The sequence below is a fragment of the Lepidochelys kempii genome, chromosome 22, assembly GCF_965140285.1.
Source record: "Lepidochelys kempii isolate rLepKem1 chromosome 22, rLepKem1.hap1, whole genome shotgun sequence".
NCBI classification, from domain to species: Eukaryota; Metazoa; Chordata; order Testudines; family Cheloniidae; genus Lepidochelys; species Lepidochelys kempii.
The window spans coordinates 18,458,668-18,530,756 of NC_136401.1; positions in this window are offsets into that span (position 1 = coordinate 18,458,668).

Sequence of the window (72,089 nt, forward strand, 5' to 3'; positions counted from 1 at the left end):
ACATCTAGTGTAGACAAGCACTTACATTCCTGTAAATCTGGAGTAACTCCACTGAAATCAAGGCAGTTACACGAATCTAAAACCTGGGTGAGTGACAGCTGAATCAGGCTTTCAGATTAAAGGGAGGGGGCTTGCTCTACCACCGCATCTTAATGCCGCACTGTTTTCAGTTAAGTTATGCCATCAGAACACTGGAGCAACGCAGCGGGGAATTAAGTAAAAAAAAAAATGCAGCTCTTGCTTTGGGCTTTTGAGATACTGCATCCCTACTGAGCCTTGCTTAGCTCAAGTATAGAGACTCTCTCTCTCTGAAGCACAGGCTTTGAACTCAGCCTGAAAGAGCGCCTACCACGAACGCTGCTCTAAGGATAGAACGGTGCTGCTCTGCCTGAAATTACACCATGAGCTCAAGCAGGTGGAGTTGGAGGCAACTCACACTCTCCTCTCCATCTCTTAGCTCAGCCTGAATACAGACATTGTGTCACTCATCAGTAGACAAAGGCTCTTGCCTTGCAAGAGGCAGGGAAGTAGTTTTCCCAGTGAAAGGCAATCTAGACACTTGCAGTCTCGCTGATTAGCGTAAGGAGGACACTACCTTTATGTAGCACCTTCCATTATGAAGGATCCCAAAGCTCTTTGCAAACCAGGGGCCTGAATCACAGCCCGCTGAAGACAGCGGTAAGATTCCCATGGACTTCAAAGGCTTTCGATCCAGCACCTTAGACAAATACAGCATTAGGAAACGTGACCACCTTGGGCTGGAGGGTAGCAGCCAGCTGGTGCACAATGCATGACCGCGGGATGGAGGGGAGACTTTGGCCAGGGACATGTCTACTCCACATGAAAGCACAGTTCATTAGCTCTCAAAGCACTGGTACCTGAGAAGCCCCCTTCCATCACTGATACACAAACCAAACACATGAACTGAAAGCGCAGCACTTATTTTATATGCAATTTAAAAAAGCATGCAAGGCTAGGAAATCACATGCCATAGACAAACTATGGAAACCCAGCTTGAGTATTACTTCCCACCTTGGAGTGTAGTGCCTACTGCTGCCTTCTCTAGAAGCGAACTGCTAGATATTATACCCTTAATGATGCACTGAGGAACCCTTAATCGCCTTTAAATGGATCTATCTGAATTGATCTAATTTTGTTGGCTGGGTTCATGTCTGAGTGTCACAGCAAGACATTTGGCTGCCTACTGGCAGCAGAGAGAGGAAAGAAGGAGAGCTGCGGGGAGCCATGCATTTGGGGCTGATTTTCCTTAGGGGACTGTAGAGCTGGGTAGGAATGGTCAGAAAACGCCAATTCATCGAAAACAAAACCGTTAGCGGAAGAGGATCTGTGTCAACAAGTCTCCCAATTAAAAAAAACCAAAAAACACGTGAAAGAAAAGGTTTGAAATTATTGCAACCTCCCATTTTGATGTTTTCTAAATGAAAAGCTTCATTTTCAGTTAATTTATATGAAAAAAGTTTAAGATTAAAAATGGTCACAATCAAAGCAAAATGTTTCAAAATTATCCATACAAATAATTTCTATTACCCATTTGAAATTCTTCTTTGATTATTGGTTTAAGAAGTTTGAGATTTCGACTTTGCACCCCATTGGGGTGGGAAAAAGTGCCAATCTTGAAAGCTCATGGGATTGGCAATCCATTTCTGGCCCTGCTGTAGCTGACTGTTTGCAGGCAAAGGCTGGAGCTAGAGAGACAAACAGCAGATTTAAGCTGTGAGGTTTGGGGAAGAGCAGGAGACTCAGGGGCGTTGGGAGCCCTTTAGGATGGGTAGGATTCCCCTGCATTCAACACACCCTCAGCAGTCTCTGCATGTCTCCAGTTGCTCCTCTGGCATTTGATTTCTCTCTGCACCCCAGGCAGTGGCCTGGATAGCAGCCATCTCTTGTTCATCTCTGATTGTGAATCTAATTCACCTGTTTTTGCCAGGGCTGCATTTGATCTGGGACTAAAGGGTCAGCTCATCATCCCTTTAGCTTCTTCATTACCTGCTCATTCCCTCTGAAGCACCTGACATCAGCCACTGTTGGAAGGCAGATACTGGGCTAGATGGACCTTTGGTCTGACTCAGTATGGCCGTTCTTATTGCCAGCTTCCATTGTACCTTTCCTTGGGCTTGTTCTCTTCCCCCCTTTGTTCGTCTATCATTTCCTTTGATATAAGGAACAAGTCAGGCCAGACCCACTGTACAGAGGAGTCGTCCTCTATCATTTTGGCTCCTGTCACCTCTGTTCCATGATTTTGGAGAATATCCCCCAGTTCTGCCACTTCTCTGCCATACTGGGGAGTCCCCTATCACTCATTCATCCCTGGAGAGATGCCATCACTGTCAACAAATTTGGCCCACGATATCAGCTTAAGAAGCTCAATCTATTTAGGTTGTCAAACAAGTTTAAGAGGCAATGTGATCACAGTGCGCAAACACCCACAGCGGGAGCCGATTTCTGGTAGTGGGAGAGCTCTACAACCTAGCTGACAAAGGCACATCAGGATCCAGTGGCTGGGACCAATTCAAACCAGAAATAAGGCACATCCTTTTAATGGAATACCTTCCTAAGGACCCTTTAACGGGAGTCTGGGTTTGTTTCTAAGATGTGAGGTAGTTCAAACAGAAGTTATGGGCTTGAGGCAGGAGTCACTGGGGTGAAATTAAATGGCTTGAGTTATAAAGGGTCAGACTAGATGACCCTTTAAGGCCCTTTTGGCCTTAAAAAAATATCCATAATCAATGTCAATGCTGAAATCACCAGCATTGACTCTTCTCACTCAGAGGTAGCTCTCTGTTCAGTTTCCCAAGTGTTCCTTTCTGCTTTGATTCCTCTATTCATCCAAATTTCCCCTTTTGGAACAGCACCTGGAATAGCAACATTCTCTTGTGCCATTCAAAGGCTGGGCCATTCGCTCTTTCCCAGGAGTTTCTATGACATTATCTCAGTACAGGCAGGGAGATACTTTTTCAATGGCTTCACCCCTCTTCTCTCAACCAGTCAATCTAATCTGTCCTGAGTATTTTTAATCTTTTGTTAGAAAGAAATTAAATTCTCTCCATTTTCTGTCCCCTTTAACAGAGGGAAATGGTTATTATCACAGAATTGTAATAACCAGTCTGTTCTTGTTCCCTTTGTGCTAGGTATTATTATTAATACTTATCAGTTTATTGTGCTTGGGAAATTAAAAGGACTAAACTAGCCCAATGGGACAGAATATGTTATTTGAGTGAGAAATTCAGCATAGGGAAATTTTCTTCGTTGTTAGCATGAGAAATTGGAAGTGATTACGTTCAAGTTTGAGAACTAAATTACATATGGATTTTTTCCCCCTCAGACATAAACACTTAGGTCCCCTATAGAGAACAACAAAAAATTGCTAATCGTGCCTAAAATGCCATTTTCACATGCATAACAATGGGGCTAGATTTGTGGAAAATGATTCATCTGCAATATTCAGCCTTGAAATCAACTTAAAAGTGAGGCAAATATTTAATTTGAGATCTACCCCTGGGTTCCATGTAAAAATCAGGAGTTGGGCTTTGGTCAGTGACTCATGCGTTTCTAGACCGTGATCCCATGTCATCATGATCCACTGGTGAGTGTATGTTAGTGTCCCCTCCGAGTCCTGCTGCTACCAACTCCGCTATGGAGCTTTAGCAGCTCATGGTTTTAACTCCAGATGCCCCCAGCATATCAACCCATAGCAGCTGTTATATTACAACATAAAGAAGTTCCAGGACCCCTCTTCCTTCTAGGCGTGAAGAAAAGAAGTGTGGTCATGACCCCACGATACCTGTTCATGACCTCCAAGTTGAGGTAATTGCCATGCAAGTGACCAAAAGGAGTTATATTTGTCCTGTGACATGTGGGCAGAAAAAGGGGCAATGGAAAACATGTTACTGGCTCAACTTAGTGATTTTGGGGACCTAATTTGAGACACCTTAAAGGGGTCTAATTTTCAGACTTCAGGTGCTCAGGACTCAAGAATCAGGCCCCTTTAAGGTGTCCCCAAAGTTGACCCTCCCCAAACTAATCCATACAAAAGTCACTAGTGATATATGGAAGTCCTCAGATTTGCCTCTTGCTTGTATCCAAAACTATCCTAAGGCACCAGCTCTCAAAGATCCCCATCTTATTTACTCCAGTTATCAGATCACTTCGGTGTCACTCCCAAGCCTAGGAACTGATTCTGTCTCCATTTCTCCACAGCTTCCAGTTGAGAGAGATTTGTTCAGCAGAAGCGTTTCTGAAATCTTCCTTTTCCTCACACTTGGCAAACCCAGTGTTGGCCCAGCTTTTGCTTAAAGGGGGTGGTTTGCTTCCTAGGGGCAGTTTTTTCTTACGTTTGTATATTGTTTGCGATAAGTTGCCTCTGACTAAACCCAGAGACAGAATTCCTTTGAAACACTGAATGGAGCGGGGAATGCAACAGTGTGATAGATGGTCCCATCATCCCCACAAAAACGAGAAAAGAAATGCAACTTACTTTTGTCTCCTAGAAACGGCATAAAGCCTAAGGGGTTGGGGGGAAGAGACACTGTAGGCAGTTATTCATGTGAGAGGGATAAGATGATTTACCATAAAGGTAATGAAGCTATAGGCTGGTGGTTAATTTCAACATGACCCCCTAGGGGGGCAACTGAGGACAGGGAAGCTGTCACAAGGGAGCAATGGCTTCTTTGCCATGGTTTTGTTTTCCCTCAAGACACACACATCCCTGCGCACGCACACATACACGCTCACCCCTGCAGCTCTCTTTTCTCAACATCAGTAACTAAACTCCCTGCCACAAACACCATTGTGGCACATTTGATTGTTCTGTTTCCTGTTCACAGACAAAAGGACAAACACTTCAATTCAGCCCTATGCAAATAGAGCAAGCACACTAAAAATTATCGTCCAAATGCAAAAAAAAAGCTCTCAATGTAGTCCCAAGACTGAACAGGTCCCCGATGACTGACTGCCTGACCCAGGTCGTGGTTTCTAATAAAATTAAATATATCAAATCAACAATATGCTATGTTTTGACTGAAAGGTTAATATTAGCCAAACTGCCCAATAAATACCAGCCCTTGAGGTGGAAGCTATTGGCACTCAAATAGAAGCCAATATGATAGATTTCATGATTCTTAGGAAAGAAGTGAAGACAATGGACTTAAAAAAATATCAACATCATTTGACAAACTGAGAACTGGTAGGTAAGGTTCTATGGAAAGAAAATCTAGGGGGAAAGAGTTCAAGAAAGCTTGCAGTTTCTCAACAATATCAAAAGGTAATTTGAGTGCCACAAACCCAGGACAGAGAAGGCCTCAGCCCTTAACCATAGGGAATGGTTAAAGAGGCTTTAATTTTTCAGTGCTTAAATGAGATGTCTCCTAGCCATACCATCTGACTGTCAGAGCTGGCACAGTTTAACAACACTTTTGTGTTTTCCAGGAAAGCAGGAAATAGAAAACATTTTAAGTGTAAAAATATTAAGCTAAAGGATACTGTACATTTAAAGTAAAAATCTGATAATCCCAAACAGATTTCGAAGCATAGTTCCCCCCCCCAATCTTGCAAAATATTCAGGGCTCTGTGCATCTCTTGGTTATTAAAACATTTTTAAGTCCTTTAATGTGGTTCAGGCTTTGTTGGTATTTGGAGAAGAGAAATGTTTGCTAACAGCTGTGGGATGGTCTTTGGCACCTAGTGATGTGAAGCAGCCACATGGTGCACAGCAACTGCAGTCTATGGGCTAGATTTTCACTTCCCTTGTGATGTTCTGAAGAGTGCACTCAGATGCTCCCTACAAAATCAGCCTGCTCATACCTTCCATGGGCATTCAGATTTCCCACTGGGAGATGTGAATGTGCGAAGAACACAGGCTCAGATCGATTAGAATAACTGCAGTTAATTCCTCTGGCCCTCCTCTGAGGATCACAAAGTGCTTTACAAGCATTAAGCAACTTCACGGGGCACTAGTGACAAACAAGTATTGGACTCTGTGTAAGGGACTTGGACTGAGATTTCATGGGTCTCTCCCCTGCTCTAGCTATCCGGGACAACATTTTGCTCATTTATACAGGTGGAATTACTCCAGATTTGTGCCGGAGCAGCCGAGGGGAGAATTTAGTCCTGGATCCCACTAATACCCACAGGGGTATTTTGACAGCATAACATTCCTCTGGATACCTATTAGCTATTACAAACACAGCAACGACAATTTGTTCTACTCTAGGGCCAGCACCCTGTGACATTCCTATTGCTAATAAATTCAGCAGAGGGGAGGGATCCATTTAAATTATGCTGTGCTTTTGAAAGGGCTACAGATGACCCATAGTGGGACTTAATCCAGAGCCCACTGAAGTCAATGTGAGTCTTTCCATTGACTACACTGGGCTTTGGGATCAGAACAACGGTGAACAGTGGGTGGAAACTCTTTTCTCCAAAGGTAGCTGACGGAGATCTGGGTCATTGCAAAGTTAAGAGGTTCCATGGCATTCATCAAAATGGCTTGTTGCTTCAGGAGCAAATAAGCAGAGTCTGGTTATTTTATATTTAGCCTTCACTGTTTTATAACTATTTCCTCAACAGAAATACCCCTTACAGTGAAGGGAGATCTGGTGTTGCACTCAAAAGGCTCAACTCAAGGCTGCATAAGAACCTCCTCCTGGTTTCAAGTGGCAGTCCCGAGACCCATTTCCAGTGCCATTATGATAGTGTTAAATTATGACAGCAATACCAACTTATTGCAGATCTGCAGAGATCCTAGTGGCATGAAGAAAACAGGTCTGAGCTAGTAAGTTAGACAGATGCCATCAAAGAGAACAAAAGGGAAAAGAGATTTAATTGAGCAAACAGTTAAAACATCCTTTGTCTCCTATTCTACTGGTCTCTGCTTGACTAAGTGCCTAGGTAGATGAATACTGGAACCAGCTAGGAAACTAATAGGTGGGGATAAGACCACTTGAGCCAACCACATAAAACCTGCTCAATGCTCCCTGACGGGGAAACCTGCCCAAATAAGGAACCTGGGTTCCATGAGTCACGTGCATGGTGCTGAGACACTTGTCCAACTCCTAACTCATTTGTTTTGCCCACCAGTTGTGATCTGTCATATACATACTCCAGGTTGGATCAGGGAACTGTACGCCAACATAACTAGCCATACACCCTGGTGCAAACCTTAAATGCCGACACACTACAATGGTGCAAAATGGATCTTGTATCACCACAAATAACTCTGGTACATTTCCCTGACATATGCACAACCCCTAAATTGTTGCCTCTTTGCGGGCCCTGATCTCTTCAGAACTTTTAGGAGCCACAATATATGAATATCTTAATATTCAATCATAATAAAAATAATCCCTTCATATTTTTATCCTTCTGAACAGCAGCTGGAAGGATACTGTGAAATATGTAGAAGATTTAAAGTATATGTATGCCACCTGCAAAACCCAGCACACCTGCAAAACCCTTTGATATTAACTTTTGATAGACATGCCAGATTTGTTAAATGTGTAATCAGTTCACTCAGTTCAATAAAACAATTAGAAATCATATGTCATAGGTGTAGACACACTAGTGCGGTCATATAACACCCTCTTAAATAGATAGTTCTGATGATTACATTACTGTATATTTCTTAAACAAACGCTGGCTGTTGATTGTTTTGTCTGATATTTCCCTGGCAAGGATTTGTAAACCTGTTAGAACTTCTTAAATAAATAAATAAATAGTGTTTTTGAAAGTACATGTATTTAATTAAGCTCTTAAGATTCTACGTGTCAGTTTTAGAGTGCTTTACACTGGTTTCACACCAGTGTAACTCAACTGATCCAATGGAAAAATCCACCCTCACCTGTAAATTGCAAGGGTCAAAGAGAATCTTTCCATTGGATTTGCAGTTAGGTTAATTTTGTCAAAATTCCTTTAATTTCTTTCCCCTGCCAAAGCAATAAATACTGACCAGAGAGAAGAGTCTGTCATGTGGTCTATAAACACAGTCTTCAAATCACCAGCTTCAGTAGTGACCCTAATTATTCAAAGAAACACTCCCCCCCAGCAATCTTCTGAATTAAACCAACAGGACCAACGGTTTTGTTTTTAGCATCTGCCAAATTTCGCTAGGACTCGGGTAACAGCCTAATTGCAAATATGTGCATTTATTAACATACATTCGACTCCAAGAGGAGTTTGTTTCCTGCGTAGCTGTGAATGCTCATGGAACTTAAATCAGACCTTGATACATTGGTACAAAGCAGCAGCACTATTAGGGACCCCCATTAGGCGGACGCCATCCATCAGAGCTGCTTGGCTTAGATCAATTGAGCTCTGAGAAATCTCTCCAGGAATAATATGGCCCAGGGATGGTCAGCGGACATGCCATTGGTATGGAAACCCTCAGTGGGCAGGCAGGAGAGAGGAACGTAGGGAGTTATCTGGCCCGGAGAAGAGGAGGATGAGGAACATGAAGGCGCAAGCAGCAGCCCAGCGGTATCACACGAGCAATGGCATTCTGCCCTTCTCTAGGGAATATGCAGTGTAGGGATTTGAGTTTATTCCTGTTGCAGTCACTGGGCATTTTGCTATTCAGAGCCTTAACTGTGAAGTGAAGCCTGGCCTTGGGCTAGTTCTTGAGAGAGCTCCTTAGGGGTGATCTGGGTATCCCCCCCTCTCCTCAGGGAAGCTCACGCTCCAATTATGCAAGAGGGAGAAGGCGGCTCCGAGGACGAGGGTGAGACATACACCACAGCTGGCCTGCCAAGCAGCGTACAAAGCAGGAGTGTGAAATGTTAGTGAATAAGCTTCTACATCAGCCTGTGATAAATGCCCAGCTGAGAGCGAGTGCCTCACTTGGGGACTGGTGATGCAGCAACACCCATGATACAAAAGGGATTCTCCAGGGAGACCCAGTCCCTGCTCCAGGAAGTTGAGTTTCTACACTGATCCCAGACAGACCAGGCTACAGCCAAACAAGCATCAATCCTTTGCAGCTTTTCTGCCTGCATTAAAGCAGCTCCCGAAGGCACAGCTGAGCCCTGGGGCCAGCCACCCCTTAGGTTGTCCCAGAGCACAGCCTGCTTCATTCTCTACTGGCCACCCACTGTGGGCTAGTGTGGAGTGGCTGGTCCCAGGGCCAAGGTCCCACCACTGTCCAACTTGGGATGGGAGGAGGGAGAGGTGCCCTGAGCACAGGGGCTGCAATTGTTAAGAGCTGCTGTAAAAAGCTGCCAAAGGAACTCATTTGTAACTGGCCCTTGTGTAAGGAGGGCATGCTCGTGCACACTGCCCTCCATATCACTGTGCAAGATTGCCTGGCAATTTTGCCTCCAATATGTGCAGGAGGTTCAAGCCCTTCGCTCAGGATTAACGTAAGTCTGCTGCCTGCCACATGGCCTGCTTGTTATAGCCTTATCTCTAAGCCATACAGTAGCTCCAGTACGCCCTGCTACATCTCTGTTTCTAGAGACCCTCCCATGCAACAAGGAGGCTGTTCATGACACTTCCAGCTATCCAGCTGCCCACAGCTGTGCTACCCTCCTTTGTTCCTCCGCCCACCTCTATGCCAGGGCTCATGTTTTGTAATGTTGATGCCAGACACTAAACAACCCCGTGATAAATCCTTGTGACTCCTGCCGTTAAACATTTCTCTATTAATATAAAATCATCCTTATAAACAGATTAGAGGCACATTAAACACCATAGCTAGGAAGACAAGGAGAAGGGTAATCCAAGTCCCCAGGGACATATGTGTTTGATCAGAGTGTTTCTAAAAAGAAAACAAAATCTTAAAAATAGAGACCCTGACTCTCTTCCTCAGCTTTATCTGGCTTAACTGCAGCTGCTCTGTATTCTAAGCATCATAACTCACTATCACTGCAACTTGTAAATTGTTACCTATTATTCTTGATTAGGTTCCGGAGCAGGAGATTTTTGCACATTTAAAGAGATTGCTGTTCTAAGTGTGCTGATGTATGCTGGAAATAGAATAAGTCAATGTCCATTACGATAACAACCAAATTTGGAGAAGATTACACTGCAGCTCAAGGAAAAGATTAGGGGCTAATAAAAATATGAGACTGGCAAATAGAAAGGAGCACCAAGGACTCAAAGGGGGAGGAGGAGAAATGGTGAAGTCGGAAGTAGCATGCCTTCTGCATCAGGGGTCTTGCAGCCTCTGAGTTTGCAATGTGTGCATGTTTGCATGTGCGAGCACATGCGTGTGTATTGCTGCCCTGTACCGTCTGGAATGTGTTAGATCCATTCATTGACCTATCCATCCCCTGGCCAGGCACCTTCAGGATGAAATTTGGCCATGCAGAAAAAATGCTATCCACCATATAAGTCCTCTGACACACGATTGAGGCCCTACGTGAGTGGCAGGTGATGCGCAGTCCTAGTGGTGACTCTCTTCCCAAGGGTGTATTTCACCCTTTGAGAGCGGTGCTTTTGGTGCAGCAGTTGTGAGCGTGTCCCCCTGCAGGAATACACGCTGTTAGCGGGTGACTGTAGCGGTCACCAACTGATATCAGAATTCAGCTGGAAGACACCGAGTGCACAAGGCCACATTCTGATTGGCCAGCGAGGCCCTTTTGATCATGTCACACCCATGCACCAACCATGGTGCAAAGACAAAACCTCTCTGTGGATTATCAGCTCACTGGAAGAAAACATGGAAGGATGGATATATTTCTTAGCTTTAATGTAGTCTTGAGCTGCCAAACCTGAAAACCTCCACCCACTCCTCACTGGCACTTCTAGAGCACATCCAAGGAGCTCAAAGCACTTTGCAACCATACATTCACTCAACTTCACAACATACACACAGGACAGGTATGGTTATCCCCATTTACAAGTGGGGAAACTGAGGCACAGAACAGGGACATGACTTGACTGGAAGACAGACAATGGCAGAGCTGAGATTAACTCTCAGATCTCCTACCTTTCAGTCCTGTGCTCTAACCATGGGTCCCCCAAAGGGGGCATGTATGCTAGCTGATCTGCAGGAGATGTAGCAATACGTGAACAGGATTATGTCCCCAATGATCTTTAGGGAAGGGGATTATATTACAATTGATAGCCACTCAGTAAAAGCCTGGAAACGTTCGCAGTGATCTATTCCAGTTCACCCACAGCAAAGAGGGAGCTTTCCCCATTCCCTCATCTGAAGACTTGCAGGTGCTACTGCTGTTTCTGTGCTGGAGCAAAGAGAAACAATTTATCCTCTCTTCCTTTCAGATAATTTCCCCAGCTAGCTATGCCCCTACTCCAAGACTACTCCAGCCACCAGGTACAGAGGCAACACTGCCCCTCAATACCACGCACAACAGGGAGCAAAGCTGCCCAAGCAGCAGCTGCTGGAGACATTCAGAATGCAAGAGAAACAGGCTCATTGGGGTACCTGGTTTAAAAATGCAGGAGACACATTCAATTTACAACTATCTCCACACAAATAACCTTTTTTTTTTCCTTGTTGTTCCCTGTCTATGCAGATGAAAATGGATGTGGATCCTAGGTGCTCCTTAAAGAAAAAGCTGTTATTTCCTAGGTCTCATCTGTGCACTAAATGGAACTGAAAGCTCTGCGCTATAATTTAATGTCCCATTTTAGAGGTTTCCACAGATGCCGGATGAATATATATCTATGTTTCATAAAGCCTGCTCCATAAAGAAACAAACAATCGACTAAAAACCACCAAAGACCCAACACACTTTTATTTAGGGAGAGGACAGGCAGAGGAAAGGCATTAGGAGAGAGAGTGGAGACGCACTGAGGGGTGACAGTAAGTCTGACATTGGACTAGAATTTGGGAGATTCCAAGTTCAGTTCTTAGCTCTGCTGTGTGACCTGGTACAAGTCACCTAATCCCTCTGCACAATGGGGTTAGTGATACTTCCCTCCCTTCTGGGGATAAATTCATTAATGCTTGGGTTTTAGGGCCTGATTTAAAGCCTGTTCAGTCCATAGGAGTTTTGGCACAGACTCTAATGGGCTTTGGATCAGGACCATAGCCTCTCAGTGCTTCAGTTCCCCCCATCAATGCAACAGGGGTAAGAGAAACACCTATCATGAGGATAAACACATTAATCATAGAATATCTGGGTTGGAAGGGACCTCAGGAGGTCATCTAGTCCAACCCCCAAGCAGGACCAATCCCCCATTTTTGCCCCAGATCCCTAGATGCCCCCTCAAGGATTGAACTCACAACCCTGGGTTTAGCAGGCTAATGCTCAAAACACTGAGCTATCCTGCCCCCATAAGTACGGTCATTATGTGCCGGTGGCCTGTAATCTACCCTAGCTTCGCCTGTGGACACAAGTCTCTTGTAAACTCTCTCCGATTTTAAAAACCACATGTGGGTTTTTTTACAGTGTTCCCCGACCACCTTGACCATGTTATGCAACACAGTGTTTATAACAGCAGAGACCACCCTTGGCTTCCTAAGTCAAGGATAGAAGAGGTAGGAGACCTCTTCCTCCAAGATCTGTTTTGGGACTTTAGAGTCTGGTACTCTCCCCTGCAGCACCCTGCCCTTGGTACTTCCTTGTGCCTTTACCACTTTTTCCACTTCCTGGAATGGGTTAATTAGCATTGTAGCTCTCTCCAGCCATCCCCACTCTAGCAGTTAGGTTTGGCTGCCATCATCAGGTTTATTCCCAAGCAACTAATTGGAGTTGCAGTGACCAGGGTGGTGGCTCAGCTCAGGTCTTGCCCTGCATTCTTTCACAGGCCCTACAAACATGTAGGCAGATAGGTAAATAGAGTGGGGAGTTTTTATTGCCTAGTGGAGCTCCTGTAGTACCCCACATTTCCACCAAGGTTTATGATCCAGGGAAGGTTACCCTGGATATGTAAAGCCTTCAAAAATAATGGCTGGGCAGTCTAGAGATAGATTGCATGCTGTAAACTCATATCTGGTGCATGAACTCAATTGCAATGCATAGAAACTAGAGCATGATTCTTTGCAGGCTCTTGGGACTCCCAGCCCCACGTACAACAGGGCATTTTCCCAAACACTTTCCAGCCTTGTTATAGCTGAATTCACATTCACTGGTGCTAGCTATGTTGCTTGACTTAGTGTATGTGTGTCAGATGGTGGGGGAGGGGGGAGAAGAGAGGTTTGGCTATCTTTGTCCTCTTCAATGCAATGCTCTGTAATTTCGTTCAGAAATATTTAATCAGCATGGCTCAAAAACCCCAGGGGAGCCACTGAGTTCCCAACTTTTCAAAAAGGGGGGCATCAGACCCAGCTGTTAGCAGCCCTAGGACCCCTAGTGTAGATGGGGCCAAGGAGAGCCCCAGCAGGGCTACACGCAATTCAGTACTGGGGATTGTCATGGTGTGCACTTACCGCTAGGGACACCTCCTCCTGGCTGCTCTGGGGAGTAGCTTCTTCCAGGCCCTTTTCTTCTGCTTACTGCACACCTGCTCCTGGTCTCACTCTGTGGTGACTCTGGGGGTTCTTCATGCCTTGGCCCTCCAGCCACCTCACTAGACAAGTTTCACCCACTGCAGGGGATCAAAGCCTTTTCTAACAACCAGCCTCAGGCAATTTTCCCATTCACAGCCCAACCAGTGCCACTTCTCCAGGGGCTGGTATAGGAACCCAGACCCACATGGTGCTCTGGGTTCCACCTCAGGGACCCTCTAGTCAGCACTCAAGGTCTTCCCCCTCTAAATCTTGCTGCCTTTTCCTTGAGCCTTTCCTAACCTTCTGGCCCTCCCTCCTTCTCTGAGTTTGCCACCCCACAACTCCCTCCCCAACAGGGAGTAACTGTAGGCTACTTGCCTCAGTAATCTGAAACACACCTCCCTTCTCCTCCTAGGCAGTGACTGCAGCCTGTTTCCCAGCTGCCCCCTCTGCTATCAGCTTCCTGCCTTTATAAACTCAGCCCAGCTCCTTCTTCCTCAGCTGGGCTCCCTCATTATTCAGTCAGGGGATTAGGTAATCCACCTGATTCCCCTCAGATGTGGCCTGTCCAGTTAATTGACCACCTTCTTAGCTTAGATTAACCCTTTCAGGGCAAGTATGGGGTAAACACCCACCAAGGGATGAAAATGAATGACTCAAACCCTCCTTAATATACAAGCATCACACCCAGTTGTTTCCATTCTCCATAAAGAAATGCACAGAGAGACGGGCACTGCTTACTTGTCTCCAGTGGACCCAGGACCTGAGGGATCCATCTTTAATCCAAGCTCTTTTGCTCCAAGCTAAGAATGTCTTCGGGTTTGGAGAACTTTACCTGCAGCACAAGGATCCAACTGTTCTGCTCTTGCTATCCTGGCATTGCTCTCTTCCAGTTGCCTGGATGCACTGGTACCATCATTCTAACACTGGCCGCTTTCCGCTGAGCTTTGGGATCAAAAGGAACAAGATGGTTTATTTGTAGACACTCATTCAGTTGGAACATTTCAATAGAACATGAATAAATGCAGATAATAACAGCCCCAGTGAAGAGTCAGACTGATGCATTTGTCTGAGTGAAGAACTCTCCTAGTTAGTATGGAAATCTATAGAAGAGATCTGAAGGGGAAATTAAGGTTATTATAATTAGAGATGAGTCAACAGCCTTGCTCAGATTTGGGCAACCATGCAAGTAGATTGCCTGCCTGGTGGAAGGCTGAGAAATAGCTCCCCCTATGTGTGTTATGCACTGTCTATCTGGTACGCTGGTATTGCCAACAACCATCTATCAGGCTGTGTCTAGCAGGGAAACAGGCAACAGCAAATCTGGCAGACAAAGAACGGCCTCTACTTTAGAAACAAAAAACATCCCACGTGCTGAGAGTTTAGAAACTTCTCAACGTCTACAGCCCAGGGGCCAAGGATTGGTAAAAAAGAATCACACAATCATTAGTCTCTTAATGTTCCACATCATGGGTGACTTACCAAGAAAAAATAGACATCCCCTTCCTGAAGGAATTTGAAGGCCCCAGGACTATGTGGAGGGAGACTGGATATTGTTTAATGGCTACAGAGCCTTTCTAATATGCCCCAGTTTGGTCACAGTGGTTGGAATGTTACCAGGTGGTAACACATAGCTCCTGGGTGGGGTGTGTTAAAGGGCAAGGTGATGGCACTCTAGTTCCCAGCAGACACATGTCCCCGTCACCGCTGACGCTAACTGGCCTGCTTGTTGGCAGTGGCAGTAAACAGCCATGGATTGAACAGAAGGGCCACGCTTTGCCTCTTGCCTTCCTGGAGGCATTCACACTGTCTTGGGCTCTGTCTCCTGTTCACTCTCTCAGTGGTGAGAAGCTGCCTTATTATAATCCTGAGTCTCCTTCAGCTTCTCAGGCTATAGGTTTGCAAAGGCACTTGTGTTTGCTGAGTGTGCTCGTATTCTCCTTTTGCTGAGCTGCTTCACTCTAATTTATTGGCAGGGACATGGATACCTGACACCTTGCGGCTCCACCTGGCCCTTTTGGGAGATGTTCCCCAGCCACCGTGCCCAGGCTCCGAGGAACTAACCATAACTGTCTGTTGGCATCAAGAATGTCCCAACTTGGACCCTTGTCCCAAAGGTTTAAACAATCACTTAGCAGCCCCAAAAGTGTCTGAACGAATCCCTACCCCTGAGGGATGGAGTGACTTTAATTTGAACGAGACCATAAAGAACAGAGAGAGGTGCCTCAGCAGGAGTCTGAGTCTCTGTTTGACTCTGTGGGAGCCTCTGGTTATAGTTAGACATCTATAGGGGCTGGATGGCGAATACCAGACCTGTGCTTGGAGGGGAATCTCTCTGACTACATGGCAGGGATGTAAGACACCTTCACAGCACCATGCCCAGTCAGGAACCAGGTGAGGGCTTGGGTTGTGAGGGCTGGGGGTGGGGAGTAAGGGAATGGGTTCATAGCATGCAGATCACCCCCTCTGGCCCTGTGGAAATTCCCTCGGATGGATAACGCATCCTGCAGCTCTGTTACCTGTTCCACTAAGTTCTCTCCACAACAGGGACCCCCCTGTAGGTGCTCAGACCCTACGGGGTGCAGGTGATGTAAGTATCTACATAGATGCTTAAATGAGAGGGGTGCAGGGGGTCCCTGGGCAGCCTCATCCAGGGAACTCGCTGGTAGCACAGCTGCCCTAGAGCCACGCTGCCAGGGAGCTGAGGGAGGGAAGCCTTGGACTGCACACAGCTGGCTCTAGCTTGATAGATATCCTGGTCCTGATTCTGCCCAGTGATCCTTTCCCATCAAAAATACACCCTCCCTCCACTAGTATCGCGCATGCAAAGGTCCAATCTTGGAAGATCAGGACATTCAGAGAGATTACTTTGGCTTTTGGAAAGATGGCAATGAAAAAAGTCAGGAATAGTAATTCCTCTCCTCCATCCACAATGATTTCTAATAGTCCCATACCCTTATCTGTCCAGCGGCATGAGAATAACAGTGCTTCATTCCACCACAGTAATATAAACCAAACCGTACTCAGTGAATGAATATTCGATTTTTTTTCTGTATTTCATTGCCTGTTATCTGTGAGCTCTCATCAGATGAATTAGACTGCATCATTCTGTGATATAACTTGTCATGCTTGGGGGTTTTGTCAAGGAGCTAATCAACGGGCCAGAAATGGAATCACTTCTCCTGGTCAGATGCAGCATATCCAATGAGATTCTTGGGGGATTTACAAAGCAGAAGGGGAAGTTTGCTGAGATGGAGGCCTTTCTGTTTAACCCAGAGGATAGTTTCCAAATAAAAATAACTTAATGGTCACATCGTTTTCATTCTTTTTTTGGGAGCATTCTAGGCACATTTTAAAGAACATACCGCAGCGCACGTTACTAAAGCATGCCTCAAAATAACATCAGGCTCATTTAAATGGTATCACTTCAGAGACTTTGGGAATTCTGGAGCATCTTGAAGGCTATTCAATTGTGATCTGGAATTTGAAGATGTGAGAGGTCTCTGGATCAAATGCATTTGCCCTTTAGATAGCTTCCTTGTTTAAAACACCAAGGAGGTTCTAATGTGGAAAATAAGGACCTTTAAATCCTTAGATTCAACATGGAGGCTACCTAAACCACCACAGTGGAGTCCCAGATGTTATGTATTCCCCCAAAGGAAGAAAAAAATCTGTATGGTTGAATGGTAAGGTTCAAAAAGTTATTCAGGTCAAACAGGTGTATCCTTTCCAAACAGGTGTATCCTTTGCAATTGGAAATCCAGCCCAAGTGAAGCCAATAGGAAGAAGTAGGCAAGATGTAAGATGGAAATTAGGAGAGTAAGAGGGAGCAGGAAGAACAAATAAAAACAAATCTCAAGACATTTTTATGTGTAAAGGAAGCAGGAAGTTTGCCAGAGAACTGGTGAGTCCACTGGATCAGCAGAGGCTAACGGGAACAATTAAGTAGGATAAGGACATTATGGGGAAGATAAACGTTTTCTTTGTATCAGTTTCCACAACGGAGGTGCTAAAATTAGGTGATTGTTTGTATCTTCTCTTCCTACACACCACAAGACAGAGAGCAGAGAGAGACGGAGAGAGGTTCCGTGATTGTTAGTATCCGTTGGAGAGGATGACTTCAAGGGCCAAAGCAAACAAAGGATGCTGAGAACAGAACAGGCTTCAGTGACAATGACGGAGTAGCAGTCTCTTCTGGTCAGAGGCTAGGGCCTGCAAGACCTCACAGGTTAGCTGTAGAACATTTCCAGAGCAAACCTCAGAGACTGAGACCTGGTTTTCACAAGAGAGTTACTGGTGCAAATTCAGCTTGGATGGAAGTGGCCCCAGCTTCCCTTGTATTCAATGAGACTCAAGGGCACTTGCACCTATGGGGTTGTATGTGCTGTGGTCTCATTTATCTCATTTCATTAAAAGTGGACAAGTGATGGCACCAATCTACTTATTAAATTGTTGCTTTTTAAAAAATGAATGGAAAGAATGACTCACAAATCTGAAAAGGTTCCAAACAACGACCATCGCCCTGGGTTTCTTGAAATTAATTTTCCTGAAGCATCTGTAAGCTGCAAGTTGTCCATTTTGTCTTTGTGTTACTTGTAAAATCTGACACCAGTTGAACTGTGATTGTCCTCTTGTGGATCCAAGCCATGTTTTAATACAATACAGAGCACTGAAACTACGCTCACCTACACATTGGTTGCTGGTTTCACCAAAATCGTTTTATCAACTTTGCCACTTCAGAGAACAGTTTGTCTGAGTGAACTGAGATATTTCTGAACTGACTTCAGTGATCTTTCTCTGAGCTGACAGTTGGCTTGCAGCAGATGAAGCTGACTAATCAGTCGATCCTGGTTGAAATAGGAACCATACACGAGAAGCATATCTTGAACCTGAGTTTCTGTTATGTTTGGCATTATGAGTGTTTCAAGTTTTTGAATAATTTTTTAGCCTTTCTGTTCATATCTTGATTGAATAAAGGAATACTTGACCTATGTAAAATCAATTACTTCAAAGTTAATGTACTTATAAAATTCCTTTGCTGAATTTGAGTAGCTGGGTTCATCTGTCCCTATTTGCATTTTCTTGGGAACTTTTCTCTTCCTTGGAAGGTTAGGCATTCCAACTGTCTCCGACTTTAAACTTTTCTGTAGATTTGCTCCCAGAGTAAGTTGTAGTGTTCATCCGATTGGATGGACTGATGTGAATTCAGTGTCATTGCCATTCGAGACTGGCTTTCTGACTTTTGCAGAGTTTTGGACAGATTTTCTAACACACTGAGGACTTTTTTACCTTGTTCAACACCAAAGAAGAAGTTAAACTTTTCCATATGAGCTACTATGCCACCAGTTCGGGTCTTTCATTACATTCTTCCCAACCTCCCAAGTTGCACACCACACAAGGTAGTTCTCAGAAACTGAAACCAAAGCTTCTGCACAAAGAGGCCATGTTGGGTAGAGGACACAGGTGCCTGGTGATGTACTTAACACTTCAGATTTTATATCTTGAAATAGAACATCTTGTTTGGGTATTTTTAATTAATTTTTTATTTAGTAAGCCGTTTTAGGAGTATCTCTGAGGATAGTTGGATTTTTAATAGTGTCGTTGGCACGCCAAATTCAAAGCATGACTACAGTAATGAGTATATGTTGCTTGTAGTTCCTTCGGTTGAGTCTGATTGCTACACCTGAAATTAAGCCTACCATATTGGCTGCATCATTACAGCATTGTCTGTGACAGCTGTTGATCCTCAGATGTAGACGCAATAATATTTCTTTAATTACTGATGCCATTATCTCCACTGATGTACAAGCTACATTGCACAATCTAGTAAACACCTCATAAACATTTGTGTCATCATCCACATGATGCAGGTATAAAACCACTTGCTCTTTGTTGGAGAAGTCTGTTGTTTCATGTACCATAAATGTATACCACTGTCCAGAAATTTTCTCAGCAATATCCCTCCAAATTTTAAGAGACATGATTTTCTTTATCTCCTCTTGAATAGCTTGATTTGGGAAGTAGTCTCTGTAAACGGTCTGAATCATATTCTGCCTGCAAACAAAGCAATTGAATAAAGTTACAGTTAACATCTCCACTTAACAACATATGTTTAGCTTGTTCAGTATAATGGCCATCCAAGTCCTTGTCTGGTAAAATAACATGTGCTACTTAGTATTTTCATTCATATCTTCCTGTTTCCTTCTTTCTCCTGAGAGTACTGGAAACTTGGTTTGTCACCAACATTCTCTGTGGCCTTTGGCAGGATATCAAGTGCTTTGTGATGACATGAAGAAGCTTGGTGCCTCTCATATTAATCTGGAGCCTTTTTCCACTTAGGGAATCCAGACTGTGTGAAAGCTTAATCGGTGTACTTTGTCAAAAGTAGTTTGCACCTAAAAGCTGTACAATAGCAGAAACAATATGCGCTGTCACTAGCTTCAGAATAATGGAACCAATGGAAATAATCAGATCACGACGAGGAGAAAGAATGGCCTTCATTTCCAAAGTTACGCATGGGGAAAGACGTAAGTTGTAGTTGATGAGGTGTCTCAGAAATGCTAACAGAATCTGGCGACTGGCCTTTGGTTCCAATTGCAGGTGATGGAAGAGACAGCTCGTCACTACAAGCAGCAGGAGTTGATCCATTTGTTGTTGGAAGGGTAGTTTCCTCCCTTTCGAGTAGCCACGTTTTAAGCAATTTCATGTTAGCACCTTGAAAATATATACTTGGTTTTTGTACTTCGCTTGGTCACTACTCAGGAAGAATGGTGCAGGATTGCAAAACACACGCACACACACATAAATTCCCTCTGGCAAACTGAAACATTTAGCTGGCCTCTTGGTTTTATACAGTCACTACATTCTTTGTAGAACAATCTTGAATGTGGCAGAATGAGGCAAGGGAAAACCTAAACCCGATCTGTGGATTACCCTGGAAAACAATTGCTTTTATGTTTTGCTTAGGTAATGCTGTAGGGTTCCTCTCTCACCCAGAGATCACGACAAGGGAAATACTACAAATAAGATGATAGCTGAAGGCATGATGGGACCCCCAGGCATGATGGGACTGGAGTCAGAAACAAAAGGACAGCCAAAAAAATCACAGGCTCCATCATATCTCACCTCCCAGCCCCCCTTGTGGAAAAAGCACATGGAACATGTGCAGAGGAAGTGCTGGGAGGTGGGGGAGGAGAAGAGCCAATCAGAAAGCTCTGGGATTCAGTCCAAGAGAAGTGGCCTCTGGCGGGACCTATCCCAGGATCAGAAGTCCTCACGCACAAAAAAGAGAGAAAGGGGGAAACAGCCAGCCTGGCTGCAGGTAGAGTGGGAGAAGCACAGACAACTGAGCTTCATCCAGTCACGCCGATGCCCCTTCATAAAAAGAGAAGACCTTGCTTGCTGAACCATTTTCCAAGCAGGGAAGAACAGAGTCAGAGCCTGCTGCAGGAGATACCTCCAGCCTGGTCCTGCTACGAAGAGCCAGCTGATTCCCTGGGGGCAAGAGAGGGATTTTAAACAGCTGAGACCATCAGAGGATGAACTGAATTATCGGATCGTGCCAAACCAATTATCGGACAAACTGAATGATCGGATCGTGCCAAACCAATAGTTAGCAGCTAGCTTTATTTTTTAACTCTAGGCACCCCCCTAAAAAAATAAAAAAAGTTGTCTATGCCCCTAGGGAGGGGCTAAGGTCCACCTTTACTCCTCTACAATGAATACCGACACACCTTGAATCCGAGAGGGAAGGAGTAAGTGTGGCTATGTGTTGCTGCCCCCCACCAGAGCAAGTGGTAGAGCATGGAGTAGGAGCAGCCTTGGTGCCACTCACTGACCAGTGCAGCTGAATCAGCGTGGACGGAAGGAGGGGTAGCAATTGACTGCCGGAATAGGAAAACAGTCAACTTAAGTACTACCCCCTGGGAAAAGAAAGAGAGAGGAAAGAGAGAGGCTCCCTGAGCTCCAGTTCCTTACCTGGTGTGTTCCTAGGTCTAGCAGCTATGGGCTGTCTCCTAAGGACGTCTAGCCCAATGCAAATGGGAAGAATGTAATATACACGCCCAAGCAGTTAGATCTCAGTATCTCTTGACATGCTCCATTTCCCTACTGAGGGGTTGTCCCCCCGCTGGTGGTCTGCTCGCCCGATTGCACAGACACTCTGTCTACACTGCAGGGGAAAGTCTTGTACCATGGCATGTGTGACACAAGCTTGTCCTTTCCTGCTCAAACTGTCGGCTTGGACCCTGCCATGCTACAGGCGCACTGGGCTCTGATCCTCTGCAGCCAGGGAAACACAAATCCGAACTCGGAACTTGACTACAAGCTGGGGGAGGAACCTATTTTGCCAGTGTTTTGTTGTCGGCTGTAAATGCCCAGAGATGCGGCTAATGACTCAGGATCCTAAACAACAATTTTTATTTTAAAAAAATTATCAAAGCTTTGCTGTTCTGCTTGAAAGTGCCAACAACAGCCGCCGTTACGAGCTTTATCTCACTGCACTAAAGGCTGTTTTTAAAGTGGCGCATTGTTGGCACCGGCATTGAGGTGGGAATTAACAAACACCCCCATTGACAAGGTACCACTGTATATTGCATCTTCATAATGAGATTTAATGAAACGGCCAACAACTCAGAATTAATGCAAATGACTGCAACTTCACGTATTCCGAGAGGATTAAAATATCATTAATGTGGGCATTAAATATTTAAACAATATCTATATTTAAGAATTATGAAGCTTCAAAGCTAGTCTCTGTTTTATGGCCATATTAAAGCAGTCACAGTGACATTTTATGTGCTGAGACTGAGCAATAAATAAATAAAGTCTATTATCCAAACCATCATTGTACTGGATGGACAGGTTTTGCATCCCCATACTCTTTTCAGGTTACCCAAGGGCCAAAGCCATGTGGTAGGGCAGATTATGGGTGCTGCGGTTGGATATTTGAACATGCCCATTCAAAAGGAAAACATAATAAAAGCAAAGAGATGGGACATTTGCTGAGGATTCTCAATCCATTTGTATATGGGGAGGGGGACTTTCAGATTCCTTGACATCTAGGCACACACTCCAGGTATTCAGGGTTCACTCTGCTGATGTGCGAGTCCCATGGGACTACAACATACCCATCCCGGGAAGTATGGCTGCAGAGCATTTCGGTCTCAACCGTGTATGGTTTGAAGACTTATAGCACCTGATCCAGCTCCCATTGACTTCAATGGCCATTGGATCAGGCCCATGGAGTGTAAATGCAACCCACTGGTTAGTGTAGGTTACAAGTCCCCATCTGTGCCAAATTCACAGAGACTGTGAGACTGTTACAGCAGTGGTTAAGAAGGCTGGGGTCTTTAACTCAAGCTGTAGCAGCTCTTGCTTTTATCTGTGGAGGTCCCCGGTTTATATATATGTGCCATACTGTATATACACTGGGTTAAATCTGATCCGGCCGTGTCTGGGGCTGCAAGTTAATGAATTATACAGTACCCAAGGCTGATTTTTTCCAAGTGAGAGGAGGGATCTAGATGCTTGATTTCCATTAGCTGTAATGGGAAATGGGTGTCCACATCCCTTAGACATCTTTGAAAAGCTCAGGCCAGAAATGTGCTAGGTGCTTCCATCTCCCTGAGCCAGCATGGCTCTCTGCTGGCAGTGCGGCATTCACCCCTACAGAAGGGTTGGTCTCCCACTGCTCTTCCTTGGATGGGATATGCCAGGACAGTGCAGGTTTAGTTTGGTGTAGATCCTGTAAAGGCTGCAGCTGGACTGTGCTGAATGGTGACATCCCTCTGCCAACTTTTCAGGACGTGGTGCCCCTCTGTGGTCCCTCTCTTGCCACAGAGGTTGCAGCCATCGGGCACTGCCATGACCTCCGCTCTGGCAGCCTTTCCGCTCCTGCAACTCTTGTGCCATTTAGTTCCATCAGAAGCTGGTACAGCCATGCCAGACACTATCCATTCAGTGCCAGCCTTGTCTCAGACTCAGTGTACAGGAGTAACTGGGTGAAATTCTCCGGCAGGTGCTATGCAGCAGGTCTGGCTGGATGATCACAGGGTTCCTTCGGGCCTTAAAAATCTATGAATCCGTGAAAGTATCTGCTCTAACACTGCCTCACGTAAGGCCCCAGTTCTTGGCAGCGACTGCAAACCTATCACATGCCACCTTCTCCTTCTTTGTCTACATTATAACAGAATCTGTCTATACCCAGGCATGCAGAAGGGCTTATTATTAAAAGGGCTTTAATGGAAGCACCCAATTAGCCTGGAAAGTAGATAGAAAAAGGCACCGGGGAGGAAGGAGCTTGTTTACATGCACTGGATTACACAACATGAGCAATTTGTTCTAATAAGTGATGCTGCTTCTGATTCACTTTAAAATGTGAAGCTTGGAACTGCTTGGGATCAGGACAACAATTTATTTAAAATAGACCTTTGGGTGCTTCTAACAACAGTGATGATTTTTAATATTAGCTAGTGGGGCCAGATTGTGAACCACTCGCTCAGAGTGGTGGGATCTTTTTTTCACATGAGTAGCCCCCATCTGCTTCAATGGAACTACCTTGGTGAGTAACAGCTCATTACTCTGAGCAAGGGATTGACACTCTAGCCCAAGTTAGTTAAAATAAAGAGCCAGATCCTGAAAACATGTGTGGATGAAAGTCATAGATCCAGCACACGGCCTAGCAAGAGGAGCTTATGAACACGGTGGGGGCAGAAGGGGTTTTCCAGGGAGTGCGAAAGGCAAATACACTCAACAAACAGACTCTAAGCTTTAGACCAACAGTCCCCGCAGAAAATAAACAAAAGTCCTTCAGAAGTAAAAATAATGCAGGCAGAAGTCCAGCAGCAGAGTGGGGCTCTCCAGTTTATTGCACTGAATGCGGCATGTAGAATTACCTGCATTGTGGTCCGGTGGCGTATGTGTGCATTCATACATTCAAACAAAAAAACACATTAGAAAGGTTCTGGAAAGGTTACAACTGATGAAAAAGACTGCAGAGAAGAGCTACCCAAGTTCAATACTCAAAACAGCTGGAGATGTGAGCCAGTGATTTAAATAGCGTATGCAAAACTTACACCCTTTGAAGATATTTTTAGCCTGAGAAATTCATTTTAAATACACCCCCCTCCAGGCCAGAGCTTGTAACTGAGGAAACCAAAACACCTGGTTGTATATATTTTACTCAATTAAAACTCATTACTTTTTTTTTAAAGTCCTCACAGCAGTATAAATATTTTGGCTTGTTTAAACCATGGTCACGAAGGCCCCAAAATGCTGACTGAGCCGACCTGGGCTGAACTCTGTAAGACAGCCTCACAGTACAGAGGACCAAGGTCGGGGCTGAATCCAACTACAGACTGTGATAGAATGTCACAACAGCAGCGCAGCCTACCTGGAGCATGTCAAAGCTGTGGTCTGCTCTCTGAGCTGGCTTTCTGTAGAGTACCAGGTCCAACTCAAGGCCTAGGTTCTTCTCATCAATGAACTCAATGCTTTGGACCCAGGATATCTAAAATATCATGTACAAATCTGGGTGAGGACTGTGGTCCACAGCTTCAGTACTCAGGCCCAGTAGAGTTAACAAGCAGGAGACAGGCCTTTCTCAGGGGCTAGCCCCAAGCTCTGGAACCATCGCTCAAATGCATATAGAATAAATAGGTATAAATTGATGCGGAATAAATTTAGGATGGAAATTAGAAGAGGGTTTCTAACCATCAGAGAAGTGAGACTCTGGAAAATCCTTCCCACAGGAGTAGTTCAGGGAAAACAATTCACCTAGTTTTAAGATGGAGCTCGAAACATTTATGAACAGGATTTTATGATGGAGTTGTCTGTGATAGCAGGCAATTGGACTCAGTGACTCAGGAGATCCATTCTAGTCCTATGTTCCTAACCACCACAAACCTCCCCACTAGCGCTGATAAATGGGAATGTTTTCCATCAATTTTGTGTGTGTGTGTGTGTGTGAAAAGTGTGTCCCTTTTTCTTGTGGGAAAATTGTCACATGTGAAATGTTCTGATCAGCCACGTTCTCCACCTTCCACTTCATGTGCACAGCACACTTCTTCCACCTTGCCTTTGCTAACGGAAACAGCACAGTGCTCATATCAATATATTAAGCAAAAATAAAATAAAGTAGAAATGAAAATATCACCCCACAGTTTCCCCTGGGAAGAGGGGGAGAGCTACATGTGACAGATACTGCTCACAACACTTAATGCATTTCTGAAGGTGCTCACATACTACAGTGAGTATAAGAACGTATATCAAATAGAACAGAATTGCAATATGATCCTGATTCTCATCCCACTGAGTCAACAGAAAGATTCCCCTTGACTTTAGTGGGTTTTGGATGAGGCCCTTGATCCATTTCTGGTGTCTTCTTATTTTACTAGGCACCGATTATTCCTTACTAGTGTGCTGCAGATAAAATCCCCTTGGGATGGGATTATTTCAAAAGCAACTGAATCAATGCTAGCCCCTGTTCCCCAAGATCTTGGATGCTATCAGGGCTTGTCAAATAAACTGTAGCCAAGTTTTGCTAAGTGAATTTCCATTGAGTAATGCAGATAAATAAGTTAATAAGAGTTCCCTCAAGATCTGTTCATCCATGTTTTTCAGTAAGATGATGCAAGCTAGCTAAGGGTTTAGCAGATGTTGCATTATCACATGATTACTGCTTTTCAGGAAGGATCCCTTACTGTACTGAGCAATGGTAAACAAAGGGAGGCTGTATGACTGCAAGCCACTGACACTGAACAACTTTCAGGGCCAGATCCTCAGCAGTTGTAAGTTAATGTCATTCCATGGAAGCCAATGGATCTCTGCTGCTTTATACAAGTTAAAAATTTAGCACTCCCGCATGTAGCATCCTGCATGGAACTTGGAGAAGCTCAGGTTGCAGGAAGGATGAGTTTGGAGGAGACACAAGGAAGTCAGTCTGTGCACACATGGCTGGAATGCTAGCATCTCTGTAAATAGTTCTCTTAAAAGACAGCTGGTTTAGTTTTACAAGCATAGAGTCCTTTTGTGTCATAACCCAGCACATCGTACATAAAAACACCACATCACACATAAAATAAAAGACAGTGAGCTATGCTCAGACAACACAGAGCACAAAATCAAGCCGCACCAGAAACATACGGCCTGAATTTCTGCTGCTTTGAACTTAGAGTAGTCATTTAAACCTGTGCAATGCAGGTGCAAAAGACTTCCACTGGGGTGAAGGGAGAGTTCTAGTTTGTAGTATTGTACATCCAGTTTCCATTGACATTGGTGCAAACTGACTCAGACCTGTGGGGAAACAGCAAGTCTAATATTTAAGCGCCTGGATGTTTCCATTTCTTTACAGAGGGACACACGCCATAGTAAAATGCTACAAAAATCAATTAATCACAAATCTAATAATTTTCTAAATCTATTTCCCTTCTCCAGCAGTGGGTTTTCTGTAACTTCAGCAGCTGTTAATTGACTAGGGCATGATGCAATTACATGCAACGTATGAATGACCCCTACATTCATTCATGATCTTTTAATGAGTGACAGAGCCGATCACAGCTCTCTTAGAATTGGTTGGGTTTCAGGGTTGAGAATTATTGCCTTATCTTTAGTGGCTAATTGATTAATGATGAATTAGTGCTTGACATTCATGTTACTTCCTAATAAAAATTGCTGACAGGCGACATCTGAGCAACTCTGCTAAGGTGTGGGAAGTGATAGCTCTGCCAACTCCTGGAGTAACAGTTGTTAAGGAGCGAAGTCCCCTAGTGCTCACATTCCCAGCTGGGGGACTGATGAGGTCATCAGCAATTTCACGCTAATAAGGGGAATGCTCCTGGAGCCGGAGAGACATCAGTAGTGGGTTTCTAAAAGCTAAAGTCTGTTGTTTACTATAGTTCCAGCCCTGAGGCTTTGTGTGGGCTAGTCTAACCCACATGTTGGATACAAGTAGTTTAAAGATTAGAGACAGAATTTACAGTAACTGAGACACATCACAAATATTTATTTATGTACATCTGCTCTGCATGTGTGGCTCACAGATTCCTCCAGCTGAGACCATTCCCCTTCCTCACTCCTTGGTGATCACATACAGGCAACTCCAAAGCCCCTCAAAAACTTCAGTCTGCACTGATTAGGCACAGGGGGTTCTCAAAGGTTGTTGGTGTGATGACCACATCATAAGAGAGAGACAGTCCCAGGGAGACCTCCCCTCCCATTCACTCCTGTACAATACCCCCCGCTGTAACCACAGCAATTGCTGATGTGGAACTGTGAGACTAGGAAAGTATTTAGGGTGAAATGCTGGCCTCATTGAAATGAATGGGAGTTTTGCCATGGGCTGCAATGAGACCAGGATTGTATCCCTCCTGTATTTTCAGTGGCATTCTGCGTGGTAAGTGATCTGTGGGCAAGTTGGTGCAGTCTGCTAGTGCTCTCCATTTCATCTCCCCCCTCCCAGCTATTCTTTTTCTCTTAGGTGGAAACGAGGAAGCTAGCCCTCACCAAATGACCTGCCAGCTCGCTGCTGACCACTGGCAAATGCTCCACACACCACATGTTGATTCCCCAACAGCCTGGGGAGATCCCTCTGGGAGGGATGGCTGCAAAACCTGCTTGACAAGTGTTTGATTGGTTTAAGCAGGACGATGCTGAACCTCATGAGACTGTGGGATCTAGTGGATAAGGCACTACACTGGGACACGGATTCTAGTCCTGGTTCTGCTGCTGACCTGCTGGGTGGCCCAGCCACTTCATCTCTCTGTGGCTGTCTTTCCTTTGCTGGTCTTGTCTAACCTGGCTCACTGGGACCTCAGATCTTGGGAGGGTTGGAGCTACCATAATAATAATGGACCTCATCTCTATCCATGGGGATGGTATGTTTAGACTGTTCTGAGACACGTAACACATTCAGGCAGAGTCCTTTCCCCACATGCCCCTTTAGGAAAGCTGATGATTGTCCTGGTTAAACTCCTTAGTTCTCTAGGTGGTTCATCCCACTGCAACTGGATTTAAAAACTTACTGCAAAACACACCCGGGTTTTTGCCTCCTGAAGTTTTGAGCCCCAAATTTCTGAGTTTCGTTAGCAGCACCCTGCATGAGTTAATCTAGGTGCTTGGCAGTGACTGCTAATGCCTGTTTTGGAAAAATAAAATACAATAGCAATCAGCAAAATGCTGCCAAGGAACTTTTTCTTTACTTGTAGAAATGGAAGCTGCTCAGAGGTCTCCTCTGAATGAACATCTCTCAAGTCCCACTGGAACAATGCTGTTCAGTTCATTTCCAGGTTTCCTTGCCTGATGGAAGAATGAGCTCAGACAATTAGATTGATTTCCACTCTTCAGAAGAGTGGCTGCATTCCCATCCAACAGATTTTCTGGCATGTCTGCAGAGAACTTATATTAAAGGACTGAATGTCTCAAGGAAGTGAACTCCTGTCCCAGTAAAGCTCATTGCACAGTCTGATGTTCTCGTCAGCCTTGGGGGGGAAAGCCTGAATAGGGATTGCTCTATGCAATGGGAGCTGGCCTCTTATTTGATCCTTTGTGGGGAAGAATCTTAGTCATTAAGGGAAAGCATTCCTTGTGCATTTGTGTAATGAAGCGCTCTCTGGTTTACTATGGGATTAGAAGATTCAGAGTGACAGATGCTCTGCCCTGAGTCTTCTCAGTTTTAATGTTCTAAGGTGCTCTCTGTTATGCAGAGGGGAGATGCGATGGTTCCAGCTGAGAGTGCAGCTTTACTGCCAAGCTGGAGGATCAATGAAATTGTCCCCCAAATACAAACACCCTGGTTTTGCTCAGGGTCTTCTCTGCTGCATCGTCTTGAATCTTATCTCCAGAATCTTGCTCAGCAAATGCTTCTTCCTTTTCCTACTGCCTTTGATGGAATCCTGTTTAGTGTGGTGTATTGAGGACTGCACTGGAATTGCAAGCTATCACTATAAGAAGGGGTTAGGTGGTTCCAGGTCTTCCTTGCAGGCTATGGGGCTCTGTAGCAAAGTGTGTGGGCACCAGGTGGTGTCAATCAGAAAGAGCCAATTTAAAGCAAGGTAGGATGAATGATGCCTTGCTGCCTCAGGAAGTAGCCTGTTTCCTCTCTCTCTGTTTTTGCTTCTTGTGTTATCGTTCTGAATTCTAAAGAAATAAAGTCACGTTACCCGGCGACCTTCCAGCAAGATTATTTATGTTTGTATCTAACTTCTTTCTGTGTGCTGTGAATATAGCATTTAGTAGACAATGGGCCATATTCTCCTCTCAGTTACATACATTACTGCTCATTAGCCGGTGGGGTTATGGTGGGACAAAATAGATTTTACTGTAGAATCTTCGTTTCTGTATTTTTTTCTCCCACCTTCATCCTAGTGTCCTCTATTATTACTGTATTTCCCTTGTTTCTCTTACCATTTCCTGAGAGATGTTCACTGCCATGTCTCACCTGTGACAGTCCCATCTTCTGAGATTCTCAGATTTATGTCTGACAATTATGGACGATTTGAAATTTTTCTTAGCTCTCTTTGCAATGCTCAGCAGAGGAACCTATCATGATTCTTCCTATAATTTAGTTTCTTCTTTAGCTGTTTTGTCTTGTCGTAGATCAGTTAATTAAAATGTTCATTCCAGAACCACAATGCTTTGGGAGATGCATTCAGTGAAGTAAGTTCTTCCAAACTTTAAAAACCCTTCAGTCTTTGTTTGCTGGGCACAGATGTGCTAATATATTGTGTATAAAATGAGGCAGAACCATCACTGGGAGGGAAAAGTTTTGAAAGAGTTCCTCACAATAGAGCCCATAGTAATCTCCCAACTGTTCATAGCAAGGGCAACTGGTTGGGGAACCTTTGATGCCAAGAGATTCATCTTCATTATTTTAATCGTCTTTAAAGTGCTACTGATGTTCATAGAAATATATGAAAAGCTCTATATAGAGAAAGGTTTGCTTTTATATCACATTTTGCACTTATATCACAGTTTTCTACATGATGGTGCTCTTTATTACTGCGGATGTTGCATAAAAACAAGAGCATTGCTCTTGTTGCATCACCCTCAGTTGAACTCACAACCTTTAGCGTGTGACACGTTGCATGACCACACATATAGCGATGTCACAGGCAAACAGTCCCTCTCAGGCTTGGTTTGCAGATGATCCAAGAGCAATCAAGTTGAATTAAATAGGTTAATACAGTTGTCAAGGTTCCTTCCCCACTCTGAACTCTAGGGTACAGATGTGGGGACCTGCATGAAAACCTCCTAAGCTTATTTTTACCAGCTTAGGTTAAAACTTCCCCAATGTACAAACTATTTTACCTTTTGCCCTTGGACTTTCGCTGCCACCACCAAACGTCTAACAGGGATATAATTGGGAAAGAGCCCATTTGGAAACGTCTTTCCCCCCAAAAATCCTCCCAAACCCTACACCTCCTTTCCTGGGGAAGGCTTGATAAAAATCCTCACCAATTTGCACAGGTGAACACAGACCCGAACCCTTGGATCTCAAGAACAATGAAAAAAGCAATCAGATTCTTAAAAAGAATTTTAATAGAAGAAAAAGTAAAAGAATCACCTCTGTAAAACCAGGACGGTAAATACCTTACAGGGTAATTCTCAAAACATAGAGAATCCCTCTAGGCAAAACCTTAAGTTACAAAAAGACACAAAAACAGGAATCTACATTTCATTCAGCACAGCGTATTTTCTCAGCCATTTAAAGGAATCAGAATCTAACGCATATCTAGCTAGATTACTTACTAACTTCTAAGACTCCATTCTTGTTCTGTCCCCGAAAAAAGCATCACACAGACCAAGAGAGAGAGGCTTTGTTTCTCCCTCCCCCCAGCTTTTGAAAGTATCTTGTCTCCTCATTGGTCATTTTGGTCAGGTGTCAGCGAGGTTATCCTAGCTTCTTAACCCTTTACAGGTGAAAGGGTTTTTCCTCTGGCCAGGAGGGATTTAAAGGTGTTTACCCTTCCCTTTATATTTATGACAACAGTCACCAGACTCATTCTAGCTGGGTCAGAAGGGCAGCAGCTCACCTACATATGTCTTTGGCCTTCCCCCTTCCCGACACTTGGACTCCTTTTCTCCAGCTCAGGAAGCAAGCGACTGTGGATACGAATGCCCTGTAAATAGCCAGCTGTCTGCAATGCTGGATGGTGTTGGAATCCCATCCTCTCCTCAAACTGGAGCTCTCTAGAGACTTTCCCAAGTTAATCTCCCTTCAGTGAAGCCTGTTGAAGAGGCCACTCTGTTTGCTGAAGGACTATTTTGATATGTTAATGAAGATATCAGACCTGATTCTCCTCTCTTTCTCACCAGTGTGAATCAGGGGCAGCTCTGTTGAAGACAGTGGAATTACAGTTATGTAAAAGTGAGGGGACTCAAGTCCTTTACTCTGCTACTCCAACCTCAGAATTACCATATACCTTTGAGCATATGCCACAAAACATATGAACATTTAAGCTCCCCCTTATGTGGTTTATATATGAACAAGTTATGAAATGTTCTCTGACCAGGTGTTACAATGAGATGGCAGAAGCATGAATCCAGTACAGTCTTCTTCCAGCTAACAGTTACCCAGAAGGAAAAGAGAAGCCAAGGGGATGGATGTGATAGCCCCGTCGCTGAGTGCTCAGTCATACACGGCTAGTGTAGGACAGACACTTTCCAAGTAGCGAGCAAAATGTTGCGTACCTCCCATGCAATATGAGGGAAGCTCTTCTACTGGTGATGGGATGTTGGAATCCTAGTGATTGTGCAGCTGATTGGTTCAGCTTTTGACCCCAAGGAAAGAAAAATGTATTCACCCTAAGAGGCAAGGCAGAAATGACAGAGGTTTACATGGTAACTTCTTACTTTCCATTTTGGGAACCTTGTGAAATGAGGCTCCATGAACAAGTGGGTCAGACAAGGGCATGTGACACAGTGAATGTGGGGTCTAGTCCCACCACAGCCTCTCACCTGCTGTGTGATGTCTCACTGTGCCATTTATTCTTTGTTTTGTCTATTTAGATTGCAAGCTCTTTGAGGCAGAGACTGCCTCTTACTCTATGTATGTACGGTGGCTAGCGCAGTCTCAGGTAGGTCTTCTACCTGATACTGTAATATAAATAACGCTAATAACAACAACTGAGATGAAATTTATATGTCATGCAATATGGTCACGCAGGTCACTTTAAATAGCTATAAGAGGAGCGGAGGCAAATGCAGATTTTGGTGCTTTGAAAAGTAAGACATAAAAGGCTGTTTTTCCTCTGGGGCTAGCACTGCAATTTCACACCAAATTTACTGTAGCACATATAATTCTTTTCGTGCACACTGTTTCTTCCAGAAGGGTTGTCTTTCCCATTTGCCTTTTCAAAAATACAGGCGGTACCATAAAAGTTCATGAATTTGGAGGCAGGGGGAGGGGAGTGGAAGAGATTAGATAAGTGTGATTCCCACTAGGGTATAAGCTCCTATGACTATACGTTGCCTATAAAGAGGCCTCCCAGAAATCACCTCAGTGTTACAGTAATTCTGTCAGTTTGGGAGGCTAAATAATCTTTAATAAGCCTTTGGTGAAGGCATTTGCATAAGCAGCATGCCATTACCCACGATGCATCAGTGCGGCTGACAGCTTTAAAAGCATCTGATGAGAAGCCAGGGATTGGGTGGATTTAGCAACGTCAGGTAATGTCCTTTCAGTTCTCCTTAGACCCTCCACGTGGGGCCATTCTTTGACAGTGCAGAGACATATGAAGGTTGCATTCTTGCCTGGCTCCAGCCTGCAGATCTTCCCCCTACTACAGACCACCACAAACCTCACTGTATTCTGGTCTAAATGCACGCTGCATCACATTGCCTTCCCCCGGAACGACACGTAGCATATTGATATACTCCAACATTTCTGCACATGTACGCTGCACGTAATAAATGTGGAGAGGAGAATGGGGAAGAACCGTGTTTGATAGACATTCATCTCCTTGTTTAATGGGAGTCCTGCATGAGAACAGAATAGAATAAAATCCTAAAACCAGTGAATTCTGATACCTGTAGGAGGATAGAATTGAAACCTGAGGATCATGTGCCTAATGACACCACTGGTAAATCGATGTAATTGCCACCCCTCAGGCCTGCCCCTTCTGGTGAGGAACAAAGCAAGGGAAGCTGTAGTCTTAGCTGAGTGTGGGAAAGCCTGTGAAATCTGAGCGGAAGAGCTACCTCTAATGCTGCAGGTGCCGCCTAGCCCCCATTGGCAGAAGACATGACAGTCACATACATTTCCGAGGCACCTTTTGGTTCTGCTAACCCCTTTCTAATGCACAAGAGACTGCTGGGGGCAGGAATGGCATTGTTCAGAGCCCCGTGTTTAATGCTTTTCTCTTTTATTTCTCATTTTGTTTTACTGCCCTTGATGCACATTTGTTTTGCTTTGCCTCAGAATAAAACGAGGACACTCCACCTTTCCTTTTTTTCGCTTTGATCGGAACACAGTTTCTCCAAACAGCGCTGCTCTGATTAAATCAAGCCGAAGACAAATTGAAAGGGCTTGTGTCTGATTTGTAAAGCTCATGTAGGCATTAAAAAAAGGGAGACAGAAACATCCAATTCCATTTTCAGACTAACGAATGCATCTGATGCAAAAAACAAATGTCATTAGCTTGTTCTTTGAATAGAATGAGGATTTCTCTCATTTACTCACACAAGTTTTGATTAACACCGCATCAAAAGAGCTCAGTGAACCTGCGAACCAAGCGGCTGTGGCTTAGTGTCTAATTATCAGACAATACTGTCTGCAGCTAAAGCAGATAGGCTGTTATCTCTGGGGACAGGCACTGTTTCTCCATGTTTTCTGCAGAGCTGGTTGGAAAGTGCTGAGAGTAATGCAGTACTTGTCAAGCGAGGCTCTGTTGGACACGGGGTGCAGCTGCTTGTGTTACTTCCTGGGATACACCCTGGAAAAATAGCATCTCCAAGAGCCATCAGCAATGCAGTGCTCTCCCTCTGTGGGTGATCGTGTGACTTACTTTCTTTGGCAGTGATTGAGTCTTGTGGATTTGTTCTTTCCCAGCCCCCAGTAAGCTGCACTTTAAGTCCAAAATCCCAAAGCAAAACAAAACACCTATTTGGAGAGGTTGATCTTGTGATTGAGCCAATGAACTGGAACTAGGAGATTTGGGTCCAGTTCTTCCTGGCTCTGCCACAGACTCACTGTGTTACCTTGGGCGAGTCACATAATCTCCCTGTGCCAGATCCTTATCTGTTAAATGGGGATACTAATCCTTCTTTTGCAGTCTATTTCAATTGCCTACTAAGTGTTTGTACAGCACCTCGCACAATGGGGCCCAGATCTCATTTGAGGCTGCTATTGCAATACACATGATACTAAAACCAGGGTCACTGCACCCAGGCACATTCAGAAAGTTCTAGTGAAAACTGACCATAGACTGATGACCCCAGAGACTGCTGGCTTAGAGAGGACAGGTGCCACATGGACATTGCAGTTTCCTCCCCCACCCTACACCAGCCAATGGGCCTTACCCCTTTGTAGGAGAAGGCAGTTCTCTTTCCAAGGCCCATTCAATCCTTGACCTCTCTGGTTCCTCTAAGCCAGTCTGTGGAGGGCGTTTTTGACATGAGCACTTGGAAGGCTGGACTCAGCAGTCTCACAGTGATTTAACTCCTTCAGTTGTTGAAATGTTTCTGTGCTTTTTACACAATCCTCTATTGAGGTCCCCCTCCTGTTCCAAGAGTGGTTTGTGCCAGTTCTAGGGAATATTCAAGACGGAGATATTTCTGTATCAATTCTGGGAGGCAAATGAGTGGGAGGAGATTCTGAGGGCTTAAACTAGTGCTAAAAATGAGCTAAAGGCAGAGGCATAATTTCTACAACAGCTGCCCCCAGAGCCCCTCAACTGTTCCTATTAATAACTCACAGCATCTGCGGAAGGAGGAAAATAAATTTGATGCCACAGAGGTTTTTGATTGTGTAAACATGAGATTTTTGTTCTCTCCAATGTCTGTATTCTAAGCCACAACCCTTGGCAGCAGAACCCCTGTGCTTTTTGCTTTCCTACAGCCTCATAAATCCATCACTTATCTGGCTTTTTCTTCTGAGCTCCTGTAGTGGAAGGCAGTGAGTTGCAATGGCTAGAGTCCCACCGTAAGAGTCGTCAGACCTGGGTTCTGTTCCCACCATTGCCACTAATCTGCTATGTGACCTTCAGCACGTCATTGCATCTCAATCCCTTTGCTCTAACCACAGCCCCTGGAAATATTTCTGCCCCAAACTGCAAACGCTTTATGGAGCACTGACTGGAGGCTGCCTTGATCCACAAGATCAGAATGCCCATCCTGAGAAAGGAACCCCTTGTGTGGCTGAGACACTGACTGCTCAGAAGTGTTCCTGAACCCTGGAACAAACTGGTCAATGGCACCCCTTCTTGGACCCTGCTCACTGTAGTTCATCTCATTAAAAAAACCCCATGTGTCTGAGTGGGCACAGCCTGTGAGATCAAGCCAAACCCTCCCAAAATGCAAGAGGCACTTTTCTCTTTTTGCTCATGGGGCTGGTTTTTGGCTCCTAAGTTGCATGCATTTTGGAACAATTCTGTATTATTTATTCGGAGATTAACCTCCCACGTTTACCAGTTCCCTCTGAATGGCTCCAGTTAATTTCCTCCTGGAAAGTGCAGCATTATGGAGATGGCATTCATACAAATGGAAGTTCTTCTTCACACAACACACAGTCAACCTGCAGAACTCGCTCTCATGGGATATTGTGAAGGCCAAAAGTATAACTGGGTGCAAAAGAGAACTAGATAAGTTCATGGAGGATAGGTCCATCAATGGATATTAGCTAGGATGGTCAGGGCTCCAATCCCATGCTCTGGGTATCCCTAAACCTGCTAGAAGCTAGGACATGATGACAGAAAATGGATGACTTGATAAGTTGCCCTGTTGTGTTCATTCTCTCCGAAGCATCAGGCACTGGCCAATGTCAGATATTGGGCTTGATGGAGCACTGGCCTGATCCAGTATGGCCATTCTTATTCCAGATGAAATGACAATGTCAGAGCTTTTCTTTTCCAAAGACAACTTTGTCTAATGATTTCACAGATGCAGTCCAGTGATAATCAAAAGGCAACTGTTGCTTTGATGGGCAGTGGCAGAAACCAGGCTGGGGTAACTCAGGTAGCTCGCCATTCTGATCTGAACATCACTCATCTCATCCCCTCTCCTTCCCTCGGAGCCTGGAGACATATGCCTGTCGGGAGCCTTTGGCACATGTTATTAAGCATGCGCTCGCATTTCATGGGATGCCTGCACAGGGCCCTGAGTGACTTTCCTTTGGGGCATGTCTCCTGTTGGGGAATGCATGGGGAACCTGTTTGTCAGTGGTGGAGTGCAGGAATGGGGTTGTGAGCACTTTTCTACAGGTAGTTCTGCTTGGTGCACCTACTCACCGGCTCCTTAGCAAAGGTGGATTTGCACAGGCTTGTTGGGCGACGCAAGGCAGCAAATCCTGTCTAAGGGAAAGGGTCTATGCTAAAAGCCACAGCCTCCCAGGAACACAGTAAGGATTATACACTGACATATGTTCTGGATGGACACGTGGGGTAAGATCTTCAGTCAATATGAGTCGATGCAGCTCCTTTGCCTTGTACTAGCTGAAGATCTGGCCCTAGGTGGACTGCGCTAAAAGGCAACCTCTGTGTGTGATTTATACAAGGGAAAGCTGTTCCCTAAGCCAAGAGTTAAACAACATGGACATAAGATGCTGGTGCAGCAGCAGCTAGAGGGTCCCCAGTGCAAACAAGATGCACTGTTACTAATCACATACTGGTACCAAACGAAGACCTTTGCCTTGTACAGCAGCCGAGGGCTGGAACTACTGCTTTATCAACCTATGCCATAATCTGACTGATGCTGTTTTAAGCTGCTCATTGATCTAAGTGATCGCAGGACCAACAGCAGCATCACTAGGGTAGGAACACCAGACAGCACCCTCTGACAGCTTTCTTCTTTGAAATGGAGAGATTTCAAAATCCTCTATACATTCAAATGAACAACAGTCCTTAGCTTTTTACTGGTTTCAGAGTAACAGCCGTGTTAGTCTGTATTCGCAAAAAGAAAAGGAGTACTTGTGGCACCTAAGAGACTAACCAAAGAGACTGCTCAAATAAATTGGTTAGTCTCTAAGGTGCCACAAGTACTCCTTAGCTTTTTACTGCATGTCATGCTATACGGTGAGCCAATGTCTCCTTCTAGCTACGCTGCTACAGTTCCGCTAAAGTCAAGGCACCAGTGTAAATGGACACAACTCTATCCTCACAGCCCCCGTGTCCAGGCGATAAGATTATAGTCCCCATTTTACAGATGGGTAAATGGAGGCATGGAGCAGGGAAGTGATTTGCCCAAGGCCATGCAGTGAGTCAGTGGCTGACTGGAATAGAAGCCAGGAGTACTGATGCCCAGTCACATGCCTCATGAGATGATGGTCCACTCCTCCTGACGAAATTAAAGGGAAAAGGGGGAGCCGGCCCAAAATGTGCGGCTCTGCTGGGGGGATCCTGATCCCTGGGCCAGTGCAGGAAGCACCCTGAAGGATGGAAGGAAGTATACCATGACTCAGGCTAGCTGACTGTACCAGGTATTATCACTGGGACCTGGGGTGCAATTATGGTGGCCTGGGCTGATGGGGTGGTGGGAAGGGCATAAAGGAAAGAGAGGCAATGAAGAGATTCTGGAGGAGAGAAATCAGTATTAGTCAGTGCAAGAGCATGTCGGCATTGGATTAGTTACCCAGCTAAAGACAGGGCCTCACTGTTTTCTCACTTACCCTGGTTTTATGTCTGGTGTGACCCCCCCTCACTCCATTGCATTTGTTCCCAATTTACAGCAGGGTGAGTGTGATCACAGTCAAAGGCAGGAAAGAAAAGCACCAACATTTGTTTCTCATCAGAAGATGGATTGTAAAAAAACCTGTCACAGTTCATTGCACCTGGAATTCTGTGTCTGTTGATTTCAAATGAACTTTGCCTCTTTAGGTGCAGAGGGCACTTCAAGCAGCGACACACTCCATGTCAGATCTGCCCTGGGACGGCTCCTTTTCTACTTGACCCAGGGTCAGTTCCACATATATTATGCAACTGAGACCCATGAGTTGCTGTCTGGGGCAATAATTTGGCCCAGAGCCCTAGTATCTTCACGTAAACCCTAAGGTTCATTAAAATCATGTCTGTAAATATTTGCAGTTTTGAATCTTATCCAGAATAAATCTACCAAGACAAGTAAAATTCCCCCAAACCAACACTCCATAAACTGTAACTTTAGACACCGTTGAAGCAAGCTAGGGTCAGACTCTGCTTTACGGATGCACAGTTGCAGTATCTGCTTGTAGTATCTGCTCTATTGTCAATGAAAATATACAGAGGTCAGCTCCGATGATCATTTTTAAATCAATAGCACAACGGATGTCCACCAAACCTTAGCACCCTGCGCAATCATTCCATCTGGGTACCTGCACCAACAAAATATACTCCATGAGTGAAATTCAAACACTTTGTTCATGTTCACCATCAATATGAGCTGGAAGAATATCCTCAATTTCAGCATATTTTATGGGACACCCTTTTTCATACCTGACAGAGCGTCCGAGGAATGGGTACACTCAGTGTAAGTGAGTTGGTTATGAAACTAACAAGAACTTTTAATTAATGTTAGCTTTGTAAATTAGCAGAAACTCTATTAAATAAAATCAAGAGGTATATTTCACAGTATATTACCTGCAAAGAGAACATCAGCCCAGCATGATATCAAGGACATGGGTATTGTATCTGAACAGAACTGAAAGTCTCAACCTGGAAACTTATGCACGTGAATAACTCTATGCTAGTGATTACGGGACTATGCCTATCAGTAAAGGTAGTCACATATCTCCGGGCCTGCGTGATGGGGACCATGTTACCGCCAATATCTGCACATCAGTACTTTTATCTACGGCACATTATAAATAAATATATAAATTACAGCAAACATATCCAAGTGCTTCTTGCAGATCTGCAGAGAAAGTCCCCTCTCCCACGAACGTTTGAATTACAACCTTTGACTCGGCACAATCTGTGTGGAGCTCATGCCTTGACCACTGACACAGCCAGAGAGCTCACATTCTATAAAGACAATGATTACGCAGGACGTATGATTAACACTCTTGGCACCACCCTCAGCTGCTACATGTGCCCGGCGTTATCGCAGTTCGGCTCTGATTTAGTTCATTCTTCTTCAAGTGACATTTTGGTTGTCTTCCCTAATACCAGCAAAGCTGGTTGCAAACAGCGATTTCCAGGTTGCCATGGATAAGGAATGAAATAGTAAAAGGGCCTTGTGCGGTAATAAGCTCTAGCAGGTGATTTTTAATTAAGTTGCATCTACCAAAGAGAGTGCCAGGGGTTTCATCCCCTTCTCGGAGGTATTTTCCCCAATCCAGTGCAAATCACCTCTTCACGTGGATTATCTTCCACGCTGGTGACAGCCCTGGAGCATGAACTGTGCTCTGGACCCAGAACATCAACAAGCAGGATGCAGGCTCCACCCCCACTTCCCCCACAGAATTCCTTCCTCTGCCAGTGTGCATCACCCTCGACTAGAAGAGGCCACCAGAAGAAGAGGGTTGATGTCCTGTTCCTAATCCCTTAAATTAGCTATTTAAGGATGGTCTACTGGGTAGGGCATAGCCTGTGAGTTGGGTGACCTGGGTTCTATTACGTGTTCCACCACACACTTTCTGTGTGACCTCCCACAAGTCTCTCTGTGCCTAAGCTCCCTATCTGTGCAATGGGGATAACAACACGGCTCTACCTTGCAAGGTACATTTAAATATTAGGGGGTGCTCTGATACTGTGGTAATGGGGAACCGAGACACGTTCCCTCCAGTGCTGTAGACTATGAAAGGCCCATAGAGGGGCGAGCCACTGTCTTTGCCTCTTGCCAAGTTTACAGTTCAGACTAATGGCAACTTTGGGGAATATACTGAAGGTGGACTGAGCACAATTGAGGTGATCTTGGTTTGCAGCAGAGAGGAGTTCAACGAGCCTGTGGGAAAGACATTTAGCCCGTGGGGAAGAGGGGGCATCCCTGCTTGTTCTCAAGCAACTCTTGTTAGCTGAGCAAACCCGCACTGAGCTCAGGAGGGGACCCTCAGTCATAAGGATGGATCAGGCCAGGACAAGGCCCTTCTGGGACACATGGGTCTATTGTATGGCTCTCCTCCCCTACTATAAAAACACTGTCTAGCAGTGGCAATATTTTATAAATGGCGATACTCAACAGGTAGCCTTTGCCACAAGGACCTCATGCTTCTGCCAAGGGAGACCTGTTTCCTTCACCCGTGGTTTGTTCTTTAAAAATTGGCCTCAGTTTGCACACGGTCCTTACCAGAGATGAGCCATGAAATTCAGATCTGGATCCAAATGTCCCCTGAGTTTCTGGGCCCATCTCTCGTCACTGCTGATCGAACACCTGACTGAGCAGAAACACAAAAGTGTCGTCCCCACTTGGCCCCATCGGAATTCACCCTGTAGAGCTGTTGTCGCTCAGCCAGATGTTTGCACTGCAGGTAGCTGGCAAATATTCCCTCGTGGGAGTTTTGGGTAGCAAAGTTGCTTTCCCTTCCTGCTCTTCACTCATCCATTGTAGCTCTTTTAATAACAGCCTGCCTTCTGCGTACCTGCCTATTAGGCGATTAGAGAGATAGTAACTGGGATTGCTTGTTGAATGGAAATACTCAGCCCCACTTGACACCACTGTCTAATGAGCATGCCTCCCGGCGCCACTCAAACATGGAGATAGAGACAGAGATGTACAAATTGTAGTTACAACACTTACTCACTAATCTTAATTCTGATACCAGCCATGGCTCTAGGCAGGTAATTACAGTATTTGTGTTATCTCTGTCTGAAACGGTTGTCGTTTGCAACAGGGTATGTTCTCAAAGGAAGCCAATCATAGAATCATAGAATATCAGGGTTGGAAGGGACCTCAGGAGGCCATCTAGTCCAACCCCCTGCTCAAAGCAGGACCAATCCCCAATTTTTGCCCCAGATCCCTAAATGGCCCCCTCAAGGGCTGAACTCACAACCCTGGGTTTAGCAGGCCAATGCTCAAAACACTGAGCTATCCCTTAATTCCTTTTACCTATTCCACATTTGTGTGATTGATCTGACATGGAGCAGGAGGAAACCCATCGGTGTTTGCTACATTCCATGACTTCCCCAAGGAAATGGATTTACCTGGAGCAGTATCCACAATTTAGCCTTATTTTTAGAGTTCACTGGGAAAAAAACAACATTTTTCCTACAAGGAATATCAAACAAAAAAATGTTTGAAATGTTTTGGTCAAAAATGTCTGTTTTCTCAGAGGAAGTTTTGAAATGATTTGAAACATAAAAGGTTCTTCAAATGCAAATGTGGAGATGAAACATTTTATTATTAATTATTCTTATTATCGTAGCACCAAGGAGCTCTAGTCATTGATCAGGACCCCACTGTGCTAGGCATTGTACATACACAGAATATTAAGATTTGGTCCAAGCTGCAATGCACTTACACTATCACTACAAGGCAAGAGACAACAGATGGATACAGACTGATGGGGGAATGCAAAGGGACAATGAGACAATATAAGCGACAGGCAGTTGTTAAGTTTCTTTAGTTTCTTTTTTGGTTTAAAAAAAGAAATGACAGTTTAACTTAAAACAAAATGATTTTTTCCATTATTTTTTGAAAGATCCATCCAAAATCAAAATGATTGTGCTGACAATTTCAGCAGGAAAAAAAGAATTTTTTGGTCAGTATAGATATTTTCCCATGAAAACTTTCGGCTTGAACAAAACCGTATTTTCTGATGGGAAATATTTTTGCACTAAAAATGTCAAGCCCCTCTACAAGTTTCCCTTTCTGATTTACTGACTTGTGCCCATTTGGACTCTAGTTTGTAGCTGATCTGGAAGTGATTCTCTTGCCTCTTCATTGTCCCATTTTAAGGTCAGGAAGGCTGCCTCTTCTAGTTTCCTCGCGTGCCATGGCATCGGCCTGAATTGACATTCCATTACCTGGCTCTGTTGAGTTAGCAGTCGCTACCCCTGTTTGGTGTAATGAACTGTCACTTTTAGCTGCTGATTGCTATATCATCTCACCACAATACCTTGTTCCAGATGGAATGCACTTTTCCTGTTAGAGATGGAGCCGGGCCCATTTGAATGCAGCATAGATGGGGCAAAGGGAGGCGTTAAGCTTCTGACAGTGTGGTAAAGATGTCAGGTGCTTTTCTACAGGTGATGGCTGGAAGATGATTATCCCACTAAAGAAAACGGGTGGTGTGGCAAGGAGCCTTGAACTTTGCCCTGGGACATTTTCCTCACACTGGAAATGTATCTACATTGGGCAGATCATTGCTTCTTTACTATGTAATGGACCTATTTTTCCATCTTCCCACCCAGCTGGCTCTTTGTCCTTCCCATCCCCAGTTGCAACCCCATGGAATCTCTGCCATGTCAGGAGATGGAAAGGGAGGGCGTGTAATTCCTGACAGCTCCCTACGAGGTTGCTGGGTACCAGCCAGCCACGTACACTTCTACAATGATCTTACTTCCATCCACAGAGGACAATGCTAAAGATGTGTGTTACAGTTTTCCTCTGTGCCCGATCCATGGGGGATGTGAGTCTATTATGGCCCCAGCTGCTATGCTTTTAGCTTTGGGAGTCCCTGGGGTGTCAGCCAAGGGGGCAGCTGTCACTGCAGCCTGACCAGAGGAGAATATACAGGGCTAGGCATTGGTGGGCACAACCCACATTACTTAGCACAACTGCCACTAAAAAAGCCCCTAGCTGCTGGGCTGTACAGAGAGGCCCAGAGAGGCTGAGGGTTGCGTTCACACAGCAGCATTTAAGACCAGGTAAAATCTGGTCTTGATGGGGGTAGGGAAAAGAGGCAGAGTCCAGGGATCAGGTAATTAATGAGCAGGTTATGATGGTACCTGCCGGCAGAAGGTGACTCGGACCTGTGGGGACCAGCAGCTCTAACAACACCTCAGCTCTCTCAGCTGGGTGGCTTGCAATGTGCATGTGACCATGGGAATGGAGCTGTAGGAAGAGTCCTCCCATGTCTAATCCTGGGAGCAATGGCTGCCCTTTCCTATGGTGAGCAGCAGCCTGCAGCTCATCCGCTCCCCACCGTTCTGACTCATGTCTCACTGCACAGCTCTCTGGTTTTGTCCTCCCAGGTCTCTTCTGCCAGACTAACTCAGTAGCCTTTGCTTCCTGTCTCCACACTGCAGGGCTTAGCTCCCGCTTCCCCATTGCCTGCAGCATGCTTGCCTGAGACTTGGTGGCTGAGGCTGTCACCAGTACACTGAGTGTGGCTGTAGTTTTGTATCATAGAGAATCCCCCTTGTGGGAGGGAACAAGGGAGGGGTGTGGGTGGGCATATGCAGATCACAAATGCTGCTTTCTCCCCACTCTGAGTCTTTGATGTCCATTTGTTCAGCTGAATCAGTCTCTTTCTGCAATGCATTGCCACGCTGCTCACAGTGCCTTCGCTACTCCCCTGGCAGGAGTTCTGCAGCGTGCCCTTTTCCACAACTTTCACTATGCTGCTCCCAACATCACTTCCCCAGTGCAAAAACTAAGCTTGGACATGCTTCTAACTATTTCAGCATGGTACTAAAGAGATTCCTAGCAAATGTAGGACCTGCAATAGGCCAGACTCCTGGCTAAACATCTCCTTAACTTGCTAGGATTTGTGCAAGCTGGGAATTACAACCCCAGCTCACAGTGTAGATGTAACCTTAAGGAGCTATTCATTATCATAACTTTTATTTCAGTTTGGAATAAATAAAAGCACCTGCTCACAAGCTGTGTGAGCCCTGGCACATTATTTAAAACCAGCAATGGGAGGAAAAGTGACTTGCCCAAGGTCACCTAGCTGAGCTGGGAATACAATGCAGGTCTCCTGACTTCCAGTCCAGTGCTCTAGCCACTGGACCATCTCCCACTAACTACTCCCAGTCCTTCAATGTAAATAAACAAAATACAGGCCCGATGCTTTTCATGTGCAAATAGACATGATGCAAGCCCTGCCAGCAAGCCCCAAGCCAACACAGCTTTTCTGCCAGCGAGAGACCAACCTCTGTGCCTGCTTAAGTGAAGAGAGTTCTTGCGAATTGCAACTGTAAGCTGCCCTGTGATTCCCTTTAATTCCAGCTGTTGCCAGCTGCAGGGAGACTTGATGGAATGGGCTGAGATCCAAAGGGCCCAAAGGAGAGGAGGCTTTCACGCATCTTTATTTTTACTTGTTACCCAAACCTTGTAATTGTGCCAAGCAAGACTTGGTTACATGTTTTGTTTAGTGAAGAACTGAAGGAGGCAAAGCAGTATACTGCAGTGCTGCAGGCACAGGCCTTGTATAATAACCAAGAGGTGACAGGCTAGAACTATCCTGTTAGACAGGTTGTCTGAACACTCTAGCTTGGTGATTTTTACAGCTCCAGGTTGCAATCTCACAACCCCCTGGATGCCCGCGGCATTACTCACAGGAGTACAGGTTTGTAGAACTAGCCTCTGGATTGTACTGTAACATTTGCTGTTCCCAAATGCTTTTAATGAGCTTTAATAGCATCCCTTTTCAATAAATAGCTGCTCTTGTTCAATAAATTAGATGACTGTCAGCTCTCAACAGCAGCAATCGCTAGGTACTAAAACATCCTTGGAATTTCTAAATATTATAGATAACAATTTCCTAACTCAAAAACAGTTGCATCCAACATGGGGGAATTCTGTATTAGACCTTCTCTTGACAGATAAGGAGGAATTGTTCACAGAACTAAAAGTTAACAGTAACTTAGGTATAAGTGATCAAGACCTGATCACATTTCTAATGTGCAAACCAGAATAAAGTCCAGACCAGTAATATATATACCTGGTGCTTTAAAAGGGCTAGTTTCACAAAGCTGAAAACAGATATGAGCCAACTCAGCTAGGAAGAAGAATTTAATCCAAAACTATGAATGATAATTGGGAATTGTTTAAGCACACTTTACTAGATTCCCAAAAGGCCAAAATCAAGGAAGGAGGCTGTACTGTTTAAAAAATTGGCCTGATTTAGATGGGAAGTAAAGGTAGCTGTAAAAAAATAAAAGACTAATATATAACAAAGGGAATAAAGTTGAAGATGATAGTAATTAATATAATTATAAGAAGCAAAGAATTATAGAAAACTGATGTGGAAAACAAAGGGACAAAAGGAGAACTCTATGTCCAGCAGAGTTAAGGACAATAAGGAGGAGCTTTTAAAGTATATTACCAATAAAAAGAATCCTGACAATGGCATTAGTCCACTACTAGATGGAAAGGGTAGAATTATCAATAATAATGCAGAAAAAGGAGAAGTGTTCAATAAATATTTCTGTACTGTAATTGGAAAAAAACCAGACGATGTAGTCATATCATATGATAACATGCTTTCCATTCCACTAATATCTCAAGAGGATGTTAAACAGCAGCTAGTGAAGTTTGACATTTTTAAATCAGCAGGTCTGGTAACTTGTAGCCAAGAGTTTAAAAGAGCTGAATAGGAGCTTGCTGGACCATTATTGGAAGTTCCAGAAGACTGGAAGAAAGCTAATATTCAAAAAGGTAAATGAGATGACCTCTATAATTACAGGCCTCTGTCTGACATTGATCCTGGGCTAGATAGTGGAGCAGTTGATACAGGACTTGATTCATAAAAAGTTAAAGGAGAACAATACAATTAATGCCAATCAACATGGGTTTATGGAAAATAGATCCTGTCAAACTAACTTGATACCTTTTTCTGACGAGAAAGCACGTTTAGTCAATAAAGGTAACAGGGTTGATGTAATATACTTCGATTTCTGTAAGGTATTTGATTTGGTACCACATGATATTTAGATTAAAAAACTAGAAAAATAACGTTAACATGGTACACATTAAATGGACTAAAAGCTGGCTAAATAAATAGGTCTCAATATGTAATTGTAATGGGGAATCGTCATAGAACATGTCTGTTTCCAGCAGGGATTCGTTCTTGGCTCTACACTATTTAACATTTTTATTAATGACCATTTTATGAAAACATAAAATCTAGGGCTGTCGATAAATCAGAGTTAACTCACACAATTAACTCAAAAAATTAATTGCAATTAAAAATTAATCTTGATTAATTGCACTGTTAAACAATAGAATACCAATTGAAATTTATTAAATATTTTTGGATGTTTTTCTACATTTTCAAATATATCGATTTCAGTTACAACACAGAATACAAAGTGTACAATGCTCACTTTATATTATTATTTTTTATTACAAATATTTGCACTGTAAAAATGATAAAAGAAATAGTATTTTTCAATTCACCTCATACAAGTACTGTAGTGCAATCTCTTTATTATGAAAATGTAGCTTACAAATGTAGATTATTTTGTTACATAAATGCACGCAAAAGCAAAACCATGTAAAACTCTTGAGCCTACAAGTCCACTCAGTCCTACTTTTTGTTCAGCCAATCGCTAAGACAAACAAGTTTTTTACATTTACAGAAGATACTGCTGCCTGCTTCTTATTTACAATGTCACTTGAAAGTGAGAACAGACGTCCGCATGGCACTTTTGTAGCTGGCATTGCAAGGTATTTACATGCCAGATATGCTAAACATTCATATGCCCCTTCATGCTTCGGCCATCATTCCAGAGGACATGCTTTCAATACTATTGATTCTCGTTAAAAAAAAAAAGTGTTAATTACATTTGAACTCCTTGGGGGAGAACTGTATGTCTCCTGTTCTATTTTACCTGCATTCTGCCATATATTTCATGTTATAGCAGTCTTGGGTGATGACCCAGCACATGTTCATTTTCAGAACACTTTCACTGCAGATTTGAGAAAACGCAAAGAAGGTTCCAATGTGAGATTTCTAAAAATAGCTACAGCACTTAACCCAAGGTTTAAGAATCTGAAGTGCCTTCCAAAATCTGAGCAGGATGAAGTGTGGAGCATGCTTTCAGAAGCCTTAAAAGAGCAACAGTCCTCAGATGCGGAAACTCTTAAAGAACCCAAACCACCAAAAAATAAAATCAACCCTCTGCTGGTGGCATCTGACTCAGATGATGAAAACGAACACACGTCGGTCTGCTCTGCTTCGGATTGCTATCAAGCAGAACCCGTCACCATCATGGTCACACGTCCTCTGGAATGGTGGTTGAAGCATGAAGGGACATATGAATCTTTAGCGCATCTGGCACATAAATATATTGCAACTCCAGCTACAACAGTGTCATGCGAATGCCTGTTCTCACTTTCAGGTGACATTGTAAACAAGAAGTGGGCAGCATTATCTCCTGAAAATTGTAACCAAACTTGTTTGGCTGAGTGAGTGGACGTGTAGGCTCTAAAGTTTTACATTGTTTTATTTTTGAATGCGGTTATTTTTGTACCTAATTCTACATTTGTAAGTTCAACTTTCATGATAAATAGATTGTACTACAGTACTTGCATTAGATGAACTGAAAAATACTATTTCTTTTGTTTTTTACAGTGCAAATATTTGTAATAAAAATAAATATACAGTGAGCACTGTACACTTTGTATTCTGTGTTGTAATTGAAATCAATATATTTTAAAATGTAGAAAACGTTCAAAATATTTAAATAAATGGTATTCTATTATTGTTTAACAGTGCGATTAATCACGCTTAATTTTTTTTTATCACTTGACAGTCCTAATAAAATCATCACTGACAGGTTTGTAGAAGAAACAAACATTGAGGGATTGGTAAATAATGAAGAGGACAAGGCACTGATACAGAGTAATCAGGATCACTTGGTAAACTGGCCCCAACCAAACAATATGTTTTAATATGACTAAATGTAAATGTATACATCTAGGAACAAAGAACATAGGCCATATGTACAGGATGGGGGACTCTATCCTGGGAAGCAGTGACTCTGAAAAAGATATGGGGGTTGTGATGGAAAATCAGCTGAACATGAGCTCCCACTGTGACGCTGTTGCCAGAAGGGCTAAAGCAATCCTTGGAGGCATAACAGGGGAAGCTCGAATAGGAGCAGAGAGGTTATTTTACCTCTGTATTTGGCCCTGGTGTGACCCCTGCTGGAATGCTGTGTCCAGTTCTGGTGTCCACAATTCAAGAAGAACATTGATAAATTAGAGAGGGGTCAGAGAAGAGCCACAAGAATGAAGGGTTAAAAAATGTTCCTTATATTGGTAGACTCAAGGAGCTCAATCTATTTAGTTTAACAAACCAAAAATTATGGGGTGACTTGATCACAGTCTATAAGTACCTACATGGGGAACAAATATTTAATAATGGGCTCTTCAATCTAGCAGCGAAAGATAGAACATGGTCCAATGGCTGGAAATTGAAGCTAGACAAATTCAGACTGGAAATAAAGCATAAATTTTTTTAACAGTGAGGGTAATTAACCATTGGAACAATTTACCAAGGGCTGCGGTGGATTCTCTATCACTAACAATTTTTAAATCACGACTGGATGTTTTTCCTAGAAGATCTGCTCTAGGAATTACTTTGGAGAAGTTCTGTGGCCGGTGCTATGCAGGAGGTCAGACTAGGTGAACACAATGGTCCCTTCTGGCCTTGGAATCTACAAATCTAGGATTCATTCTCTTCCTGCATCTCAACATCTTGGCTATTAGTGGAATACATGAACAGGCTGTGCAGTTCTGAGTATTCCTGTCCCCTAAAATAAATTCTAGAAGCTTTGACAAATTTAATTAAGGGTTGGAGGTGGGTGTTATTTTTACTATCCTTATGTTGTACTGTGGTACTGAGCTGCTGGATAGTGTTACGTATGTTTGTACAGCACCCAGCACAATGGGGCCCTAGGCCATGACTGGGACTCCTCGGTGCTACTGCAGTACAAATAAATAATACAAATAATAATTATTATAATAAATGGTTAAAGTAATATGGGTAAGATTTAATTTAGCGGCTAAATTTTTTTACTTCAAAAATCTATCAGCGTGGAGACATATGACAAGTTAGAAATACTGTTCTGTGGCATTAGAGTAGGACCAAAGCTGTATAGATAGAATGGAAGGAGAGTTTTATTCACTGATGCCTGGAGGGTCAGCAATGACAGGAACGGAAGTACCAAGAAATTGAAAGGGGGTCAGCTATGACTGTGATGATCAGCATAGACAGACATGGAGAAAGGACAGCAGTTTTTATATAAGAATACATGATCCAACCAGTGGACCAAATTCGGTGATGACCTCTGGCAATGTGCCACCTGAGGAATGTTGCACATACGATAGGAAGATTTTTAAAGTTCACCTGAGCTTAACTGTAGTTCTTTAAAATGATGGAAGTCCTAACACAACAGTGTTTTGCATAAATGTGCACACTTTTATTGTCCAGATTCAGTAGCAACTTAACTCTGTAAGGTAATTCCAACAGGACTATTTATGGACTAACATGCTACACCGGTTGATTCAAAACTGGCACTTAAAGCCTTTCTGCTCCAGGAATGGAGATGTGAAGCTTTGCAGGCAGGTGTTCGTGTTTTTCCACTTTGTTCTGTAGCTGTTATGTGAAGAGAGGAAAGGTGTGGGTGTAAAGAGGAAGAGGCCAATATCACAGTATCAACTGCTGCACTGATCCCAGCAAATGGAACTTCAGTGCCTCTTGTTAAACAAGGCTGCAGCCTAAGAGCAAAGTTAAAAGCATTCGATCTGCAAGTCGATATTCCACCTGGAGAGGGGTAAATAAACCCAGCCCCTCCCACAGATTCAGCCAGCTTCTCAAGCTGTTGGTGGAGTCCATTAGTGATGTTGCAGTTTGATATTGTAGGTCATTCCATCAGCATTAGCACATTTAGCCACAACTTGAATATTGAAATCATTGGGGCCACTCTCAGTCATTAATCTCACTTCCCCTGCAGACAAAAGACATTCACATCCCAGCAACAAAAAGGCCTGTGGGGATGATTGAGTTACCAGAGTCGCTTAAAAGCTGCCTGTGTCAGTGAAAGCAGACTGGGGGTCAGAGGTTGAGTTTGTCACCTCTCTAACAGAATTAATCAAGGGGAGAAAATCAAAACATGGTTGCTATTGAGCACTGAGTCAAAGCCTATGGTGTAGTGCGTCTTGGTGTGGTCCCAATTTAGATTCAGATTAAGACCAGGAGGATTTGGGAAAAGTCGACAAGGAGAGCAAAATTCTTTTGTCTTGGGGAGGGGAAAAGCCGGGGGGTTATTATTAAAGAGCCACTGAAAGCAAAATTGTCACCAAGTCGCTCTGCCAGTGGGACCTTTCATGAAGTCACTAGAGAATTTCAAATCCAAGGGGCTGAAAAACAAGGGAAACTAGAAAAACATAAGGTGCCATACACACCCACCTTGCCAGCTGGAGTGGATGAGTGAAGTGCTACCCTGGAAGAAGCCAGATGGCAGGCAACACTGCAGGGGTGCGTCCCTCCCCTTCCAGCTGCACAGAGGAATAATCAGATGTAAAGGAGGCTGCAGGGGTGTCAGTCTTTTGTGCTGCTTAGTGGGATAGGAGGCAAGAGTGCCAATGATACTGGAGTGGGAGCTGGTCTTGCCCCTTGAGTTAAGGTACCCAAAGAGTTTGTCTTGTCCATGATGCACCTTTCTCTGAAGCATCAGATGCCTGTCCTGGTTCCTGCTGGAGAGAAAACACTGGACCAGCTGTAAATTGTTACCTTGCCCCACTTTCCCTGTGCTGGCTCAGCTACTCTGGCCAGTGTGTGGGTGCCAGGACAGCTCTGCCCCGTTCCACTCACATGGCATCACATATTCCTATGTACTGTGGCTCTTGGGCTGGGTAGGGCTATCTTTGGGCTTCTTCTCCTGTGCGTGGGTCCATAGTTCAAGTCAGAATCTAGCCCAAGTTAGACAGCCCCTGGTCCACAGGGCTTGCCGTCCTTTCTACTCCCTGGGTTGGCAGTTACTAAATGATCTGGCTTGAGGGAACCTCAGAAGAGAGGGCTGTGCACTGGGCCAGATGGAGTTTTGGCCCAGCCTACAGGGGACTCTCTTGCTCGCTGCTGTGCTTCAGCTTTGTAATTTCTTTAGTGCAAACTCTAAAGAAGAGTTCCCTGGCGAAGATCCCCCTTGGAATCAGCTGTTAGCAACATTAGCCCAGTCTGCAAAAGCATTTGCAGACTGTGATTCTCCTTATCAAAAGCAGACCGTTAACGACAGGTAACAGCTAGTGCCATGAGGAGGACATTACCTATTAAAAAAAAAAAGAGCAAGAGTCTTGTGTATAGGTGTCTTTCTGCAGCTGCACAGACTTTAACATGTACTTTGTGGCCTAGATGGGCTTAGGGCACTTAGCTCTAATGGAACCAGTTGCCCATTCTGTTCTACTGTTAATATGCAAGCGGCTGAAATTGCAAAGCCTCGTGGTTTACTTTCCAGTAGCAGCCTCATCCAGCTCCTAATTGTCATTTTTTACACATTATTCCTCCATGGATTACAAAGGACACCTGAGATGCTGCATGCTTTTGTGCAATAGCATCCCTGACAGCTAATAGAAAATGTCGCACAAATGAGGTGCTGAGCTGAAGTGCGAAGCTCCTTTCATTGCAAAGACTTGGTTCATGAGATGAATTAGTTTTTGCCCCCAAAAGAGCTATAGACAGAGAAACGAAGACAACACTTCAATCCTGCATGGCTGAATTATAGCCACCAGGGCCTCCATCCTGTAACTGGATCCACGCAGGCAAGCTCCTGTGACATCAAAGGAGCTCCATATGGGTGCCAGGCCCTTCCTGCATGGATCCAATTGCAGGATCAGGGTCCAGGAGCATAACTCTGGAATAAAGTCATGCACCACATGGAAATCTGGAATGCAAAAATAATGGGATTTTTGTGCAAACTTGCTCAAGATCAATAATCCACCGTTTGAAAGAAATGGTGATGTAGCAAGATAGGGTGAGATTCCTGCCTGGAACAGCCTACGGCTTTTCACCCATTCCACAAAGATCCTTTTAGTTGCCAAAATCCATTTTACCCTTTAAGGATGAGCAAGCTTCACTTTGATACCCGGGCACTGGGTAAAACAAGTCAGATCTGTGCCAATGGTGTGGAGATTTCTTGAGCCATTTGCAAGCCAGCACTTCAGATTCCTACCAGGTGTGATAAAGTTCCTCCTCTACTTTGGTGGGTCCTGCGCTTATTGGCGGATTTTGCTCGCCTCAGAGATTCACAGTAGCCCTCAGTTTGGCCCTTTCGTGGCTCTAATCTGCCATTTACTCAGATAACCTCATCACTGGCCAGCATGGGGAAAAAAAGAGTAAGAACAATCCCTGCAGTCTCTGCTGATCCACCATGTGGGTCAGGGAACAGCCTAGAGACCTTCCCCTTGGTGGAACCTCCTGTGTTGGATCAGGAGTTGGGAGGTTTGGGGGGAACCCAGGCTCACCCTCTACCCCTGGTTCGGGCCCAGGGCCCTGTGGACTGCAGCTGAGTAGAGTGCCTTCTGGAACAGCTGTGTGACAGCTACAATTCCCTGGGCTACTTCCCCATGGCCTCCTCTCAACACCTTTGTACTCACCACACAGGACCTTCCTCCTGGTGTCTGTTAACGCTTGTACACCTCAATCCTCCAGCAGCATGTCCTCTCACTCCAGCTACTTACACACCCCACAAACTGAAGTGAGCTCCTTTTTAAAACCCAGGTGTCCTGATTAGCCTGCCTTAATTGATTCTAGCAGCTTCTTGATTGGCTGCAGGTGTTCTAATCAGCCTGTCTGCCTTAATTGTTTCCAGAAAGTTCCCGATTGTTCTGGAACCTTCCCTATTACCTTATCCAGGGAAAAGGTACCTAGTCAACCTGGGGCTAATATATCTGCCTTCTATCACTCTCCTGTAGCCATCTGGCCCGACCCTGTCACACAGGATACTGCTGAGAAGTGTTAGACCTAAACTGTCTCAAAGTCCTTAGATCAGGTTCTCCTTCAACTTCCATTGTGTCAAACACGGCAGGATGAAGAGTACAGCCATTCCAGTTATTTATGTGAACCACATTCACTATATGAAAATGACTTATAGATTCCAATTGCTAAACTGCCTTCTAATTAATGACTCACAGAAAATGATTAATTACCAGCCACAGAACGAGATGCAAACTGAAAATAAAGCTCATCCCGAAGAGACGATGCTATTTTTAACTCCACAAAATGATCACAGGGACCAGGTGCCATTGCCCAGAGGAAGGGACAAAACATTAAGACAAAAGGTCTTATCCCATAATGGAGAGGAGGGTATCACAGGATTCTGAGACCCTGCCCAGAGTTTTCAGTCAGAGCATATGGGAAGTAGGTCATTCGCACGTGACAGACAAATTCTCCCTTCCTCTTATTTTGAACACCCTTAGAACATTTCTTTTAACTCCCATTTAATTCATTACAATGAGGTATGACTGGGGGTAGTAGCAGGCCAATGATAGATTTAAAATCACTTCCCAGGATAGATTTAAAAAAATCATTACAACCAGGAGCAAATGCCTTTGGCTTTTTAAACTCTTGACTTGCAGTGCCAGCAACATGAGCTACTGACAAAGCTGGGTGAATAATGGATTTTCTGGTTTGCTGTCAATTTCAAAGAGTTGGGGGAAGACGTATTTCAAGTTGAGCCAAAAACAAGGTGGTTTTTTCCCGAAAACTTTTCAGCAAAAAGCCAAAAAAACACAAAACTTCTTTTTTGATTGTGAGCATTTTTAACATTATTTATGTACTTCTTTATTTTTAAATAAATTTCAGAAAAAAATTCCAACAAAAAGCCATTTTGAATCAAAACGTTTCATTTAGAAAATGCTGAAATGGAACTTGGATTTTTTCTGATTTTTTTGAAAGGTTCCTTCCCCCTATGCATCCCTGATGAAACAGTTAGGTGAAATCAACACAAATGTTTTGATGTCATTGAATCGGAATTCTCTCTCCCCCCGCTTCCCCCCCCCAAAAAGTTTGTCAACAAATTTCACCCTTTGGTGTTGACTGTCTGATCCTGAGCTTTTCTGCTGTCTGTTTCCCAATCCAGTGCTGTCAAAACTGTCCAGACGAGGCAACAGGGCAGGTTCTGACGAATATTACCACTGTAGCATTGACAGCTGCAGTGAAGATTTTTAAAATTCGGATGGACGAGCGTCTCACCCCTGAGTTTGAGACATGTATGGAGATGGGAAAACAAGTGAACTTTCACTCAACTCATTGGCTTTCCTTTGGAAACAGAACAAATGCAAGACAGCCCGTTTTAATTTTGCTTATGGAGTATGCTGTAAAATGGACTTGAAGAAGAGCAAACAGCAAAGGAATAGCATAAAAACAGCAGCTTTCATTTCCTGAACCTGCCCATGAAAGCTGCCTTTGAAGTGAAGCCACATCAGTTGCTGTACCCACGAGCTGAGGCCTGGCCAAAGCTCATTTTGGGAGCTGTTCAACTCTGATTTTCAGGCACACTTCATGCTGCTTGAGTTTCTCCCCCCTGGCCTTGCCTATCCCCACCATGAAACGTGACAACCCTGTTTAGGAGACAAGTAAAGAATGCAACGTACAGCTTGAAAAAAACCCTGGAGTTGCTAGTTGGACAAATCAAAGTTTATTTGTGCAGAAGGGGAATAGCAGAGCCTTCCGTTCTTGAAAATACTTTACAGCTGGAGTTCATTTAAACCACCACCACAATAATATTTATTTGTACTGTCAAAGCACCCAGAAGTCCAAATGAAATCAGGGCCCCATCATGCTAGGCACTCCACATGCATATAGTGACAGCATTTGGTAGAGGTCATTGATCCAAGCTGGATCCAGGCATTGCTGCCAGTGGGAATGGAAACTGCAGACAGAACTCTGGAGTGTGCTCACCCAGAACTGGTTTGATTTACTAAGGGCACATCTCCACGATGCGTTGGTCTGCGCCAATGGGGTATAAATTCGAGTGTGTTGTGCACCAACTGGCCCATGTAGATGCTGCTGGCACACTCTTTCAGTTCCCTAGTAAATGTTAATATAGTACTGTTTGAACTGGGACTATGTCAGTGTGCACGAGGGAACTTTTAGTGCCTGCCAGCAAGGTCCATGTGGGCCAGTTAGTGAGTAACATGCTGGGGTGAGCTAGAATTTACACCCCGGGGTGAAGACAAGCTCCTACCATTTCCACCCAGTCTCCAGAAGGGCCAGACAAGGGCTCCCGCAATACAGCACAAAAGCACTCACAGAAGGGCATAGTTTGCTGTAGTGCTACAAATCACGGGGTGTGCCCGCAGGTGTCTTAGTGCTGCAAATGACTGAGTAGAGAAGAGCCAGTGTGGATGCAGGGTGTTACAGCAACAGGTTTCCTCACCTTGAATTAAGCGATGGCGCATGGTGGCTATCTGAGCCACTCTGCTTTCCCCTGAATGTGCCTGGCTGCTTCATAACACAGCAGGCTGGAGAAGGTGTAAATCTCCATTGATTTCAGTGGAGTGATGATGATTTACACTTGTGAGGAAAAGGCGACAAATCAGGCAGAAACCCAAGCAGCCATGGCTTTGCTGGCTGGACAGAGGATCAGGGCCACATACGGTAGCCTTGCAAGATCACTTAAACTCCCCAGTGGAACCACAACATGGGGGGATACAGGTGAGATTTCCTTTTGTCCGTTGAGATCCTTTCTCTGCCGTATGACAAGCTGCCACCCTTGCATTGCCTGTCCCCGAAAAGCCCAACTCTGCACTTTTCCCATTGCAAAGCGTCCAATTTAGCAGTTTCGGTTAGTTCATCCTTGACAATGCAATCAGGGACTGCGGGGGAGGTGGTGAAAAACTAAAACATGTTTTTCAGACTTTGAAGTGAAAGGCTTACAATGTCGTGTTATACCAGCTCATGCAAATATTTCTCTTACATGTGTGAAATTAAACCTCTGTTGAACAAACCGTCCGTGTGCGCGCGTTGTGTTATTAATGGTTCACAGCACATTGAGGCGGCAGCCGTAGCATGAGCAAGTCCCTGTGGCCAGGAGCTGATCAATGGCCTGGGTGTTAATATCAGACTGGTGCTGCTGGTACCCAATCGACCAACAGCCCTTCTTAAAGTCTGAGAGTAAAATTACATAACAACTTATTACCATGGGGCACCAGCCACGGTTGAACCCTGGGCCTTCAGTGCTAGAAAGCACAGGATTCTACAGGGTTAAAGGAGTAACACCATTAGCTGGTAGCAAGTAATGGGGGATTCTGATCTTCTAAAGCGAACCAGCCACTAGAGCGGGGACACGCCACACCCTGAACTTTCCCCAGGTGAGGGCTAGTATGTTTGCTTCATCTTAAAGAGCCTCTGTACCACTGAGTCTTGTTTTGGCATTTAGGACCAGTGACCGTGATGGGAGTTTTGTCACAAGGACTGGCCCTTAGCAGTAATAATGTTCTGTGCGGCGGCACAACACAAATATACCATTTAATAACGTAATAAGTGAGAGTCCAGAGAAATCTGTTTACCAGACACACAATGCACAAGACATTTGCTCCTCTTGTTGCCATGGTTACTTTGTGATACGTTACATTTGCGTGACAACTTTAGGAGCAGAATATTCCCATAGGGGTTTTTCCATTAATTATGGCAAAAAGAGCCAAGTTCACCCTAGTGTAACTGCTTGGTGATCCCTGGAGTTACACCACGGATGAATTTGTCTTCATGTGTCTTTTCTCAGAGGATTTACCCAGCCCACGAAGGCTACTGCTGTTGCTTTTTTCCTTTAATTCCTTAACTGTTGCTCTATATTCCTGGGCCCATCCAGGCACAGCATGTCTGCAATGAGGAGCTGGATCCATACGAGAGCACTTCTCAGTGTCCGGCCTTATCTACACAAGGAAGTTGCAACAGTTTATCTAGAGGGATGATTTAAAACTAATTTAGTTATACTGGTGAAAAAGGCTATGTGAATGCTCTCATGTCAGTTTAAACCAGGCTTATTTTGGTTGGTTCAGAGCTTAAGTCTATGAGAAACCAGTGTAAAGTAAACCAGTGTAAGGCATTCATACAAAACATGAGGGTTCACACAGCAGTTTTCACCAGTTTAACTCAGTCAAGATAAAAACCTAATTTAAGTTAAACCCTGCAAACTTTCTCAGATAGACACAGCCTCTGTCTGTCCATCCCTCTCTAAGGAGTGGTGGAGAGGGATTGCTCCCCTCACCAAAACATCATGAAGAACATGAGCCACAAACAGACTTCGGGACTCCAGAAAGAAAATCCCCTGCAGTTACAGGTAGGTAGCGAATATTTCCACATGACAGGTGTTTCCTCTTCAATCTCTTCTTCTTATCTCCTCTCCTTCTGTAGTGTGTGTTTCTCTCTCTTCCTGCTTCTCCCCTCCCAACACCACCACCCATTCATTTCTTCATTGCCTGAAACTCTTTCCAAAAACCAGAGCCTCCACTCCCCAGAGAAGCTCCCTTTTAGCGCAGTTTCTATGGCAAGGTCCAGGGGCCCCATCTGATTCTCAGCTAGCAGGGAGTTCAACTCCTGTTCAGACTTTACTCGAGTTGTCAGAGGGGGCAGCAATGAAGCAGGCGGCGGTGCTAACAGCCCACACAGACACCAGGGGGAAATACAGAAATTGCTGTAGGTACAACCTATTGCCACACAGAAGGGAGGCTGCTGTAGTCAGTTGTTGCGTTTTTTGGCTGTAACTGCAGCTGAGGGAGTTCTTTGTTTTCTCAAGTTGTAAAACCAATTTTCTTGTCCCTATGGGAATCCAATGCTCCCTAAGGCCTCAAGAATCGAACGTCAGGGAGGAACGCTCACTGACTGCAAGAGACTGCTATTTCTGATCTGTTCCACCACCTGCCACTTTCAAACACCATTTTGAAATGGGCTACAGAGTAAGAAATTAGCATTTAAGTTTCCTTGATCCTCTCTCCTCAATAAAGAAGAAGCGGTACTTGAAGCTTACTTCTGAACTGGGGCTAAAATGAAATTATTAAGTGAGATAGCCAAGGCCAAGGTTGCTTAGTGATCTCTTTGATTCACTACTCAGCCCCGGCACTTCAACTCAGATTAACCTAAAATTACTGCCTCAAATTGGCAATCTAAATCTTAAAAATATCACTTTAATGTAACATTTCAATGTTAAACATTTAGATATAAGCACCTCATAGTTAAAATGACCCTTTAAAGAAAATCTTTGTCCTTCAATGGTAAGAGACCTGATTCCACAATTTACATGTCCATGCACATTAAAGAGCTGGCACCTATTGCCACGAGCCTATAGCAAAGATTACAGATTTGTCAGAGTCATTTTCACCTTTGCTGCCTACTGCAGCGTATTAAAATCGCTGCTCAATAATAATTCCCCTCCCCAAACCAAGGGCTTAAAGGTGCCGTGAACTCTGCACTCAGAGTTCTTGGTTTTATAGCCAATTACCACTGCTACCATGGATTCAGAAATATGATGTCACAGGAAGATGAGATAAAGAATATTAAACAAATCTCTCCTTTGCCCCTTCCCATCAGCTTTGAGTCATTGTCTGCTTCTGCCCTCAAAATCAGACTATTAAAGTTGATGACAATTGAGATAGACATCAGCTTATGTATATTGGGAAGGAAGGGATGTGACTCAGAGGTGGTATTATAAGGAATATAGAGCCACTTTCCTCTGCACCACTAGTCTGAAACCAGGAGCTGGTAATCACCAAGGTCCAGTCCCACACCTGGTGTAACTCAGTGTTGGTCCATTGAGATCAGCCATCACAACTGGTCCTTTTGTTGACAGTTGCAGGAGAAGCCCCAGGACTGAATGAGCCATGGAATCTGAGTTGTATAGAGATTTTTTTAAAAACAATAAAAATTGTTTTAGAAAAAACTAAAATCTGGGGATGACAGGCTAAGCCACTGGATCGAAAGTCCTCAGTTTGCTGCATTTCTGCCATGGTTAATAAAACTGCTCTTTCGTGCAGATCACACCTGCTGTCCCCAAAGGATCCCAACACACTGACACTGATATGCAAACAACACAGAGGGGCCAAAGAATCCCAAAGTGGAATGCAGCCACCTCTGGTCAGCAACACACTGCGGTATAGGACAGGAAGCAATGAACACCTTTCTAATGGAAACACCAGGAGGATTTGGGACAGCAGAATGTAGTTACCTAAATCAGAATTAGACTAAAGTTCTGGAAATAACATCTTTAGTGTTATGAAAAGAGCCATGGGGTCTTTAATGACCACACATGCTCAATACCTTGGTTTTATGCATCATCCAAAAGACAGCACCTCTGTTGTTATATTATAGCTGCAATTATAGGCCCCAAACGAGATCAAAGTCCCTTGCACCAGGTAGTGTACACTGTCACTGAAGCGTTTATAATCTAAATAGGCAAGACAAAGGATAGGAGAAAAAAAAGTACCCTTAGTCTTTACCAGCCCCGAGATCTGTGGCAGAGGTAGAAACTGAAACCAGATCTCCAGTCCAGCGCCTAGCCACAAGACCAAACTTTCATCCTCTCTCTAGCAACACAGCACTACTCTGGAGAAGCGCTTTAATACTGAGACAGCAGGTGGAGTGCCACCTAGGTCCCTTACTACACGACCACCATACACCCAACCAACACCTGGGTATTCCTGAGAAATCTTTCACCCAGGCAGCAATCTAGAGCTGGGTATCACTTAGCTTGTGACATGATGGGAGCACAACATGTGACAGTATGGCTATTTCCAACAGCTTTGAATGAGAAGATTTGAGAAAACCAGGTTCCTTCCTCATAGATATCAGTATCTCATTCCTGGGAGGGAACTACAATGCTATGTAGGATGTGTCTCATCCTTCTTGTCCAACTGATGTCATGTGACCAATAAAAGCCAGCACAGAGGGAGGATTTTCCTAGTCATAGAGTCAGCATTTAAGGCAGAAGGGACAACCAGATCACTTAGCTTGACTTCCTCTATATCCCAGGTCACCAGCAGCACCCAGCGCCCACACATTAAGCCTGTCCTGTGGGATGGGCAGGTTTCATACTGAACTCCAGATGCTTCTTCCGCTGTCTCAGGGGCTCCAGTACTTTATTTTTACTTTAATTTACATTCAATCATTTAACCATTACTGCTGTCCCTTCAGGCTATTTAGATTAGTAAAACCTGTGTGTTTGAGACTTGGTGGCTCACTGAGCCTCCCGACTGTTCTCACAACAGTGGAGCAAAGTGAAAGACCTTCTGCCTTTTCCGTCTCATTTTTCTCAGCCGCCCTGTGGTGTACCAGTCAGGGAGGGAGGCAGGCAGCGTGGGGCAGTGCACAGGGCACTCACATAAGCATCAAGAGACCTGGAGGGTTGTATTCCCCCATGCATCACAGGCCTTAGGAAAGTTGCTTCACGTCTCTGTGCGTCTGGTTCCACACCCTTCATTAATCTATCTTGTCAATATCCTGTTCTGTGTAAGGAGTATCTCTTTACTGTGTGTCTCTACAATACCTAACACAGTCCCGAATGCATTTTGGTTCCTGTCGTAATAATGACGATAAGCCCTGTGAACATGGCATATCTCAGACTCATCATTCTTTGGTATCCTATAGTCATCCTGCACGTTAAAGCCACGCAGAGCTCAGCAGGTTTGGCTCACAGGACACAGACCTTTAGTGGGTTTACTTGGGTCACATCTTCAGACTTTTGCTTCAAGTTCTGGGCGCTGAGTCCCTTGGGAAATGGTGCTGACCCATCCCCAGCATCACTTCCTGCAGCATGTGGGTCCTCCTTCGAGATTTCCCATCCTCATATCACCCAGACCAAGCCCTGCTTAACACATAATATCTAACTAGAACATGGCTGCCTGGATACAGAGAGGCTGTTAGCAATTCCACCTATTCAGATGCATGTGAGAAGCACTAACATAAAAATCTGTTATGCTTTCTTCTCCCTCCACACCCCAATATTAAAGCTAATAATATTTCTTGAAGCAAAGAGAAGGGTGATTTTAAATAGAACATGCTTAACAGATGGGATTTGACTAGCTCTAGCTGATCTAATTACTCTCTGTCTCTGCCATGGTTCTATGGCAAACTTCATTGCCTTACACATTTCTTGTAAATGTTGTGCTTTTATGGACCTAAGAAATGAAACAATAATATTAATTGATTTGGAAAGTTGCCCACCAACTGCACTAATAAAGGCAGCGAGAGGCCAGTTGTGTCGGTAAGTGAATACCAATAGAAAAAGCCAAATTAAAGCCTATAACTCCAGTGACAGCTGCTCAACCCTTACAGTGCCAGCATTATCGAACCTGCTGAAGGTCAAAGTTAATAGGTAGCAGGTCCATGGAACCTAGAGAGTTAATCCTTATAGATGGTCAACTTTGGGGGGGGGGGGAATCCATTAAATATTAACAAACCATAAAAAGCCCCTCAAACACTGAAGAATAGAGAATAAGAGGGGCAAAGCCATGGAATTAAGGTATTGGACAGGGATTTAGAAGATTTGGGCTCAATTCCCAACTTTGTCACTTGTCCACGTCACTTAATCTCTCCTTGCCTCAGTTCCCCATTGGTGAAATGAGGCTAATACTATTTCCTTCCTCCCATCCTGTCTCTGTCTTATCTACTTAAATTGTAAGCTCTTTAGGGCAGGGACTGTCTCTTACAATATGTACGTACAGCACCTAGCGCAATGACACCCTGGTCTCAGGTGCAGCTTCCAGATGCTGCTGTAATATAAATAATATCAAACATGTATGTAGAGATGATGAGATGAGGGACCCAAATGCCAGCCTTGCTAAGAGAATACACAGCATGCGGTTGGGAATGAGCAATTGGCCCTCTCTAAGATCAGTCCATTCGGAACCTTCATACTCAGAAGATGAATGAAACCAAACTCCCTAACGTGTCTGAAGTTGGTTGTTTCACAGGACACGATGGGGCGGCATTCCATGGCTCGGCCCATTAGCGGCAATGAGGTCCCTTTCCTTACACCACTACTATCCTGTTTCATTTTTGTAAGACTGAGTTCAGCACAGCAGGAGGGAGGAAGCTGTCACCACAGTGATGTCAGGAGTGGTTTGTCCAATAGCTGATGGATGACCCAATTGTCCTTCCTAAGTATCGGCAGAGGAGCAGTTAATCAATGCTCCCTTCCCTTACCCTTTCCTCTCATATCTGTGCCATCCGCACCTTGGAGCCAGCTCAGTTGGGAAGACTTACGGCAGCTGTGCTGGGTTAGAGGAATGAGTAAAATCCTACAACAGGACATCCTCGGTGAGGGTGGCCTGGCAGCACTTCTCTGTGGATAGCAGATCCTGCTCTCATGCCTATTGGGACCAGCCTGTATTCTTGACCCAGAGCCTGCATTCTGCTGATGGCCTGGATTCTTCTGAAACCAATTTCCACCAAGAATAAATGTCTCCCTTGGGAGCATGGCTGCGGGTGGCTGGAAAGCTTCTCTATCCGATGGACTGTTTGCAATGACTTGTGGCAAGTGCTGGTAACAGGAGTCACAGACTGGTTCCTTCTGGGGTCCAGTTTATGTCATTATCGCAAAATCTATCATTGCAGTCGGCACTAACTGGCCTGATTGTTCCCAGTCTCAGCAGAGGGAGCAAGGTCCTGGATGGGTCATGGTGATCAAACTCCCCTCTCACCTTGCGAAGAGAGTATCCGAATAGGACAGTGGAGTACACTGGGGGTATGCGATGTGTGTGTTTTGGGGAAAACTCTACAACTTCTGCCAGGGCTGTTCCTGCTCTATATGGATAAACAGACTCCGCTTGCCAGGGCTGTCAGCAGGGCACTTCCGTCAGTGCTGTGTTTTCCTTTAAAATTAAACATGAATATACATTGGAGCCTTAAAATGACAGGGAAGCAGGAGATAAGGCCTCAGAGAAGCTATTGACTTTGACAGCCAACAGCTAGTAGGGTGCACATTTTGTTCGGCAACCCAGTTGAAGAGACGCCTCCATCATCTGGCAGGGGAGGAAGGCACGCCAGGGAGTCAATGCCATTTACTGTCGGAGTGACACCATCGCATTGTTCAGCCATGCATCACTGAGGAGTTTTATTCCAGGGCAGGCTGTCGACGCCAAAGTGTTAATGCTGCATTGTCATTGCCCAGCGTCACCCTGACCTGCCCCTTGCATGAAGCTCGCCGCATCGATTGGAGCCTATTCACCGTTTTGTGCAGCCCGCTCTGGAGTGGATCACAGGTGCTGCCTTCTAATTGGTTTATTTCTCTGCCACACCTCTGCAGACTTGCAGTGAAGTCCTGGGCTGCAAGGGAAATCTGCTGGCCCCCTTGACAACTGACATGATGGAGAAAATTGCCATGTCGCTGCTTATTAGAGGAGATATATTTCACCACCTAATAGAGACGATAGAGATTGAATTAGTCCTGGGAGGTCCTGAGCGAACAGCCAGGATTCAGCTGGAACTGGTCGCCACAGGACAAGCAGTGAGCGTTCTGTCAGCTGCACTCTGCAGTTGGAGGCTGACTGTGGGAGAACTCTCCTTTGCAGCCGTGTGTGGGATATTACAGCCGCTCCTCGTGCCTGACCTCCCTCTCACCTCTCTCTTTGCCAAGACATTCCATTCCATGTGAGGATCCTTTGAAATCTCACTCTAATTTGTTAGGAGTGGGGTCATGGAAGGAACATGCTGAAAACAATTCCCTGGCCTCTAATTATATTTTATTCCCATATCTCACCCAGAGCTGGTTCATGAATGGCTGGTGGTCCCTGAAAAGACAATTGGGCAGGCTCTGTGGTTAAAGGCAGTTGGGCTGGGACTCAGAAGGTTTGGGTTCAATTCCCAGCTATGCCACAATTCCCTGTGTGACCTTGGGCAAGTTGCTTAACTCCTGTGTATCAGTATCTTCCAGTGCACTCAGTATAACACTTCCTTTCTCTGGCGTGTTGTTTATTTTCTCTGTTTAGACCGCAAGCTCCATGGGGCAGGGACCATTTCTTACTAGGTGTCTGTACAGCACCCAGCACAAAGCCTGGTTCTTGGACAGGTCCTCTCCACAGCACCCTAATGCAAACTACAATAAGAGGTCCCCTGACTTTGGTGTGCAATAGGTATCTGCAAGGCTGGCTCCATATGGATGGAAATGCATTGTGACAGCTTCAGACTTCCATATTGTCTCCACAATGGATTCTGCCTTCTTCAAGCAACCCAGGAGCCTGTACCCAAGTTACTGTCTGGCCCGGGGAGGAACCCGCTGAACAGAAAACATCTCCTGTCAAAGCTGCTTTAGAACCTCACCGCCCTTACCTAACTAATGAGTGACTTCACCCTGCTTCCAGGCTGGGGGAAGGGTTTAATCTGCGGGGCTGCTACACGTTACCTGATCGACTCACTTGTCTTCAAAATTAAAGTATCTCTCTGGCTTTTCCACACGCACCATCCCCAACAACTGCTCGCAGCATGGGCTGAAGGGGAACTCACGGGGCACACGCTGGGGAGGGAGGATTGGAAGGAGTTTTCCACTCTTGGCTCCCACCGTCTTTCATGCATCTGAGCACCCATTCAGTGTGGCTGGAACTGAGCATGCTCAGGACTGCTGGAAAGCAGGCCTTACATTTTTATTGTGCAGATGAAAACACCATCGATCTCATTGGGAAATCTCCCAAGCTTTCCAGGGGTAACTTCCCATAAGCCCTTGTGGAAGTCAGTCTCACACACATGCAAGGTGCAAATTATCAGGTTGTTCCCCGCAACCTTGTGCAAGGATTCCCCTCTCCCCTTCTCCAACTTTAACAAGGAGAAATAAGTTAAATACAGCAGCATGCCATGCACTGTATGTCCCCGGTGGAGGAGTAAAGACACTGTTGCTGTTATCCGTAATGGGAAATGCACAATGAAGTGCTCAGGAAAATTCACTCCTCTGTATTCTGAGTTTGTAGATGAAATAATGATCATCAGGGCCTAAGAAGGCTGAAGGAGCCTCAGCAAGAGAATGACTTAAAACTGTTAGATTCCAGCTCGCCTCCCCTAACCCTGAATTTTTCTCTCATATTGCCAGAGATATGAGAAGCCTTCAAGGGTAATGTTATGATGATCACAACCAATTTCCATGCTCCTGGGGATCTGGCTTACAAAAACCACCACCAACAGTTTAAACACTTCAGAAATTAACAAATCCTTAGTATGCGTAAGCGACAACTAAGGATTTTATGCATTAGCAAATGATAGCTCCTCCGAGCAGTACAGTCTTGGAGTGATAAGTGTCTGACATCCAGCTGTCAGAGTTTCAGGAAATGAGAGTTTTAGAAATACACGTTGCCCACTGAACAATATTTGCATAAATATTTTAACTTCTAGCTGATATCACAGCTCCCGATTCCAACCCAGCTTGGGAAATGAAATGAGGTTACTGGAGGTTTTCTGCTCTAGATGGTTCATTCTGGAGATGGTGTCTACTAGAAATACCTCACCTGATACATCCTAGGACTGCATTATCCCTTTTCACAGCTGCATCATATTGGTGGCTCATAGTCAACCTGTGATCAACCAGTATACCCAATGTTTTCTTCTCCTCTGTCACTTTCAGCTGATAAGTGTTATTCCAGATTTATATTGCTGGAGCTGAAATCGGAATCAGGATCTAAAGTTTCTCCCCCGGTTATTAAAGTAGCTAGATGGAAACTGACACTGTGTTCATCCCACAGGACCTCCATCCCCAATGACTCATCCACAAGATGGGTGTTGCCTCATGCAGGAGGCTCCCAAATGTGATTACCATTCTGCACTTTACTTTCCCAGCATAGTTTACAGTTTAGTCCATGCCTCTCACAGTGCAGATGTCCAAACCAATGAGCAAAACAGGTGGCATTTGCATTTAGACTGTTACCCATGAGGCCCCCCCACGTGTTATTCAAACAAGGGTCCATACATGGGCATCTTGTATCGATCCCAATGATCCCATCTAACTGGATCTGGTAGCTGGCTGTACCTTTGTATTAAAGATGTGGGTGGATGTAGAGATGAGAGAATCTAGTTTATAATGCCCTACATTGGTAGGAGTGGCTGCACTTTCCCCCTCACCTTCTTATCTATGCACTCCCTATCTGTGGCCCCACAAAGTCATGGAACCTCCTGGTCAGCCTCCTCCTAGCCCTGGCTAGAATGGCCATCTATACAACCAGGGAGAGGAGGTTGGCCGATGGGGTCTCCTGTGGCTGTGGTGTCTATTTCCGATCCTCCGTCCGCTCACGCATCTGGGTAGAGTTCTGCTGGGCGACGTCTGCCTGGCTCCCTTGACACCTTCAAGGAGCAGTGGGCGCTGTCCGGGGTTCTCTGCTCAGTATCCCCATCAGGTTCCCTTCGTTTGACCCTTTGCCCGCACTCCTGTCCCTGTTATCTAATTAGTTGCCCCCCCCGGAATCATTTGGCTTCCAGGTCCTGTGGATCCTCCCCTTAGGCTGGGGGGAGGTCCTTTAGCAGTGGGCGGGCTTCCACCCGCCCACTTCCTGGATCCCAATAGGATCGGTAGGAGTGCCCTTTGCTTAGATCAAGACAGAGCATTCCACCATGGTAGAGACCTGTATTCTCAATGGACAGCTCTCTAGAACTAGAAAACATCTGCTCTTTGTTCACAGCTGTGTTCCATGATATAGGAGCATGTCATAAATATAATGCAGGAAACATAGGAAAGTTGCACTGAATATGCTAATATCTTCCTGCTTTCTAGTGTCTTTAGAGGTCATTCAAATGGGGTTATGCCTTGTATTGCGATGGCCCCTGCCTAATTGCTCTCTAAGTGCAAGAATTTAATCATGTAGCAGCAACAACGTATGAATATATTCCTGTGTACAAAGCTGCTATTAATTATCCCAAACCTTTATTTACTTGGATTTGATTACAGTGGCAGCTCATTGACATTGTTAAGGCTAATAACTCAGTGATTCGTAAGACAGGACACATTACCAATTAAATTGATTATAATAGTATGTTGCATTGAACCATGAGAACAACATTTAGTGTATTGTTTAGCAACACTCTCAAACAACATTCTTCTGTGGTATTCAAGTCCTTTCGAAAACTTGCACATTCTGATAGTCTATCGTGCAATACCAGTGTAATGAGGTATTATTTATAGATGATCAAAATACCCCAGAACATTGGTTTAGTTCCTACTCAGAGAGAAAGTTCACATCTGGCCCCTGTCTCTGTACCGGGCCAAACCAAATCCCCAGATCTCAGCAGCCTCACATGGAGAAGTTTGATTCTTGGTCCAATGACTCTGACTCAAGATCCCTCTCTGTTCAGCTCACTGTGATATAAGTATGAACTCTCAAATAGAAACACAGAAGATTAGATTCTGAGTCATTATCCTCAGCCAGTGCCAGCTATTTCCAAACGTTTCTGTGAGCACATGCAGATATCGAAGTGGTCTAGGACAGATATGACATATGACGGAAGCTGTTCTTGGTGTGAGAATTCTGCAGTCCTTATTCCATTGCCCCTTGCGCTATGGAGAGCCATCTCAAGAGAAATGTTCATGTTCATCTCAAGAGAAAGCCACTCTTTTAGACCAATGATCCACTTGCATAAACCAATCCTGCCACTGGAAAACTGAGCAAAGACTCCGAAAGACTGGACCAGAGTGGCTGAATGGAACAAAGCAGTGGGGAAAGTTTGAGTAGAGAGGAGACTCTACAGCATGGATTTATGCTGAAAATAATCAATTTTGCACTCTCCAGAACAGATGGTGATTTCATTTCCAGCTCACTACCTATCCTTAGCTCATGATAAACAGAGACTCTTTTCTATTCCACTGTCCATACTCTATGTAAACTAGGCTAATGTCCTTGCTGAGGTAACTCCTTTGATTCAACTGCATTACTCTAGCAGAGAATCTGGCCCTTAGCTCTGAGCAGAGGTGATGCATGGCGGGGACAAGCTGGGTCACATGCCCCCGCCCCCCAGATTTCCTGCTTGACTTGTTCTGAGCATGCTCAGTTACATCTGCTGAAGCCGCTGCCCTCACTCTGCCCTTAATTGTGCCCCCCCACCATCGACAGGTACAGGTTATCTCTGGCTCTGAGGCTGCCCACCTTTAACATTTACCTGCTTCCCCATAGCCTTGCTGGAGCCATGTAGGTACCCCTCCTGCTCTTCTCCATCACCCAGCAAAGCAGTGACACTGTTGTTTGTGTGTTGAAGTGACTTCTCAAATGAATCTTAATCAGATGGGCTAATTAGAGTCTGTATTTGTTAACCAGATGTGAATAGCAGGCTGATTTCTCTATTTATACAAATGTCGGCAGGAAAACCTCTTGGCAGATGGGAGAACGTTTGCTATCCTGCGATCTAAGTGGGCAGTTTAGCAGGTTGCTGATGTAATTTCACAGCCACTTATGAACAAAGAGCCTTCCCCTGGTGCCCATTCTGGGAACCCAGACATCTTTATTTAGGTACTGGGGCATGCAGATGACATAGTGAGGCCTCGTAAACTAGGGTCTACTTTGTCCGTTCTTTAGCTGTCTCCTTATGTTCACAACTATGGGCTATTCGGGGGGACAGGGCTCACTGCCTGGCTTGGCTGACATTAGTGCATGTTTCCTAATTGGAAACATTACCCCTCCTGAGACCTGGCTCAAGCTTATTTGGCAGTACGCACCCCCTAAGCCAAAGGCAAGCTTTCTGCCCATGCTCAGCCATGACGTGCAGGGGTAATTGGGTCTCACCTGGAAGTTCCCAGTTGCAGATCTCACATACCATACAGCACCTCGGAGAGGGCTCAAGTCCAAATGCGGATCCGTACACATCGGAAGTGTATGTGCAGCACCTATTGCAATGGACCCTTCAACCCTGAACCTCTAGCAAACCTCTCAGTTTCCCCAGTGGTGCAGTCGAGTGCTAAATACCCTGATCTTATGGTGCACACCTGTGGACTAGGAATAGGTCTTATTAACTGCCTCAAACTGACAACACCCATTTGAATAATGGGGCTTATTTCTTTGCAGGCAGTAGAATAATCTTCCCACTATACTAATAAATGAATACATTTATGTAAGTGCATATAAATGATGAGTCTAAACAGATGCATTTCTAGTCCTGCAATATGCATTCTATACCTAGCTCTTGGGTAGTTGAAAAATCTGCCTTCCCCATGAGCTTTTTGGAGCCTGGTATCGTACAGGAAATAGTGAACCCCAAATGCAAGAAGCGGAGATTGACTAAGAAAGTGAGATGATAGAGCCGCCACTTCATAGAGTGTCATGCTCAGAGATCTCATCGCACTCTGAACAGAGTCTCACGGTCACATTGTATTCGCAATAAGCCTAAAAGGGAATTCTCTTGTTTTGTGTGAGGTGGAGCTCCTACAGTGCCAGACTCTCCTCTCAATGAATAATTTACTGGGTCACATTACAGCTTGGTGCACTTGCAAAATATGCAAATGCAACACCCTAGATAACACGGTGTCTTATGCAGGCACACGTCAGTGCAATAAGTGTTCATGAGAAACGGGAGCAGGAAGGCTCCAAGCTTTACAGTACTGCTTTTGTCGTGGTGATGAAGAGCCAGGCTCCCTTCAAGCATCATTCTCAGATAGATTGGTCAAAACTTTCTAAGTGTTTGGCTAAAGAAACCAAATTTGTAGATAAGGCCAGAAGGGACCATTATGATCATCTAGTCTGCCTTCCTGCATACCACAGGCCAGAGAATTTCACCCAGTGATACCTGCTTCTTCCATAGCTTCTCATTGAACTAAAGAGTGTCTTTCAGAAAGACAAAAAGAAAAGGAGGACTTGTGGCACCTTAGAGACTAACCAGTTTATTTGAGCATGAGCTTTCATGAGCTACAGCTCACTTCATCGGATGCAGAAAGACAGTCATTTAAAGACTGAGTGATGGAGAATCCACCACATCCTTTGGTAAGCTGGGCCAGTGGTTTATTGCCTCTCTGCTAAACATTTTATGTTTGCGAACTTCAGCCTCTCTAGCTAGGTTCTGCCACTAGTGCCCATCCCCTCAGTATCTGAATTCCTGCTCCCCATAGGTTGCACTATGCCCTTTGCTTTTTTCACTGTTGCTGGTGCTTCAATGAGCAAAAAGACGCTGTGTTTCCTTTCTAGCACACACACAAATGGTATACGGATCCCAGCACACACTATGGGAAGTTTTGCTTTGCTACAGGGCCACAGCTGAATCTACCAGGCCCTCTGCTTTACACTAGGAAAGTCTCATTCTGTCTGGGATATGCATATAGTTGGCTAATTATAGAGCATGTGGAAGCCAGGTGTAAGATCAGTGCAGAAATAGGTGCACCTGTCATGAGAGATGAACCACAAATTTTGCCCCTCCACATCCCCAAGCACTGACTTGATACCTCCTTTGGCCTCAGATTCTACCTGGACCCACAGCCCAATGCATGTGGTGATCTTTCCTTTCCATGCCTCTATCCCTCCTTTACTGTCATAGGAGGGGCTGGGAATGCAGGAATATGAAAATGAGGGCTTATGCAAAGTGTATTCATCTCTTCAGGCAAAACAGTCCAAGTGTTGTTATTTATTCATTTGAACAACACTTTTCGCACATTTCTAAGTGCTTTTAGAAGCAAAAAGCAGCATTGCAGATTCACAAGGGCTCTGCCAAGGGACTCCTCATGCATTTTCAAATAATTTTTCTCACTACTGTTTATAAAGTTCTCCTGGAAGCTAAAAAATTGAAATCTGGTTCCCCTCTGATTAGCTTTACCCTCTGTTATGCAAATAATTGCTGGTTTATTATTGTAGGGTTGCTCACAAAGTCTGAACCAATGGAATTGATTGTTTCTCTTCAAATAAAGTAAGCCGTTATTATGCTCTGTTAACATTTGCCAGGCTTGTTAAAACACAAGAAAATTTACATTAAAATCTGCTAATTCTTTTGTTACATTAGCACCTAAAGGTCCCAACCAAGATCACGTGCCATTGTGCTAGGGGCTGTACATACACATACTAATAGACAGTCTCTGTCTCAAAGACCTTATCAAAATAGCCAAGAAATAGGAGAAAAGAAGGCTTGTTACCCACATTTTACAGATGGGGAACTGAGATACAAAGAATTAATAGATTCCAAGGCCAGAAGGGACCATTATGATCATCTAGTCTGACCTTCTATATAGCACAGGGCAGAGACCTGCCCCAAAATAATTCTTAGAGCAGATCTTTTAGAAAAACATCCCATCTTGATTGAAAAATTGTCTTTGATGGAGAATCCACTGCGACCCTTTCAAAATTGTTCTAATGGCTAATTACCCTTACTGTTAAAAATGTATGCTTTATTTCCAGTTTGAATTTGTCTAACTTCAACTCCCAGCCACTGGCTTGTGTTAGACCTTTCTCTGCTAGATAGACGAGCCCATTATTAAATATTTGTTCCCCATATAGATAATTATAGACTGTGATCAAGTCACCCCTTAACCTTCTCTTTGTTAAGCTAAATAGATTGGACTCCTTGAGTATCACTATAAGGCAGGTTTTCTAATCCTTTGATCATTCTCATGGCTCTTCTCTGAACCCTCCCCAAGTTATCAACCTCCTTCTTGAATGGTGGACACCAGAACTGGACACAGGATTCCAGTAGGAATAGCACCAGTTCCAAATACAAAGGTAAAATAACCTCTCTGCTCCTACTTGAGATTCTCCTGTTTACGCACCATCCTGGGATCGTATTTGCTTTTGTGGCCAC